This window comes from Culex pipiens, chromosome 1 (assembly GCF_016801865.2).
Source record: "Culex pipiens pallens isolate TS chromosome 1, TS_CPP_V2, whole genome shotgun sequence".
In the NCBI taxonomy this organism is placed as follows: Eukaryota; Metazoa; Arthropoda; class Insecta; order Diptera; family Culicidae; genus Culex; species Culex pipiens.
The window spans coordinates 28,799,980-28,864,127 of record NC_068937.1 but is presented as its reverse complement, the minus strand read 5'-3'; the positions used below and the strand labels follow the sequence as shown (position 1 = coordinate 28,864,127).

At 37.1% G+C, this 64,148-nt stretch overlaps 4 protein-coding genes across 5 annotated transcripts; 2 read left to right on the top strand and 2 right to left on the bottom strand.

Annotated features, from left to right (window-relative positions):
• Positions 1-4,402: 4,402 nt before the first annotated feature.
• On the bottom strand, positions 4,403-7,441 carry LOC120413721 (kinesin-like protein KIF23). Its single transcript, XM_039574648.2, has 4 exons — positions 7,290-7,441; positions 6,505-7,230; positions 5,057-6,437; positions 4,403-4,996 (listed from the first exon to the last, which is right to left on the bottom strand). The coding sequence occupies exons 1-4, from the start codon at positions 7,298-7,300 to the stop codon at positions 4,526-4,528; spliced, it is 2,589 nt and encodes an 862-aa protein (XP_039430582.1). The 5' UTR covers positions 7,301-7,441; the 3' UTR covers positions 4,403-4,525.
• Positions 7,442-14,496: 7,055 nt separating this feature from the next.
• LOC120413733 (GPI transamidase component PIG-T) lies at positions 14,497-16,364 on the top strand. The gene is made up of 2 exons (XM_039574659.2): positions 14,497-14,698; positions 14,759-16,364. The coding sequence occupies exons 1-2, from the start codon at positions 14,536-14,538 to the stop codon at positions 16,333-16,335; spliced, it is 1,740 nt and encodes a 579-aa protein (XP_039430593.1). The 5' UTR covers positions 14,497-14,535; the 3' UTR covers positions 16,336-16,364.
• Positions 16,365-20,910: 4,546 nt separating this feature from the next.
• On the top strand, positions 20,911-35,946 carry LOC120413734 (mediator of RNA polymerase II transcription subunit 25). Of its 2 annotated transcripts, none has more exons than XM_039574660.2 (6): positions 20,911-21,910; positions 28,884-30,015; positions 34,563-34,725; positions 34,785-35,228; positions 35,292-35,456; positions 35,515-35,946. In XM_039574660.2, exons 1-6 carry the CDS (start codon positions 21,040-21,042, stop codon positions 35,806-35,808), a joined length of 3,069 nt encoding a protein of 1,022 aa, XP_039430594.1. In that variant the 5' UTR covers positions 20,911-21,039; the 3' UTR covers positions 35,809-35,946. The 2 variants fall into 2 exon arrangements, with proteins under 2 accessions (XP_039430594.1, XP_039430595.1); XM_039574661.2 differs by having other exon boundaries at positions 20,912-21,910; positions 35,295-35,456; positions 35,515-35,941.
• Positions 35,947-46,576: 10,630 nt separating this feature from the next.
• LOC120413703 (calcium/calmodulin-dependent protein kinase type II alpha chain) lies at positions 46,577-64,022 on the bottom strand. The gene is made up of 2 exons (XM_052706188.1): positions 57,191-64,022; positions 46,577-51,555 (listed from the first exon to the last, which is right to left on the bottom strand). The coding sequence occupies exon 1, from the start codon at positions 63,804-63,806 to the stop codon at positions 62,334-62,336; it is 1,473 nt and encodes a 490-aa protein (XP_052562148.1). The 5' UTR covers positions 63,807-64,022; the 3' UTR covers positions 46,577-51,555; positions 57,191-62,333.
• Between the last annotated feature and the right edge of the window lie 126 nt (positions 64,023-64,148).

Genomic DNA, 64,148 nt, shown 5'->3' with positions numbered 1-64,148 from the left:
GTTTTCTACCTGTATTGTGCAATTGAAAACTTTAAATGGCCGTATCTCAAAACAGCCCTATTTATTTTTTAAATTTGACCTCACCATCGTATTCCCCGTCCGATTTTACATAAGAATCACTTATCGACAGAAAGGAATATGTTTCGTTCCAGAGATATCGAATTTTAAAGTTTTGAGTATTTGAGATTACCTAAATTAGCTACACTCGCCGCCTCTGCTAGAAGCACTAAGTCGTGCTGATGAATAATTACTACCTGGTGTTCTGTAAGATGAATTATTTTTTATAATTTTATACGATTTTGAGATAATCAATACCTTGAACAATCTATTTTTTGTTTAAGGAATATTTATTGGGTAATTTTCAATGCACTGATCTTCGTGATCTCAGTGTCATTGAACCATATTAAGTAAAATTTAAACTTTGAATATTTATTTGTAAAATTTTAAAATATTAATGTTTTTAAGTTCTAAGATTTAAAAATTCTAAATCTTTATTAAAAAAAAAATGTTCAAATTCAAAGAAGTTATTTTTAAATGTTTTTTTTTAGTTTAATTTTTTATTATCCGAAGTGAAATTTTTTCGAGGCCTTTGGATAATCGAGTCTTGGCTGAATTTCTAAAAAAGTAAAATATGAAAATTTCTGCTTTTGTTTTAATTTTCTTAAATTGTCAACATAAAAAATCTGAAGCGTATTTATTAAAATAATAATTAAAAAAATAAAACTCAAAAAAAAAATTAAAAAAAATCTTTGAATTAGATTTTTTTTTATATTTTAATATTTAGGATGTTCTTAAATTCTAAGATTTAAAAATTCTAAATCCTAAAATTAAAAAAAATAGTTTAAATTCAAAGAAGTTATTTTTTTTATAAATGTTTTTTTTTTGTTTTATTTTTTTATTATAGATTATAAATACCAAGTGAAATTTTTTCGAGGCCCTTGAATAATCGAGTCTGGAGTGTCTTTCTAAAACAAAATTAATCATGAAAATTTGTGAAATCTGTTAACCCTTAAAGACCCGGGAAGTTTTATGTTTAGTAAAATCGATGTAACTCGGTCAGTTTTCAACCGATTTGAGTGCTTTAAGTTGCAAAATCAAGGGGATTAGTTGCGCCATCAAATGGGTTGGGACCCATCCCTCCTGACCCCTCCCCCCTTTCAGGGGAAGCAAAATAAGCTGTCGCTAAAATCAATAATCGAGAAAAATCGTTGGGAAACATTAAAAAACTGATAAATTATGACCCTTTTTTGCTCTTTAGCCATTTTCGAGTCACTCCAATCAACTTCCGGTCATATAGAACCGATACCGGATGTTCCGGATACCGGTTCTGCTGATAATGGAACATGTCCATTTTTTGTCATAAACAATATTATTATGGTTGGTATTTACTGCGAAATGCAATCACAATGTTTTATTATGCCAGAAATCTGAAACCGCATCCAGTATGGCCACACCGGATGTTCCGGATACCGGTTCCAATGCGGCCATTTCTCAAAATCACTCAAGATGGTCATGCGACACCTCAAACATCATGGAATCAGCTAGGTATTTACTTTGCAATTTATTTCAAGTGCCTTTGACAAAATTATTTCCAAATATGGCCACACCGGATGTTCCGGATATCGGTTCCAATGCGGCCATTTCTCAAAATCACTCAAGATGGTCATGCGACACCTCAAACATCATGGAGTCAGCTAGATATTTACTTTGCAATTTATTTCAAGTGTCTTTGCCGAAATTATTTCCAAATATGACCACACCGGATGTTTCGGATACCGATTCCAATGCGGCCATTTCTCAAAATCACTCAAGATGAACATAAGACACTTCAAACATCATGGAATCAGCTAGGTATTTACTTTGCAATTTATTTCAAGTGTCTTTGACAAAATTATTTCCTTATATGACCACACCGGATGTTCCGGATACCGATTCCAATGCGGCCATTTCTCAAAATCACTCAAGATGGTTATGCGACACCTCAAACATCATGGAGTCATGATTTACTTTGCATTTTTTTTTTGTTCTCTGCAAAACATGTGCCGAGTTGGGAGCCGCACCACTTCAGATCTACGAAAAAACTAAAAGCTGCCGTTGTGACAAGTGCTCAAAGCGAAAAGTGTCGCGCACCAATCAACGTTGTGAATATTCGCACGATTTAGATGATTCCGTACGGTCACTATCACATACCATCAGCAACAAGTCCAATAAAATGAATGAATTGGGTCCTAAAATGAAGCTTAGATTGCTGATATTATTGTTTACAGCGATAAAGCTTATTTTTCTGAGTACAATGACCCTTTGTACGACCACAAAGAGTTTAAAATTGATTTTTAAATCAATTTTGAAAAATTATCCTCGCGGTCCTTCTTGACAGAAAAGCTCCTACTTGACAGCTCGTTCCAAGGGGACCATAGTTGATCCATCGAAAAAATGTTGTCTTGTCAATTTTTTTTTTTGCATTAAAATGAAAAAAAGTGATCAGAAATGGTTTTTAATCGTGTTTTTTACCGTTGTACATAAAAATTGACATAGGGCTTTAGTACTCAATTGACTCTAAATAATGTGTTTATCTATAAAAACAAAGATAAATATTTTCTATAAAAAAAAGATTAGCAATATTTTGACAGAATCTTACAAACCGGTATCCGAAACATCCTGGGTGGCTGTATTTTGAAGGAATTTTGTCAAAGACACTTGAAATAAATTTCAAAGTAAATACCTAGCTGAATCCATGATGTTTGAGGTGTCGCATGACCATCTTGAGTGATTTTGAGAAATGGCCGCATTGGAATCGGTATCCGAAACATCCGGTGTGGTCATATTTGGAAATAATTTCGTCAAAGACACTTGAAATAAATTGCAAAGTAAATATCTAGCTGACTCCATGATGTTTGAGGTGTCGCATGACCATCTTGAGTGATTTTGAGAAATGGCCGCATTGGAATCGGTATCCGGAACATCCGGTGTGGTCATATTTGGAAATAATTTCGTCAAAGACACTTGAAATATATTGCAAAGTAAATATCTAGCTGATTCCATGATGTTTGAGGTGTCGCATGACCATCTTGAGTGATTTTGAGAAATGGCCGCATTGGAACCGGTATCCGGAACATCCGGTGTGGCCATACTGGATGCGGTTTCAGATTTCTGGCATAATAAAACATTGTGATTGCATTTCGCAGTAAATACCAACCATAATAATATTGTTTATGACAAAAAATGGACATGTTCCATAATCAGCAGAACCGGTATCCGGAACATCCGGTATCGGTTCTATATGACCGGAAGTTGATTGGAGTGACTCGAAAATGGCTAAAGAGCAAAAAAGGGTCATAATTTATCAGTTTTTTAATGTTTACCAACGATTTTTCTCGATTATTTATTTTAGCGACAGCTTATTTTGCTTCCCCTGAAAGGGGGGAGGGGTCAGGAGGGATGGGTCCCAACCCATTTGATGGCGCAACTAATCCCCTTGATTTTGCAACTTGAAGCACTCAAATCGGTTGAAAACTGACCGAGTTACATCGATTTTACTAAACATAAAACGTCCCGGGTCTTTAAGGGAAAGTTTTTTTCAATTTTTTCATCTTAGAATTTAAGAACATTAATATTTTAAGATTTTCAAATTTTAGAAGTTTAGAATTTTACAATCTGAGAATTTTTATTTTTGAATACCTTATTTGTTTGAACTTCTTAAATTTTGAATTCAGAAATTTATATTGAATCTTATTTTTAAAATTTATGATTTTTTTTCCAATTTATATGTTTTGATGTTTTGAACTTGTGATTTTCAGATTTGTTAAATTTAAATTTGTTTCTCTTTTTTATGTATTGAATATGTGTTTTATAAATGCTAATTTTAGTTTTTTTTATTCTAAGATTTTTCAATTTCTGTTTGGGCAATTTTTCAATTGAAAAAAAAAAGATTTTTGAGATATTTTTAGTTTTTCATTTAATTTTTATTTTTTTTAATTCTCTTTCCAGAAAATAGAATCAAGGACTTTCTTCAATTAGGAGGCAAAAAAAGTGTTTTTAAATGTAATGTTTTTACTATGAGAAAAACCAAAGAAAAACAGTAAATTCTCAAAAAATATAAGAAAAAGTCAAACTAATCCATGATCTTTATGGAACATTTTGAAATACTACCAAGAATTTTGGATTCCATAAAATTTTAGGAAAATTCCATCAATTATGACTAACCATCTTTTTTTTTCAAAACTTTTGAGAAAAACTTTATTACTTGTTTTCAAATAAAATCGATTTCTAGAAGCTGCAATTTAATGTCAATGTGCTGTTATGTCAACATCTGGGGCACGATGGAATTACATGCTGTTCCTCTACATCTTGAAAACGGTAAATGGTAACGATTCTTGAGCACACCAAATAAACACATTTAGCATCCTGTTTTTAAAAGTAACTGCATTTTATTTCCCTTCCGTTAAAAAAACGTGTTAAAAGTAAAAAAGTTTCAAATCGATTAAATAAAATATGTACACAGCAGCCTTCCGCGCCCGCTCCTCCCCTAATACTTGGCCTTCTTGTTGCCACTGTCGCGCGTTCCCTGCACTTCCGACATGGGCGGCGCACTGGCCACAACCGACGCTCCATTCTGCCAGTGCTGCTGCTGATTGCTGCTCGTCCTCTTCCGGCCTCCCCCGCCCGGCGGCGACCGCGTCGGCGAGTACTGCTTCAGCAGCTCCACGTCGTTCAGGATGACCTGGGCGCCGCCCCCGGTCGTCGGGATGATGTCCCCCTTGAACAGCTTCGTCTCCAGCTCGCCCTCGGTGTCCGCCTCCTGCGTGATCAGGCAGTACTTGGAGGCCTTCGCACCCGTCACGTCCTGGGCGTCGTTCAGCGCCGTCACCGACTTGCGGTCCGGAATGTACGGCTGCATGATGGTGCCGAGGGGGACGGGGTTGGCGGCCCGGTGCTCCAGCCAGCGCTCGCCGGTCGAGCGGGACCGGCGGTGGCGCGGGTTGGCGACGGCGACGCCCTAAGGGAAGAGATGGATTGAATTTTCGTTGGAAATGAGGGGTAAAAATGCAAAACTTACCCGCGCTGCACGCGGCGTGTAGAACGCCTTCGAACCTGCGGTTCGGCTCGTGACGGGCGTGGCCAGCTCGTCCACGCTGTTGGACCGGGCGACCGGTTTGACCGGCGTCTGGCCGGAGATGATCTTCGACACCAGCATTAGGCGCTCGTTTTTGTCGTCGATTTCCTGCTTGAGTTTGTTCTTTTGCTCCTGAAGTTTGAGTTCCAGCTCGCGGCTCATCTTCTCCGACTCGACGGCGATCTTGGAGTTGTACTTTTTGCGCTGACGCTCCTTTTCGATCTCTTTCTGGTTGAGTTGCTGGGTTTTTGTGTTGAGTTGGGCGTTGAGTTCGCGCACGCGTTCCTCCAGCGTTCGATTGCGCCGGTTCAGGTCGTCGATCGAGCTCTCGTAGATGACGATCTTGTTCTCCATCGCTTTGATCTTTTGACGGCTTTGGGCGAGAACGCCCTTGATGGAGACGTTCTCCGATTTGAGTGCCGCGTTGTCCTTTTCGATCTTGTGCAGATTCATGCGGAATGTGTCCTGGCGCGCGTCGAAATCGTCGACCAGCGACTTGCGCTTCAGGATTCGATTCTCCATTGTTTTGATCAACTCCTGGATGAGGTTCTCCGCTTCCGGACCGCTCAGCTTGAACTCGGGGAATTTCGGCCCAAGACTGTAAACGAGACCCAGGTCAATCTCCTTGTTCTCCACTTCGCCGTGGCGTCTCTCGATGTCGCTCAGCGCGACCTTGTACAGCTGGTTGGCCTTGCGACGGCCGGGCGTGAGTCCCACGTCCACCTTGACCGGCGTCGGTCGCGCAATCTGCACGTCCTGCGTCATCTCGGCAAACTTCATCACCTGCGCCGTCTCGTCGTAATCCTCGGCCCGCGGGTTCACGCACACAATCATCCGCACGTGACCCTCGCCGTCAAAGTAGTTCTTGAACAGGTGCGTCACCTTGGACTCTCGATAAGGCACCTTCTTGTTGCCGCCCGTCATCTGGTTCTCGCGCAAGATCTCCAAACACGTCCGCAGCGTCATCAAGCTGTTGTTGATGTTGCCGGCCTCGCGCAACCTCTGGCCGGTGTTGCCCGTCCGGTTGGTCCGCTCACTGCCGGCCAAATCAACCAGCGACAGCTGACTGACCGTCACCGCGTTCCGGTCCTGCACGACGTGCTCTCCGTTGTTGTCCACCGGCGCTTGCACCAGCCGGATCGTAAACACCGAGTGCGACCGGCTCGACTCGGCGTTCAGGATCGTGTGGCCAACGCGCTTGCGCTTCTGCCCAATCTGGAACACCTCCAGCGCTTCCTCCATCGTCTTGACCTCGACCTCGGTGACGCCGTGCACAAACATGTTCCGGTTGGCGTCCTCGCGGACCATCTTGCTCTGCAGGGTTCTGCATTAAAAAAATAATTATTGGTAATTCAGCTTGTTTGCTTGGCAGTTACTCCGTTGGAACCTACTTCTGAATCGTGCTCTCCTCCAGCAGATCGTACACACTGTTGTTGTAAACCTCGACGTACGTGATAAACACCGAGTAGATGTTATCCTCGTCGATCCCACTCAGCTCGGACGGCTCAACCGACGCCTTCGACGCAATCTCCGGATCGGTGTCCTTGCGACGCACCCGGTGCAGCTTACTGTGCAGTTCCGCCTGCCGCTCCAACGCCGCATCCGCGTCCGACAAAATATCGAACCCGTTCAACCGGTCCGGCTTAAAGATAAACTTCTTCGCCTGAAAGTCCGCAATCGTCCGGAACAGCGCGTCCAAACACCGCGGCATAATCCCACGGTGCTGCATGTCCCCGGTCATCGTGTAGGTCTTCCCGCTCCCCGTCACCCCGTACGTAAACAGCAGCCCATTCTTCCCCCGCACCAGCGCCTCCACCAGCGGCTGCGCCACCGTCGAGTAGCACTCGTGCTGGCCCGCGGACGGCTCGAAGACGTGCTTGAAGATGTACTGCGTCTCCTTCAGGTTCGAGATCTTGTAGTTGATGGCGATCTCAGGCGGCGTCAAAACGACCGTATTGGGCGCGGTCACCCGCAGACAGGACAGGTCCGATTCGCAGGGCAGCGGCCGCACCCGGCAGTACACCTGGACGGGATCGCTTGGCAAGCTGCTGCCAGAATTTCCACGACTTGACAGTGGCGTGGCCCGCGGAAAAACCTTTATCGGGGTTTTCTGGCGCCTGCAAGATTAATAACTCATCAAACTCCACCCCGCACGGAGAAACCAAAAAATACTCACATCGTCTTCATTCTGGAAGCTGTCGTACCGGGTCAGGATCAGGTAGAGCTTTTTCATCAATTTCGGTTCGAAAAATCGACTTTTTCACGGATAATCAACACTTCACCGCAGCAGCTCGAGTCAAAAACCGTTTGCATTCAAAAGACGTTACGACCGAGGGAAGAATGAACCGCAGGTGGGAAGAAGAAGAAGTGGCGCCTGCTTGGACCAACAGGGATTGGACGAAGAGGTCAACTGCGGGATTGTGAGCCAAAAAAATGGAACACTGGGGGAAATCGACATTTCAATTTGATAAAATCGGAAAATTCTAAATTAAATTTTAAAATTCAAATCTGCATAGGAAACCTTGTAGGAAACTCATGACTCATGAGTTGTTTTGAAGATTTATTCTGGAAATAATTCTGGAGCAACACAAGAAAATGTTGTTCAAAACTTAAAATCCACAGCTTCTCCTGCAAGCATCACGGGATTAGTTTATTTTTGGATAAGGTATTGGCCTTTCAATGCCTCCCGAGCTACGACGCTATGGAGAGGACACATACACTCAAACCCCGGTGGTTTGACACCAATTGTTGTCAAACGAACGGGGTCACTTTTTAGTTTGACACCCCCTTTACACGGAGTTCACACACACTACTGAACGTTTGTTTTGGTAGTGCTCGTGAGCGCCTTATAAAAATTGACAGTTCGTCACTTTTTAGTTTGACTTTGACCAACCAACGGGGTACAAACTAGGTACAAACTAAAAAAGTGTCAAACAAAAAAGTGACCAACCACCGGAGGTTGAGTGTATACACCCGACGTCGAGCCCTCCGAGTTACGACACAAAACCAAGCAAAGTTCTTGCTGTATCAAAATTATGTTGTGACGCGACAAACCCGACAAACTTAAAACCATCGTTGCCTTCCGATATTCTTTTCTCTCCGGGTTAGCCGGGTAAGGTATTGATTTTCAATGCCTACCGAGCAACGATGCTGTGGGGGAGGACTTTCGTAATAGACCCGTCGGCGAGCCTTCCGTGCAACGATGCTATGAGAAGATCTTTCTGGTTGAAGGCTGTTACGCAGATCGGAAGGAACGCAAAACTCCATTCAAAAAAAAAAAAATGATGAAAAAATCAAAGAATATTAATTTTACTTTTTGAATGGGACAGAAAGTTACAAACGTTTTAATAATTTTGTATTCGATAGAATAATGGAAAATCCCGGCGAACTTCAAAATGCAGAATCTTGAAATTTTCAGGAAAGATTTAGTTTTTTGGGTGAAATGGAGTAAAAACAGAAATTGTCTTTAATTGTCTGCTGTCGGCCATCGTGTCGCCAACTAATATTTATTGCTAGTACCAACCAGCAACCTCTGGATTATGAGTCCACTGCGGTGTCCGGTTTATTCACACTAGCGGGACCGAAACGAAGTAAAGCAGAGTCTAAATAAACTTGACAATAATCATACAAATATCTACAGTCGAATCTCTGGTTGTCAATATCCAAGGGACCGTCGAGGAAGAGAATCATCAGTTTACAGAACAATGCAAAATGAAGACTCGATTGAAAATATGTTTTTCTTTGTACCCAGCTATGGGAGAGAATCATGGCAACGTTCAGCAAACAAAAACAAACTAATGTCAAACACCCTTCAAAGCTTCGTTTCGCAAAGAAAAATGTCTGTGCAAGCCATGAGATAGTGACAATATTGACAACCGGAAGAGATTTTTTTGGTCAAACGTCGGAAAACTTTACGTGGGATGAACGGCGCCGGCGTTTTGCTACAACGAGGCAAGCAGCACCTGGACCCGAAAGTGACCGGCAAGCTGCAAATGAGGGGAAAAAAAATTTAATGTAAGTTTTCTTTTCAGCGGGTGAGTTTGAGTTTTAATTAGTTGATGTTTTTTTCAGATCTTAGCAACGCCCTGGGTGTCATTCCGGTGTCGGCGCTCAATCGATGGAAGGCACCACATCTGGGCATTTTGGTGCGACTCCCCGGGAAGTGTATTTTCTAACCAAGTCCAACAATGAGCTGCGAGAGGAGAACCGAGAGTTTAAGGCGGCGGCTGTAGGGAGGAGTGTCCAACGAAACCGATGGCACAGTGGACGGTGCCGTTCGGTGTTTTTTCCGGGCGTTTAAGGAAACTAGCTCCCAACAAATGACGCCGACGAGCGGCTTAGCGTGTGGCTTGTCTGGACCACAACATCGGCGAGTTCTGCTGTAACCTGTATGGGAAACCGGTGCCGTTAGGGTGGACAGATTAAGGCCGTTGGAGTGGACAGGTCCATTCAGAAGAGGAAAATGCGCCACAGTTTGACACATTTGGCGAGAAGAAGAGTAATAAAGTTCTAGGTGGAGTTTCGGAGGACTTTTTATTCCAACGTTTATTAGCTTTGCAGGCCTAAATGCTGCGGTCAAAAGCCGCCGCTTCTGTCCGCCGCTTGGGGGGCAAAGGGAACGACTACTAAAATAGTTTTGAATACTTTATTGAATGTAAATAATTGATTGTTTATTTGTGACGAGAGCCTGTTAGTTAACAACTTTTTATCAGGTTAAGGAGGTAATAATAAAAAATGGTAACGAAAACCAAGCCGCGCCTTGTTACAATTTTCTTCTCTGTAAAGACAATCCCAGCGTACGTAATACAACTCCCGGCAGGTCGATGCAGACGCTTCCTCTACCGTGGATCTTCTGGTGTATCTGCTTGGTTGTGTTGGTGCTTTGACAGGACATCCGACCCGTGTTCGGATATTGATACTACTAATCCAGCTCAGACGGATTTTTTGGCACCGTGTGAATCGACCAGAACCCACACCATCAGTGGCCTCAACACCTTTCGTGTGACCTTGCCGCCTCCAATTTTGCCCCTAAGCAGGTTCATAATCGTACAGCATCGTTGGTAGACCCTTTGCACCCAACGCCGGTCCCATCGTGCAACCCGGAACACTCCCGTTTTCATGAGTGTCCGTCCGGAAGCTACCAACTCACTAGATCTGGCTGCTAGTGTCCCTTTTGACCAGCACAAAGCGGCAAGAATCTTGCTTCCTCCACTCCGGGTGCCACCGTTTTTTTACCCCCATCCGTCCGGGTGACGGAGAAAAATTCAGCAAAACAAACTGCTCGACTGATTTGACAACGAGAACTGTCACTTGCTCTTGACAGTTCTCACTGTCAAAAAAATCGAGCAGTGTGATGCGAGAACGCAAGAAAAGGTAAGCCAAAAAGCAAGTTATCGCGGTTAACGCGCGTTAAAGCAAGTTAAAGCGGAAAGGTGAAAGTGAACGCTGCAAAGGTTTGAAAAGGAAGCTTTATCGCTCGGTTAGCGCGGAAGTGACGTCCCCCTCGTAATTACCTGAAATTTTGACATTCAGCAATATAAATAATTCAAAAATTAAAAAATAGAGAAAAACAAAAAATCAAAATCAAACCATCCACATTAACGACCCCCGGGTCTTTTGTGGTCTCTATTGCAAGTTTCTGCTCGAACCTAGGAGTCCGAAGGCTTGAATGGGGAGAGCACCCAAACCTCTTTCTACTCCAAGGTACCTTCCACCCTAGTGTTTGAACTGACGACCTTCGGATTGCGAGTCCAACCGCCACCAGCGATTCCACCGGAGTAGGTTTGGTTTGGTGTGTTGTTTGAACTTAGCATGGAGACGACTCCTACACCTGGAATGACTTAACGGCCTAACAACCAAGGCCGGAACCGACATTTTACTTCCTCATCCGATGGAAGGTTGCAGCAGATGGGAATCGAACCCAGAATCATCCGCTTACAAAGCGGACAGCGTAACCATTCGGCCACGCACTGCCACATAAAACAAACATTCCAAATAATAAAAAAATAAAAATAATACAACAACTTTTATCAACTTATATTCATGAATTTGAAATTAAAAAATTTAGAATTGAATATAATAATTTAAAAATTAAAGTATGTATAAATTCAACAGCTCAAACATTTAAAATTCGAAACCTGAAAAATTTCAGAAATTACCAGTCGAAATATAAAAAAAATTAAAAGATCTGAGATATATAAATTCAAAAATAAAAAATTAACGAAAACCCTGAAATTTCGACATTCCAAAATTCTATTTTTTCAAACATTTAAAATTTAGGAAAAAAATGCGAATTGAAGATTCAAAATTTTACAAAACTAGTTACAAGTTTTAAAAAAATAGGAATTTAAGAACTTAATAATTAAAGAATTTAAGAATTTAAGAATTTAAGAATTTAAGAATTTAAGAATTTAAGAATTTAAGAATTTAAGAATTTAAGAATTTAAGAATTTAAGAATTTAAGAATTTAAGAATTTAAGATTTTAAGAATTTAAGATTTTAAGAATTTAAGAATTTAAGAATTTAAAAATTTAAGAATTTAAGAATTTAAGAATTTAAAAATTTAAGAATTTAAGAATTTAAGAATTTAAGAATTTAAGAATTTAAGAATTTAAGAATTTAAGAATTTAAGAATTTAAGAATTTAAGAATTTAAGAATTTAAGAATTTAAGAATTTAAGAATTTAAGAATTTAAGAATTTAAGAATTTAAGAATTTAAGAATTTAAGAATTTAAGAATTTAAGAATTTAAGAATTTAAGAATTTAAGAATTTAAGAATTTAAGAATTTAAGAATTTAAGAATTTAAGAATTTAAGAATTTAAGAATTTAAGAATTTAAGAATTTAAGAATTTAAGAATTTAAGAATTTAAGAATTTTAGAATTTAAGAATTTAAAAATTTAAGAATTTAAGAACTTAATAATTAAAGAATTTAAGAATTTAAGAATTTAAGAATTTAAGAATTTAAGAATTTAAGAATTTAAGAATTTAAGAATTTAAGAATTTAAGAATTTAAGAATTTAAGAATTTAAGAATTTAAGAATTTAAGAATTTAAGAATTTAAGAATTTAAGAATTTAAGAATTTAAGAATTTAAGAATTTAAGAATTTAAGAATTTAAGAATTTAAGAATTTAAGAATTTAAGAATTTAAGAATTTAAGAATTTAAGAATTTAAGAATTTAAGAATTTAAGAATTTAAGAATTTAAGAATTTAAGAATTTAAGAATTTAAGAATTTAAGAATTTAAGAATTTAAGAATTTAAGAATTTAAGAATTTAAGAATTTAAGAATTTAAGAATTTAAGAATTTAAGAATTTTAGAATTTAAGAATTTAAGAATTTAAGAATTTAAGAATTTAAGAATTTAAGAATTTAAGAATTTTAGAATTTAAGAATTTAAGAATTTAAGAATTTAAGAATTTAAGAATTCAAGAATTTAAGAATTTAAGAATTTAAGAATTTAAGAATTTAAGAATTTAAGAATTTAAGAATTTAAGAATTTAAGAATTTAAGAATTTAAGAATTTAAGAATTTAAGAATTTAAGAATTTAAGAATTTAAGAATTTAAGAATTTAAGAATTTAAGAATTTAAGAATTTAAGAATTTAAGAATTTAAGAATTTAAGAATTTAAGAATTTAAGAATTTAAGAATTTAAGAATTTAAGAATTTAAGAATTTAAGAATTTAAGAATTTAAGAATTTAAGAATTTAAGAATTTAAGATTTTAAGAATTTAAGAATTTAAGAATTTAAGAATTTAAGAATTTAAGAATTTAAGAATTTAAGAATTTAAGAATTTAAGAATTTAAGAATTTAAGAATTTAAGAATTTAAGAATTTAAGAATTTAAGAATTTAAGAATTTAAGAATTTAAGAATTTAAGAATTTAAGAATTTAAGAATTTAAGAATTTAAGAATTTAAGAATTTAAGAATTTAAGAATTTAAGAATTTAAGAATTTAAGAATTTAAGAATTTAAGAATTTAAGAATTTAAGAATTTAAGAATTTAAGAATTTAAGAATTTAAGAATTTTAGAATTTAAGAATTTAAAAATTTAAGAATTTAAGAACTTAATAATTAAAGAATTTAAGAATTTAAGAATTTAAGAATTTAAGAATTTAAGAATTTAAGAATTTAAGAATTTAAGAATTTAAGAATTTAAGAATTTAAGAATTTAAGAATTTAAGAATTTAAGAATTTAAGAATTTAAGAATTTAAGAATTTAAGAATTTAAGAATTTAAGAATTTAAGAATTTAAGAATTTAAGAATTTAAGAATTTAAGAATTTAAGAATTTAAGAATTTAAGAATTTAAGAATTTAAGAATTTAAGAATTTAAGAATTTAAGAATTTAAGAATTTAAGAATTTAAGAATTTAAGAATTTAAGAATTTAAGAATTTAAGAATTTAAGAATTTAAGAATTTAAGAATTTAAGAATTTAAGAATTTAAGAATTTAAGAATTTAAGAATTTAAGAATTTAAGAATTTAAGAATTTAAGAATTTAAGAATTTAAGAATTTAAGAATTTAAGAATTTAAGAATTTAAGAATTTAAGAATTTAAGAATTTAAGAATTTAAGAATTTAAGAATTTAAGAATTTAAGAATTTAAGAATTTAAGAATTTAAGAATTTAAGAATTTAAGAATTTAAGAATTTAAGAATTTAAGAATTTAAGAATTTAAGAATTTAAGAATTTAAGAATTTAAGAATTTAAGAATTTAAGAATTTAAGAATTTAAGAATTTAAGAATTTTAGAATTTAAGAATTTAAGAATTTAAGAATTTAAGAATTTAAGAATTTAAGAATTTAAGAATTTAAGAATTTTAGAATTTAAGAATTTAAGAATTTAAGAATTTAAGAATTTAAGAATTCAAGAATTTAAGAATTTAAGAATTTAAGAATTTAAGAATTTAAGAATTTAAGAATTAAAGAATTTTTATAGTGTATTGTTAATTTATGCCCATTAGTCTTTTAAATTGATTTTCTTTTTTGGTTTTTTGACCATTTTTAATCTTTTGAAAACATTACATTTTAAATGTTCTCAATTTTTTTAATTTCAGTTTTTATGTTTTGAAATTTTAATTTTTGATATTTATATTTTTTTCTTCAAGAATCTCAAGCGCACAAACCAAACTGTCAACTTTTTGACGTTCATCACGAAAAGATACAAAAATCTTGTTTTTTTTTGTTGATTCAAATTTGTATTTGCACGTGTCATCTTTGCCCGGTGTGTTTTGCGCCAAAAAATCTCGTGACCCAAAGTTGACCTAATCCCTAGCCCGGCCCAACAGAGTGAAAAATTGCGTCTTCACTGGCAACACTGCCCGCCTTGTTTTGACAGTTGTCGACTTGTTTTGGACCGAATCGAAAAAACTTGCGAAACAACAATCGGAAGTGGAACCGCCTTTCGCACAGATCCACTCAAAATGGTCCACTTTGCGGTGTGGCCACTGCTTTTGCTGCCACTGGCAGCCGCCGCCTTCAACGACGTCTTCGACGAGGAACTCCTGATCAAACCCCTGCCGGACGGCTTCGTGTACAGCTACTTCCAGTTCACGACCCGCTGGCAGCTCGCCGCGAACGACAGCCGTGAGTAATCCCGAATCGATCTGTTTTTTTGGAATTGATTTTGATTTGGTGTACCTGCAGTTCTTCACACCCACCTGGTGTCCCGTTCGCTGGCCGAGCTGGTCCACCACTACGACGTGAGCGAGCTGCACCTGAGCTTCACGAACGGCATCTGGCGCTACGAGAACTGGGGCTTTCCGGTGGTGGACGCGGGTCCCGGGGCCGAGGTGTGGGCCTGGTTCAACGGGAATGACGACGGTGAGGTGGACGCCCGGTGGAAGCAGCTGTGTGGGACGCTGTCGGGGTTGTTTTGCGCATCGTTGAGCTTCGTGGACGGGACGAACACGTTCCGGCCGGAGTACTCGTTGAGGCCGCAAACGCACCGGTTTGGGGAGGAGTTGAGGGTGCGGTACGCGGCGTTGCCGCGGGAGATTGTCTGCACGGAGAATTTGACGCCGTGGAAGAAGCTGCTGCCGTGCAAGTTGAGGGAGGGTTTCGCTTCGCTGCTGACGCCGGACCATGTGTATTCCGGGAATTATCACTCGCTGGCGTTGCACGTGCGGAAGTTGTGCGAGGACGCGCATTGCGGTCGGTTCCAGCTGGAGGTGAGGCAGAGTGTCAGCTTGGTGCAGGACCAGCGCCTGTTTGGAGGGAAGGATTGGTCGGTGCGGAAGTTGTTTGGCCAGGGGATGGAGGGGGCCTGCACGTTGGCCGCCAGCAGCAAGCTGTACGTGGACGTTACGGATCGCAGCTACGAAATGACCCAGGTTCCGACCGACGTGATCCGGACGACGCGGGGCGGGGCCAGTTCCGTGCTGTACGAGTACGACATCAAGCAGTTCGAGCGGAAGCAACGGATGTTCAACGTGGCCGCCGTTGACCGGGCCGATCCGAACGTCATTTCGCTGATCCAACCTCCTCCGATCTACTCCAAGCGGTTCATCTCCGGCGTGGGTCAGGAACGTGGCCGGATCGTAACACGCATCACCAACACCCATTGGACCGATCTCAACCTGATCATCTTCGAAAACATTCCCTGGTTCGTGCCGATCTACCTGCACACGCTGAAGATCACCCAAGGCCCCATCCAGCATACCCCACGAACCGTCAAGTACATCCCAGGCCGCCAACGGGAACGCCCCTCCCACCTGGAAATCGCCCTCACCATTCCAAAGCGCTCCACCCTGGAGCTCTCCATCGACTTCGACTACATCTTCCTCAAGTGGCAAGAATACCCCCCGGACGCCAGCCACGGCCACTACCTCCAACCCTCCATCATCTCCGTCCTCCTCCCAACGGCCCGCAACTACACCTCACTCCCCCGTGAAGCCGCCCTCTTCCGGGACTCGTTCAACGCGACCCAACCCGACGGTTACTTCCTCCAGCTGCGGACCGAAGCCCTGCTCCTCACCCTTCCGATCCCCGACTTTAGCATGCCGTACAACGTGATCTGCCTGGCCTGTACCGTGGTGGCGCTCGCCTTCGGACCGATTCACAACATCTCGACCAAGAAGATCGTAGCGAAGAGCAAGGAGCCCAAGGACAAGCCCAAGTGGGGCCAGAAGATTCGGGGTTGGTTCGGGAAGGGGAAGAAGAAGGTGGAGGATGAGGGGGAAGGAAGTGGCGACAAGACTGAGCTGGTGGAGGGGGAGAAGTGAACCAAAAATTAGCTACAATGAGTTCGTTCTAAGTCATTGGAAAAAATAAAAGAAATGAAAATAAATTCTTTTTTGTGAAGGAAAGAAAAGATTAATATTGGGGACCTTCTTGATGGGGTATTTTCCGCGGCAAAATTTGCCAGATTTCCCGTACGAGTATCGGTAAGAAATTTAAATTTATATAGGGAAAATCAGTTTCTCTTTAAAATCTCAAGAACTATGCATTGGAAGCTGGTAAAATTTCTCCTTTAACCTATCACGTCGTCTCGTGGCGCAGGGGTAGCGGCTTCGGCTGCCGATCCCGATGATGCTATGAGACGCGGGTTCGATTCCCGCCTTATCCACTGAGCTTCTATCGAGCATAAGCATAAGCATAAGCATAAGCATAGGTGCCCACCCGCAGTTGCTACTCCGTTATTGACCAGGACCTCCAGAAGTTACATCCACGAGCCGTGGAAGATGAGTGGGTGCTATCTTTCCTCGCTTCGCAACTTCTCAAAGGCCCCTATCATGCTGATCAATACCGGCGCCGGCCACGACCAGTGGTAGAGTCACGGGGAAGTGGATGGGAATGTTAGTCCGATACTTGAGTGATAGAGACCGCCCAATCGACTGCTTCTCCGACAAAGTATCACATGAGTTTTGAGGGGGTTAGTAGACGGGTATGAGGTCAGGATTCACGAGTGGCAGTGATGTGACCATGTTTATCGGTTGAACATTTTAAATCTCAGGCAGCCGGCTGCGGAAAGATAAATAATTGATTATTTATAAAGTTTTTTTTAAACGAACGCGTGCCAACCGAGCAATAAAGCTATGGGCTGGACTTATCAGTATATTTTTACTGTTGGTACAATTTAGATAACGCGAGCAAATTTCAACAAATAGTAAATAAAAGACGCTTTACTCTTCATAAAATCGATAGTTTGATGAGTTAATACTAAAACTGCCAGTTGGAATAAATTATTACGATCAACGAATATAAACGAAAAGAAAACAGGACACCACGTAACCGATTGTAATGAAATTAAAGCAATAACTTAAACGAACTAAACCGGCGTCGTGCCTTCCAATCAACGATGATAAAAGAAGGACTTATGAAAAATAAAATATCAAATAAAAGGCTCCGAAAAATACGTTGCAGAATAACCGCGAGGTCCCGCTACTAACAATGGAATACAAAAAAATCAAAAACGCGCGCTAATAGCCTATCCTAATTGTCAGCGTATTTTTCGATAAACGATTCTCGTCTATCTAATCCTGAAATTATTGCCTAAGAGGTAAAAAGTTTGTGGTTTACTGCATTCACCCAATTACACACACACACACACACACACACAGCCACACTCACACAGCCACACGCACACACACGTACACGCACACGCACACACGCACGCACACACGCACGCACGCACATACACACACAACATAAAACGAGCTCACCAAATTCACAGGATCCTATAGCGTCGATGGTTGTTGGCTTTGATCACTAAAGCGATTAATTTGAAGACTCTTCAGCCAGCATTCTGATCAGATTCTCAGGAGCGACGATTTTAAGTTTTAGCACCTTTCGAATTTCACTCCCCCCTTTCGCCAAGAATTTCCTTTGATTCATTGTGATTGTAATTTTTTTAACCCTCTCCCGCCCATGGTTACTCCAGAGCACCAAAACTTTGAACTCAAATATCTCGGAACTGACACAACTTTTCATGGTGCTTTAAGTTGCAGGTGTTAATGTAGAATGTATACTAACATCTCCCCAAATTTCATCAAATTTGGTTAAGCACAAGCAAAGTTACAGTGTGAAATGTAAACAAAAATGGACCAATTTTAGGGAAATAAATAAGACCTGTTTTAGAAAGCCCGTAAAAATTACCAAACACAAAATTTTATGAAACAAAAATGTTTTGCTATCATTTGAACCTTGGACAAGAACCCCTGTGAATAACATTGTGAGTTTGGACCGGTTTTAAGTGTTTTTCAACCTTTTTCATTTGGTGCACCAGAGCACCACCTAGGCATATGAGCAACTAAATATTCAGGAGCACTTTTTTCTAAATTACAGAAAAAACTTATTTTTATCAAAACAAAAGTTTATAAACGTTTTGACTATTCATAAACAAAGCAAAACATTGTTATCAGACCAATAGTTTTATTATTTTCCTCATTTTTTATGAAAATGGTTGTTTGTGGGTTTTGAATGAGCCAATCAATGAAACCTGAAAATGCAGAGATTTTAGAATTTGTAGTTAATACTTCAGAAATATGGTCTTACAGCAAAGAATAAGTTATTTTTAACACATTTCGAAGCGTTTTCAAACAAATGAACCAATAGATTTGAAGAAAACGAGATTTTGTGGTTTAAAAAAAAGTACCGTAATCTGGGGTGAATCGGGACTACAGTCTGAATAGGGACAGCAGGTTTTAGAGCACTTAAAGCTTTTAAATTTGGAAATGGACGTACACATTATGTTGGCCTGAGTCTGTTCTAACCGAAACCAACCAGAAAAATCAAAATATTGTGCTCCAACATGGATGAAACTGCTGTCCCAATTCGCCCCATGTGTCCCGATTGACCCCAGTTTACGGTAGCTCATCTTCCTGATGGTGCTCTGGTGCACCACTTCAAATTCTACTTTTTTTGCCCCAATTCGATGTTTGTGGGTCAAAGTAAAGTATTTCCTGCATTATTGTACCAAAATTAAGCCATTTACTATTTTTACGATAAGCAAACAGCTCTGGGCGTTAGAGGGTTAAAGTTGATAAATATTATTTCCACTTGTCTGTGACAATCACTGCCACACACACTTTCACCCACTTGACACTTCATACAGCAGCACACCTCGAACAGTCACCATAGAGTTATCTAAGCCCGTGCTCACGCACACTAGCACACCATTTGTTTTGCTGGCTGGTACAAATTTTAACCTCACTTTTTTCGTGTACGTACACGCAATACATGCCTACGTAGATAACTCTATTCCGGGGGCGCTTTTCTCTCTTCGTTCCTTTTTACGCTCTTCGTTGCCTCACTACTACTCTCCGGCACTTCTCAGAAAACAAGCTCTACGTAGAAAAACGCTCTCTAGACTTCCTTTCCAACAAAACTCAAACGGCTCTTTCTCTTGTGGTCTCCGGCTCTTCTCTCCCAAAGCAAACTCTCAACGATTTTCAGAACTCTCCCGCTCTCCTTCTCTTAGTAACCACTATCTCCTGATATTCTCGTGCAAAGCAAACCCTCAACGATTTGCAGAGCTCTCCCGCTCTTCTTCTCTTATTAACCACTCTGTCTCTCTCTTTTTTCTCATGACGCTGTTCGATTTTTTTTCCTTCACGCGCCCGCCATCTTGAATAATCGCGTGGTTTTCACAAAATTACAAGATTTCACAGCTGTATTTCCACTATGACCACTGTAATGCACTGTCTCTTCCTTTAATAAACAATCCGACCTCCTTCACAGACCATCTGTTTCAACTGAGCCTCCAGCAAACGGCCAGAAATTCGATCATGGCCGCAGCACCACCGTGGCTGTTTTCAATAACGATTTTGTGATTTCTTGCCAGAAAATGAAAAATTCACGAGAATATAGCACTTGAAAGGCGCATAAATATCCCCTTTCTTCACAACACACTTCAACACACAAAAAAAACGAAATAAAACCGAAAAAAAGTTTAAAAATCACTACGACTCGAGACTGAACGATGCTTAGACGTCCACCTTCGCCCGATGCTCAACGCGCTCTCCTTATCCACTGAGCTTCTATCGGATGGTGAAGTAAAACGTCGGTCCCGGTTTCTCCTGTCTCGTCAGAGGCGCTGGAGCAGAAATCCCACGTTAGAGGAAGGCCATGCCCCGGGGGGCGTAGTGCCAATAGTTTCGTTTCGTCGTCTACTTTTAAAGCATCAGTTTTGCTTTATATCAGAAATAATCAACCGGAACCTCGCCTGATTCCTCCTCCAGCACCCGCATCCTGCGGTATGCCATTTCCCCGTCCCGGCTGGGACGGGAAGCAGCACAGACCCGACCCCGACGAAGACCACAACTTCCACGAGGCTGTAACCGTCGGCCACTCGAACAGATTCGAGGCAATTTCCGACTTGGTTCTGACCGTGAAGTTGCGGTAAACGGCGAGGTCCGACAAGACCCGGTTTGCGCTTGAGTGCGCTCAGTACATTCCATGTTTCGATTCGTGTCCGTGTTTTCATGCTAAGGATCGTTCCATTTCTTAGTTTTTATAAACAATCGTTCCTAAATTTTATTTTAAAAGAAGTTTGACTACGTTTGACAACAAAAGCAAATTATGGAATTTTTGAGTAAACGAAAACAAACAGCTGTCACGACCGGCGTCGCTCGCCGGCTAAATTTTCTGTGGAGGCCACACCGAAATATCTGCAGAGCTTCGCACTAAACCGACGCCGACGTCAAACTTCGTTTGACAGCTGCTGTTTTTGTTGACATCTTGGCAAAGCCAAGTTTTGCAGTGGTGGCTTAAACTTTAGCTTTGAAAAATCTTATTTGTGGAGCAATTTAAAGTTAAAAAGTGGTTGAAAAGTTGATATTTTTTGTAAAATTTATGATATCGATGTTGCCGAATGGCCAACATTGGTCTCAAGTGCTAATCAATTGAAAAGTGAGGTGAAATTCAGACTTTATTTTCTGTTTAGTGTTTTTCTTTCCGATTTCGGGAACGTTCCTCAAATCGCCGAAATGTCCTCGGAGATTCTGTTCGTGATCGAGGGCACCGCCATCAACGGGGCGTACATCAACGACATGAAGAGCAACTACATCATCCCGACGCTGGAGTACTTTTCCCAGAGCACCGTCGGCGACTGTTTCGATGGCTACGCCACCGACAAGAACGGCAACCAGTACGGCGTGGTCACGTACAAGACGGCCCAGAGTCTGCCCGGGGTGTGCTGCACCACGTTCGGCCCGTACAACAGTGCCCACAAGGTGCTCGGCGCCATCGACCGGCTCGAGCTGAGCGGTGGCAAGAGCGAGTCCAACGCCAACCTGGCCGAGGGCCTGGCCACCGCCCTCGTCTGCTTCGACGACTTTGACGAGATGCGCGAAAACACCGGCCAAAAGGTGCACAAATACTGCATCCTGATCGCGGCCAGTTCCCCCTACTCGATGTACGTCACCGAGTGCTACGCGTACGAGAACAAGAACGTCGAGCAGCTGGTCGCGCTCTTCCAAGAAAAAAACATCAATCTCTCCATCATCTCGCCCCGCAAGATCCCAATTCTGTTCAAACTCTTCGAGAAATCCGGTGGCGATCTTAGCTCGTCCAGTATTAAAAACTACTGCAAAGATCCGCGCCACCTGGTCCTGCTGAAAGGGTTCAGCCTCAAGGAACGGCCCGTGAGTCCGCCGGTCAACAATGCCAACAACGCGGGCGCGAACCATAATCAGGTGGGAAGTATGCCCTCGCCGAATCCGAACCAACAGCAACAGCAGCAGCAGCAGCAGCAACAACAGGTTCAACAGCAGCAGCAGGTTAACAATCAGCAGAACGTGATGGACGGAGTTCCGGGACAGCAGCAGCAGCAGCAGCAGATGATGGGCGCGGGAATGGGTAAGAAACTGGAATGTTACCGAATCATAGTTCCTCAATTTCAAGCTGAGTACCGAGCTCGGGAGATACGAGGTCAAGAAGAGTTGCGAATGGCAATTTCATTTGAATTAACGAATCCGCTCTGTATTCAAAAATTGAAGGAGTCCAAAATCTAAATCCTCAAAACTCAAATTCAAAAATTCAGATATTTAAAAATTTCAAAATTCAAAACATAAAATATCTGAAATTTTAAAATCTAAAAATCAAGAGTTTAAGAATTCAAAAATTTAGGAAAAATAAAATAAAAACGAAGATTCAAAATATAAAACTCATAACTAATTCAAAAAATCTGGAATTTTAAAAATTGAAAAATAGGTAAATAATCCAAACATCAAAAATTCTAACATGCAAAAATTTAAAATCTCTTAATTTTTTTTTAAGTTCTAGAAATCTTATTTGAAAAATCAAATTTATTGACAACTTTTGAATTTATTTTTGGGTCAGGCCTGAAAGGATTAAAAACGAAAAGAATAAAAATTTCGATATGCCGCTATCTAAACCGTATAACTTTGAAACATTTTTGGAGTTAGACCCATGTTTAAACCCATGTTTTTTTATTTTTGAACTGTTGAATGTTTTTTCTTAATTTTTACATTTAAAGAATTCTTTTTTGAAAAGGTCCTAAAAGCTATTGGGGTTCATATGCTTATAGGACCTTTAAAAAACTCTAAATTTTTTTATTTTGAATTATTGGAAAAAATCACTTTCCAAATTTTAAGATTTTTAAATAATTTTTTTTTTAAAAGTGTCCAAAAGTTTCTAATTTTAAGATATATGATTTTGTGCATGCTAAAATGTTTAAGCTTATAAAAATAAAAAAAAACTGCTATTTTTAATTTCTGCACTTTTCACTTTCCAAATTTTAAGATTTTTAAATATTTTTTTTAAATTGGTGTCCAAATATTTCTAATTTTATGATATATGATTTTTGTGCATGCTAAAATTTTTAAGCTTAAAAGAATAAAAAAAAACTGATATTTTTAATGTCTACACTTTTAAAATAACATTTTTGGATTTATGTTTTTAAATTTTTTAACGTTTTTTTTTATTTTGTGAATTGTTCAATATTTTTGTTTTAAAATTGTAATATTTCTAAATTTTTATATTTCTTTTCTTTATACTTTTCAATATTTGAATTTTCCTAATTTTTAGATATTTTTTTTAATTATTCAATGTTTTTTCATTTGAATTTTTCATATTCCGAAAAAGGGCCATCCATAAACTACGTGAACACTTTAGGGCGGGAGGGAGTCTAATATTTCTAAAAGAATGTCCACGTGGTTTATGTATGGTCCCTTATTTGATGTTTTGAAATTTAGAGTTTAAATAAGATTTTTTTATGTTTACACAGGATTAGAATATTTTTATTCTTGATATTTGATTTTTTTTAGTTTCCATCTTTTTGAAATGTTGGAAAAAATCACTTTTCAAATTTTAAGTTTAAAAAAAAAAAATTTAAATTGGTGTCCAAATATTTCTAATTATAAGATATATGATTTTTGTGCATGCTAAAATTTTTAAGCTTATAAGAATTAAAAAAAAACTGATATTTTTAATTTCTGCACTTTTCACTTTCCAAATTTTAAGATTTCTAAATATATATATTTTTTAAAATTAGTGTCCAAATATTTCTAATTTTCAGATATATGATTTTTTGCATGCTAAAATTTTTAAGCTTATAAGAATTTAAAAATAAACTGATATTTTTAATGTCTACACATTTAAAATAACATTTTTGGTTTTATGTTTTTAATTTTTTTAACGTATTTTTTATTTTGTGAATTGTTCAATATTTTTGTTTTAAAATTGTAATTTTTCTAAATTTTTATCTTTTTTATATTTTTCAATATTTGAATTTTCCATATTTTCAGATTTTTTTTTTAAATTATTTAATGTATTTATATTTGAATTTTTCATATTCTAAAAAAGGGGCCATCCATAAACTACGTGGACACTTTAGGGAAAGTGGAGAGGGGAAGGGGGTCTTATATTTCTAAAAGAGTGTCCACGTGGTTTATGTATGGTCCCTCATTTGATGTTTTGAATTTTAGAGTTTAAATTTGATTTTTTTTATGTTAACACAAGATTAGAATATTTTTATTTTTGATATTTGATTTTTTTTAGTTTCTGTTTTTATTTTATTTTTTGTCATAAAATTATTTAGATTATTTGTATGGCTTTTCCCCTCAACTAGATTTTTTTTCAAAGATAAACAACATTTTCATTTATTTATTTTTTGGGTGTCTTTGCCTACAAGGCGGTTTGAAAAATATCCAAAAAGCAAAAAAAACATCATAAAATTTTGTTTAATGGACCTTTAAAAAAATAAAATAATTTATTTATTCTAACGTTTTTTTTTTAAATTTCAGTACCTTTTAAATTAGTAAACCTCAATTAATGTTTTTTTTTTGTATATTGTATACAAAGCGGAGTTGCTAATAAGGTTTGAGATTTCCAAAAAAGTGTCCACGTGGTTTTTGGATGATCCCTTGCAGGGTTACCAGGATAAAATTTGGAAAATCGGGCAAAGTATCGATCAAAAATCTAGAAAATCTGGCAGACGAAAATCTAACATGGAGGATATGAATTAAATCAAAAGTTTGTAGAATTCAGAAAATTTCAATTTCTTTTCGAAAAACACATTCTTGTTTTTCGAATTCGTTCATTTTAATTAAAAAAAATGTTCTGCCAAAATCTGTCAATATCTGGCAGAGAGAAGGACGAATCTTTATTCTGGCTGATACTTGAAAAATCTGGCATTCCCAAATTAATCTGACAACCTTGATCCCTTGCCCTTAAACCTACCCACTGAGAATTTAATTTAATATCACGAAATTGGCTCAAGCCTCGACTCGATTCAGGCTCGATCTCGAGCCAGAGCTAGGGGAAATATACCCTTTCAATCAAGAGTTCGATTAAAGCTCCAAAAATACTATTTAGGCTATAAACTAACCAGCAACAGCACCACCTCAAGTAAGCACGCAAATTTATGCTATTTACTGGCCAAAAAGATCAATTTTAATGCACTTTTGATCATAATTTCTATTTTGCGAGATCATTTCTCGTCATTTGGTGGCACACACAGTGACACACGCGAGAAACCCTCAAACGCTTAATGAATATCGCCAAAATCAACTTTTCACTTTCGCTTACATTTTCACGGCGCTTTCGATACAAAACTGCCCCCAACTTTCGGCAACATGTTCTTTTGCACATTAGTTGGTCACTCACTTGAAAAATAATCCCGAAACATGTAAATAATTAGCAAGCGCCATAAAAAAAAACAAACGCGCCAAGTCTTTTGACGTTTCAATTTTGACTACCCATTCCAATCGAAGGCTGAAGGAAACCGAACGAGAAGCCAAGGCAAATAAAGAACAAAGGATGGCTACCAACACCACCGCAGCGCCTGTTGGAGAGTTGCCAGGGAATTTTCTCTATAAATGCTACTTTTCATGAGTGTTTGCTTAAAGTTTCATCAATTTTGGCAGCACTAGGCAGACCCAAAAGAGCAGGGTTGTTACGGACGGCGCGGATCGCGCGGATGGCGCGTTTCGCGCGGATAGCGCGGGTCTGGCACGGATTTGCTGGCTAATTTTTCTCAGGCGCGGATTTCGCGCGGATGGCAATTTTGATAAATAAATTAATTGAGAGAGATAGAATAACTTTCAAGTTATTAAGAAAAATATTATCAGGAGTTACGATAATTTGTTTTTTTCCTTTGAGTGCAAGAATTTCATAATTTTTATTAATTGAATTTTCTTCTGAAAATTTTTGAAGATAAAGATTATGTAGGAATTAGTTTTTATATGTTTCTTGTCATTTCTTAACATCTTCGGCTCTGAATATTTAATTTCTTTTGAGTTTTGAGTAATGATTTTTAACCTCATTTATTTTTAATTTTATATTGGATTTATTCAATTTTTAATTTTGTAAATCAAATATTACAAACTTTTCCCGAAGATATAGACATTAGAATGTGTAACAAAAACTATTATTGGGGCTTGTTCTGGTGGGCGCCAAATAACAGAAGCTGGCCTCCACTTTCGAATTTTGGAATGGAATTTAATCGGTAGAATTTTTTTTTCTAAATTTAAACATTCTTGACGAAAATCAAAAGATCAGAACATTCAATTAATTAATAGTTTTTATTATAACAAAAAATCAAAATACATATTATTTTTTTTTTCGGAATTTCTATAATCGTATTTTAAAAAATCTGAAATTTCGAAATTCAAAAATTTAGCAATCTGAAATTCAAAACACCAAAAATTTGGGTAATCGAAAAAATCAAAATTAAAAAGTCAAAATTTAAAAACTAAAAAATATCAAATTCAAAACAATATAGAAAACAATCTCAAATCTAATCTATTTTTAGTATTCTTAAGCTTATAAATTCTAAAATTCTAAAATTCTAAAATTCTAAAATTCTAAAATTCTAAAATTCTAAAATTCTAAAATTCTAAAATTCTAAAATTCTAAAATTCTAAAATTCTAAAATTCTAAAATTCTAAAATTCTAAAATTCTAAAATTCTAAAATTCTAAAATTCTAAAATTCTAAAATTCTAAAATTCTAAAATTCTAAAATTCTAAAATTCTAAAATTCTAAAATTCTAAAATTCTAAAATTCTAAAATTCTAAAATTCTAAAATTCTAAAATTCTAAAATTCTAAAATTCTAAAATTCTAAAATTCTAAAATTCTAAAATTCTAAAATTCTAAAATTATAAAATTCTAAAATTCTAAAATTCTAAAATTCTAAAATTCTAAAATTCTAAAATTCTAAAATTCTAAAATTCTAAAATTCTAAAATTCTAAAATTCTAAAATTCTAAAATTCTAAAATTCTAAAATTCTAAAATTCTAAGGTTCTAAAATTCTAAAATTCTAAAATTCTTAAATGTTTTTATTTTTAAATTCTTAGAATTCCACAATTTTTGAAGTCCTATTTTATGTAAGAGATTTTGAAATTATGAGAAGACATTAAATTATATGTCTTTCGGAGTGAAATTTTAGCGAGGATTTGGATTACAAACTGTATAAAATTTCTAAGATTTTGAATATTTAGACTTTCGAAATTTAAAATTTTATCATATTATAATTTTAGATTTTGATTTTATTTTGAGGTTATATTTTTCTAATCTAATCTAATCGAACACAAGCGCAGCCAGTCCGAAAAAAAGCATCCTGGAAGAACTTGAGGTTATATTTTTGAAGTTAAATTTTTTGGTTTTTAAATATTAAACATAAAACGAGTTTTTTAATCAAAAACTTTCTGAATTAGTTTTTCTTCATTCAAAAATAAAATTTCTTAAGATTTTCATTTTTTTCGTGCCGCTGTTTGTGTGCTGGGGTGCTTGGTTATTAAATATAGGTGAAGGGATTTTATTAAATGATCATTATATTGCATTATTATATTTATTTGATTATATAACCACACTATATTTTACACTTAACACATCATACAAAACACAAATGAAACTGTAAACAGGAGCGTTTGGTACGGTATGTCCACGCATCCTTCCTCCCCTGTAGACTCTGTGAAATGTGATCCGTTCTCAGAATCCTCTCTGCGGTAAACACAACGTAGTAGGGCTGGCCGCTTTAATTTTTGCAATACATTTTCGGGTGTTCTCGGATGTACTGCAATTATTAATAATGACAAGAAAAGTGCTTGGGGCGTAATCTAATCACAAGACTTTCCAGCATGCTTTCATCGGACTGGCTGCGTTTGTGTTAGATTAGATTAGGTTAGATTAGATTCAAAAATAAAATTTCTTAAATGTTAGTCGCGATATTTTTTTATATGGCGTGGATTTCGCGCGTTTTCGGATTTTATGTCGGCGCGGATTTGGCGCGGATTTTTTTTCGACTCTCCCGTAACAACCCTGAAAGAGCGGTGGAAGTAAAAAAAAACTAAGCTGAAAATAGGAAGATGGGCGTGGCTCAATGCATTCGTTTGATTAGAATACATTTTGGGAATATTTTTTTCAAATGCTTGTAAAAGGAATAGAATAACTTTTAGTAGTAGTGCAAATAAACAAAAATGTTCACAAAAAGTTGCTCTACTCGTTGGTGTACTTAGTTTTAGTAAAATTCAAGGAACACTGCAGATTATCCAGTATCATTCAAACACGACCGCTTATTAGGCTTAAAATGGGTTTATTTCCCCTACTCGAGGCTCGAGCCAATTTTGTGAAATTAATAGCAATTTTCTCCAGAATCCTTTATTGAGGCTTGAGTGCTCTCTCCATCCAGTTATTTAAACGTTTAGGTTCGAGTATAAATCTTACAATAGAGACAGCCAGACCTATGGGCAAATCTTCTCGTTTTTAGTTTTTTTTCAAATAATTGTTAAAAGTTCAATAAAAAAAACTTTAAAAAATCACACCATTCACTAAATTACATTTTCTTCAAAATTACGAAAAAGAGTGAAAGGGCCGTTCAAAAGAGCCCCTCATGAGCGAGCGAAAATGAGCGGTCCCTAAAAAAACGGTTTTGCCCACCTCTAATAAAGGGCTCTCGCTAAGTACCGTGCCAAGAAACGTCAAAGGGAGCGTTCTTTTATTACGTAACACAAAAATCGGCATTTATGACCTCCCCCACATCCCGTAACCAAATTTCCATACAATTTTTTATTTTTTTTTTATAGAGCGTAACAAAGCCTAAAAAAAAAGAAGATGCAGTGGTAATGTCAGAGGCATAACCAGAATGACGAAGAACGTACGATGAAACAGTCGACTCTCTCTGTGTCAATACTGAAGAGACCGAAGTATACTGTTGGAAGGACTGACAAGTCCATCGAAATAGTGAGGTTTACCGAGAAATCAGTGGTCGTCAACCGTAGAGTCGACTGTCGACTGTGTTTACATTAATAATTTGTAGGATGAACCGCTTGTTTACAAAATTTTCACTACTATCTTTCTACCATTCAGGTAACAACCAGGCCGCCCTAGCTGGAATGCGCGGCCCGATGGGCAATCCCCAGCAGCAACAACAACAACAGGTTCAACAGCAGCAACAACAAGCAGTCCTCCAGCAACAGTTGCAACAACAGCAACAACAACAATGCCGCATGAACTTCAACCCGAACCACATGGGCAACCCCAACCAGATGGGCTTCCCCAATCAGATGCCAAACCAGCAGCAGCAGCAAGGCGGCGTCGGTGGCATGAACTACCAGCAACAACTCCAACAACAACAGCAGCAGCAGCAGCAACAACAACAAATGCGCTGGATGGCTCCGCCCCAAGCCCAACCCGGCCGTAACTTTATGCAACCCGGCATGAACGGCAATCCGCAGCAGAATCCCCAACAGCAGCAGCAGCAACAACAACAGCAGAACCAAATGCTGGGCAACAACGGCGGTCAGCAGCAGTCCAACTCGGTGTTGATTTCCCAACTGACCACGCCACCCCACGGCATGAACGCCCAGCAGATGAACCAGATGAACAACCCTCGCATGCAGATGCAGTTCGTGAACAACTGTCTGCAAGGGCAGGGTCAACCCAACCCGCAACAGCAACAGCAGCAGAACATGATGGTTCAGCAACAAAACATGGCCCAGCAGCAGCAAATGTTGCAGCAGCAGCAGCAGAACATGCAAAACCAAAACATGCAGAATCCGATGGGCGTCCCGGGTGGACAAATGGGCGGCCAGATGATCGGCGCCAACCAGCAGCAGCAACAACTCCAACAACAGCAGCAAGCTGCCGTCATGAACAGCCAGCAGCAGATGGGCGGCGCCGGCGGAGCTAACCCACAACAACAGCAACAGCAACAACTCCAACAACAGCAAATGGTTCCCGGTGGTCCGGGTGGGCAGCAGGTTCCTGGCCAAGGACAAGGGCAAGGCCAACCCCAACAGCAGCAGCAGCCTCAGCAACAGCAAATGGGAGGAGCAGTTCAAGGTCAGCAGCAGCAAACGCCGAATCAGCAACCGCGGGAGCGCATCTGGAACGGAATGCTGGAGTGGATCGAGAAGCCGAACAAGAACGAGGCGACCAAGGTGTCGCGGCAGGTGCCCTGTATGGTGACGGCGAACGTCAAGGATGGGGAGCCGGAAATGTGAGTAGCGAAGGGTTGATTGAAATTTGGAAAACATGGGAAAGTCGAGTTGAAATAATCTTTACGATGTCCAAAGCACTTTCCATAGCGCTGCTGCTCGGAAGGCACACCGGTGATGGGCACAAATTTGGGGATCTTTAGAAAAAATACTCAAATTATTGCAACGAGTATCAAATGATTGCAAATTTTTAAGACATTTCAAAATCAATTGTTTTTTAAGGTGAAACGGGACGCCAGTTATTTGACCACTTCTGTTCAAGATCAATTTCTGAACTCGAGAGATTGCTTGCTATTGACCTATTTAGCGTTTCTAATCTAATAATCTAATCAGACCCTAGCGCAGCCAATCTTTCGAAGGGATCCTGGAGAGTTCCTTAGGTTAGATGACGCCTAGCACTCTTCTTGTCATTTATTAACACTTGTAGTGCACCATTGCATTAGAATGCATTGAAACATCACAAGCGTTAAAGCGGCCAGGCCTACTGCGTAAAGCCGTATCGCAGAGATGACTCGTAATTGGGTTGAGTTTGAGCACTGAGTGTTCAAACAACAACACAATTCTGAATCGACAGGGGAGGAAGAAGCGTGGGGACACACCACCATACGCTCCGAGATTTTGGTTGTATTCGTTGGGAGCACCATGCTAAGAAGGTTTGGTACTCCGGGACCCTCTGGGATGGGACATTGTATTTCCACGAATGCCCTGGACTCTATTTGCCGTGGTTATAGCGCCACAACTCGCTCTCTGTAACAGTATTCCTAATTCCAGTCCAAGCTCACCAAGTCGTCATGGCCTAGTGGTTAGCATTTTTGCTTACCAATCCAAAGGACGGAGGATCGAACCCCGCCTCGACCGACTTTGGTTTTTCGTTCATCATTTCAATTTTCTATGTTCTAAACTTTCTCGTTGGGAGCAGATAGGCATCGAACCCAGAACCATTCGCTTACAAAGGGAACACCGTAACCAGTCAGCCACGGCCGCTATTGACCTATTTAGCGTTTGCAAAAAAAAACAGAACTTCGTAAGTTACACAATTGTGCTTCCAAAAACTCGAGTCGTGGTATCAATATGGCTCTTTTTCCCGTTTCACCTTAAATACCCATTTTTAAAAAATGGTCGCATTTTTTGAATACGTATTCAAAAAAAATATATATATATTTACAAAAAAAAAAACATATATATATTTACAAAAAAAAAAAAAAAAAAGGTTTGGAAATTTGTGAGACATTTCCAAAGATGTTTTTTTTATTTCAAGAATACTTTTTTTTTTGTAAATTTACGGATTTTTGAACATTACTTTAATTTTTAGGTTTTGCAATCTGGACATGAAATGATTGCAAATTTTAAGAAGTTTCAAATGTTATATTTTTTTAAAATATGTTTTGACTTCAGCAAACTATACATTTTGAAAAGATACTTGTGGCTGTCAAATTTCTGAAGGTATCTCCACAGCTGAGAATAATGCACGAAAAATATGAAATCATATAAAAAATAAAATTAAAATATAATTTAAAAATATCAAATATATAACAAAACAAAAAAACTACAAAAAAAAAAATAAAGAAAACTTAAAAATATTCCAATTTTAAATTTTGTTGAAAGATTCAACAAATATAAAAAGATCAATATTTTGAAAGTTCAAAAAAAATTACAAAAATTATAAAATATAAAAAGATGGAATAAAAAATAACTGTGAACTTCCAAATAATTTAATTATTGAAAGATTAAAAAAAAGAAAAAAAGTTGATTCATATGATTAAACTTTTTAAACCCAAAGTTAAAAAAAAAATCAAGAATTTCAAAATTTAATCTAGATTAAATTAAAAATCTCAAAAAATCAAAACAAAATCAAATAAAAAATCAAAATGTAAAATTAAACTTTAGAAAATTAATAGATTCAAAAAATCTGAAACATAAACCAAAAAAAGGAAAACATAAAAAAATGGAAAAACAAAAAAAATTAAAGGAAATTTGGACTTTTATAAAAGGTTGAAAAAATAAAAATTTTGAAAACCCAAAAAATAAAACAAATAACAAAAATTCAAACATTCAGAAAGACGAAATGAAAATAACTAAAAACTTCAAATAATTGCAATATTGAAAAAAAAACTTAACAATTTTTGGAAAAACCCAAAATTAATTAAAATCAAGAATTTCAAAATTCAGTCTGAATTAAATTTAAAAAAATCAAAACTAAATCATATTTTAAAAATTAAAAAAAAAAAGCTAAAAGATCAGAAAATTTGAAAAAATCTGCAACTTAAAACAAAAACATAGAAATTCGAAAAATAAAAAAAGTGAAAAAGTATACAAAAGAAAAACAAATCGTTCTGAAAATATAAAAAAGGTTAAAAAATGTTTACAAAATTTAAATTTTGAAAATTCATAAAATAAAAAAAAATAACAAAAATTCAAACATTGCGAAAGACGAAATGAAAATAACTAAAAACTTCAAATAATTGAAAGTTTTAAAAATTGTTGTTTTTTTTTTAAATTTCGAATCATTAAACTTTTTGAAAAGAACCCAAAATAAAAAAAAAAGAATTTTATAATTTATTTAAATAAAATAAAAAATCTCGAAAATTCAAAATTAAATCAAATTAAAAAAAATCAATAAAAATAATCTGAAAATTTAAATAAATTGACATATATCACAAAAATACAATCAAAATTCGAAAAAATTGCGACATAAACTTTGAAAAATATTTGCAGTGGCCTAAATTATACATCACGAAAAAAAAAAAATCAAAACGAAATCAAATTAAAAAAAAAACAAAATGTAAAATTAAACTTCAGAAAATTAACTGATTAACAGAAATCAAAAATAAAAAAAAATAGGAAAACTTAAAAAAATGAAAAAAAAATGCACAATTATAAAAGGCTAAAAAAATCAAAACTTTGAAAATCCAAAAAAAAAAATTCAAACATTGAGAAAGACGAAATTAAAATAAATAAAAGTTTCAAATAATTGAAAGATTTAAAATTTTATTTTACCAAAATTTTAAAAGAAACAAGAATTTCAAAATTTAGTCTAAATTAAATTAAAATATTCAAAACTGAACTACATAAAACTAAATTAAAAAAAAATAAATAAACAAAAAGAAATAAAAGTTCAGAAAATTAGAAGTTTGAAAAATATCCACAACATAAAACAAAAACATCAAAATACGAAAAATATAAAAAATGTGAAAAAATATACAAACAAAAAAAAGTTCTGAAAATGTAAAACAATATTTAAAAAATCTAAATTTTGAAAATTTAAAAATAAAAAATTACAAAAATTCAAAAATTGAGAAAGACTGATAACTAAAAACTTCAAATAATTAAAAGATTTAAAATTTAATAGAAAATCTCGAAAATTCGAAATTAAATCAAATAAAAAAATTAAAAATAAAGTTCAGAAAAAAATATAATAAAAAAATCTGAAAATTGAAAATAAATTGAATATATCTCAAAAATATAATCAAAATTCGACAAAAACACCAAATAAAAAAATTACAGAATCTGAAAAATTGAGGACGATGCAATGAAAATAACAAAAACTTCAAATAATTGAAAGATTGAAAAAATAAAAGTTATTAATTCCAATGATAACATTGTTTTAAAAAGAAACTCAAAAATTTAAAAAAACTTGAATTTCAAAAATAAATCTGAATTAAATAAAAAATTAAATCAAATAAAAAAGGTAAAATTAAAGTTCAGAAAATTAAAAGATTGAAAAAATACTTAAAATTTATATGACTAAAAATATTAAAATTCAAAAAATATAGAACTTTTTAAAAAATATCTAAATGAAATTAAAAATATCAAAATTGTAAACTCATCAAATTTCAACAAAAATCGTAAAGTAAAATCAAAGTTCAGAAATAAAATAAATTTATAAGATTGTAAAATTAAAGAAAAAACTAAAAAAAGATAAAATCTTAATAACCAAAAAATAAATCAAAAATACCTAAAAAAAACTAAAAAATAACTTGTAATGTCACAATTCAAAAAGCAAAAAAAATGATAATTAGAAAATTTAAAAAAATATTTATAAAGAAAATTAAAAAAGTCAGGAATAAAAAAAATCAAATTATAATAAGTTAAATTTTTTAAAAGAAATCAGAAATTTAATATATTTTTTTTTCATTTTAAACAAATAAAATAATATGCAAAAATATTAAATAGTATTAAGGAAATTAAAAAAATAGAAATCAAAATTTATTTGTTGAAAAAAAATAAATAATTGTAATTAGTTGCTTTATGTAGTAATTTGTAGTGTACTTTTCGCCAAAAATATGAAATTCATTGAATAATAGAAAAAAATATTCATAAAAAATTCTAAAAGTTTAAAATCTAAAACATCGCAAAGTTTTCACGATAAACAAAATCTATCAAAACAAACTATTAGCCGATAAACAAAATCTATCAAAACAAACTATTAGCCGTGTGTCTAAGCTGGCTGTCAACGACATGCCAGCTGAGTTTCGACGCTATGGGGTGGACTGTTTACATTAAAAAGATTTTTCTTTTTCAAATCTTCTAACTTTTATCTCAAAAACAGCAAAGCGGACAACTGGCCACCACGTCTGATTATGCAGCTGATGCCGAAGGCCCTGGTCGGCAGTGCCGGTGGCCAGTACATCAAGGAGTCCAAAACGGTGGTGTTCATCCCGCAGCCGTGCGACGCCCTGGAAGCTCTCTCCAAGGTTATGGGTTCCGGATTTGTGAGTATCTTTAGGTTTATGATTTGAAGACGTGGTTGATTGATTGAGGTTGATTCTAGGCCGGTTGCGTCCACTTTACAACTTCACCGAGCTGCGACATCAAGGTGCTGATCCTGCTGTACACCGCCGAGAAGAAGGCCTACCTGGGCTTTATCCCGAACAACCAGGCCGCGTTCGTGGACCGGCTGAAGAAGGTCATCATGCAGAACAAGAACATGCAGGCGGCGAACCAGCAGCAGGCTGGGGGTTCCGGAATGGGGGCGCAGATGATCCAGGCCGGGATGAACCCTCAACCCGGACAGCAGCAGCAGCAACAGCAACAACAGCAGAATCAACAGCAGCAACAAAATCAACAGCAGGTTCAGCAGCAACAGCAGGTCGTTCAGCAGCAGCAGGTTAATCAGCAGCAGATGATGGGTGGCCCCGGAATGGGCGGACCCGTTCCGGGTCAGATGGTTCCCGGGGGGATGCAGCAAGGTCCCCGGATGGGGGGAATGGTTAATGTAAGTTGCTGGTTTGAGGTTGTTAAGAGCTGATTTGAAGAGCGTTGTTTTTCGATATCCTAACAGATGCAGCAAGATCAGTTCTACGGCAATCAGATGGGCAATCAGCAGATGCAGGACCCGAGTATGCAAATGTCCCAGCAGGAGCAGTACAAAATGCTACTTCAACAGCAGCAGCAGCAGCAGCAACAGCAACGCAACATGGGCGGTCCCATGGGAAATATGGGGGTAAGAAATTCCCGAAACCCTTAAAAAAATCAAATTTAACATGCAATCCCCAAAACAGATGAACGTCGGCCTGCAGAACCAGCGCATGATGCGACCGGTGCTGTCCAACAACCCGGGTCTGCGCCACCTGCTCCAGCAGCAGCCAAATCCGCAGTTCCGCCAGCAGATGGCCAACATGGGCGGTGGTGGTGGCGGTGTTGGTGGAGTAGGTGGCGTCGGAGTGGGACCCAACCCGATGGGACAGATGGGTGGAGGGGCGGTCGGAGGGGTGGTTCCCCAGCAGCAGCAGCAACAGCAGCGGCCCAACCCGAACCAGGCCCCGTTCGATGATGCGAACTTTGATTTTATGTAAGTTTAAGCGGAGCGGTGAGTTATGAAATTATGCTATTTTTGTTTTATGATTTTGACTTTCGATATACAACCGTTTCTATAAGAATATCAAATATTTATGTAAGCGCAAAAGTTACTATCAAAACAGTATATCTCGTAAATGTCCAAAATATAAACTCGGTCAAAAATTATCTGAATCAACAGTAACTTAACTTATTTGCAAGGAAAGAAAATGTCCTTTAAAAAAATCTTAAAAAAGTGGTTGAAACTCAGCCGAACCCAATTCCGACTTCGACTCCAAATCTGACTCCGCGTTCAGTGAAACGTTTAGAATGTTATTTGTCGTCATGATAAAGGACGTATTAGACTATGACAAACAAACAAACAAACAAACTCGCAAACAAACAAACTTTTTGACAGTTTGGCAGTTTGCCTGCTTTGTTTGTTTGCAGAAACGTCAGCCTGCATATATTTGGCATTATTTGCGAGTTTATCAATCTGTCAAACAAATCAAAAAGAGCGAGTTTTGTTTGTCATAGTCTAATACCTCCTTAAGTTTCAAACTCCAAAGCAGTATCGAAAAGTATTACGTTTCGATCTGAGTGCTGAAAAGTTGTATTTTTCTGCACTCAAACGGATGTACAAGTGTTGGAAGCCCATGACAATGCACAGTGGTCCGAAACCGAAATCTAGCGTGACAAAATTGATACCGGCCACACGTTAAGATTTAGAGCTTTGGTGTCTTCGGGACAAATGATCAGGGTCAATAGGGGCATCTTTTGGTATGGTGGACATTAGGGTGGTCCAAATTTTAGGGTGGTTCAGAATTTTTATTTTGACGGGATGACGAGATAGCGCTTTGGTGTCTTCAGAAAAGTTGTAGAAAACACCATTCTGAGCAACTTTGCTCAAGAGCACAAAGCTCTATCTTCAAACGGGAAGTTTCTAGAGCCATTTTTGTTATTTAGGTTGAAGTGTTTTTTATGAAAAAATGAGTTTTTTGAATTTATCAACTCAGGCTTGTGTCGTAGCGAGTTGGTGTCTTCTAGACATTTGTAGAGCTTATCAAAACACACATTTATCTTCCAAGAGAGCAAAAATCGGACCTTTAAAACGAAAGTTATAGCCAAAATACGACGAAAAAGACGCCATTTTGAAATGTGAATAACTCGAAAAGGTGGTAGAGTTTGACCTCGCTCTTAGAAGCATATGAAAGTACACATTTTAGAGTACATTTGCTGAAAATATCTCGGGGGTCTTTTTTGTTTAACTTATTTAATCTCAATTTGAAAATGAGCCTTTTTTAATCGTTTTTTGCCCATAACTTTTGATAGAATTGAACAAAATTCATTTTTCAAGAATAAAAATGTTCATTTTGACAAGCTCTACAATTGTCTAGAAGGGCTCAAAAACGTACATAATGATCTAGTGGTTGTAAAAGAAGAAACAAGTTTTGGCTGAAATATTTCAGGAATAAATTTAATTATTTTGTTGATACCATTTTTTCATAAACACTTCAACCTAAATAACAAAAAGAAACTTCCCGTTTGAAGATAGAGCTTTGTGCTCTTGAGCAAAGTTGTTCAGAATGGTGTTTTCTACAACTTTTCTGAAGACACCAAAGCGCTATCTCGTCATCCCGTCAAAATAAAAATTCTGAACCACCCTAAAATTTGGACCACCCTAATGTCCACCATGCCAAAAGATGCCCCTATTGACCCTGATCATTTGTCCTGAAGACACCAAAGCTCTAAATCTTAACGTGTGGCCGGTATCAATATTGTCACGCTAGATTTCGGTTTCGGACCACTGTGCAATGTTGCAAAAAGTTCAACTTTTCATTATCGTTTTTTTTTGCGTTCCACGACGTCGTGACAAATGAGTTGCACAACTTTTTGGAACTGTTGCGAAGTGACGTTTTATAATTTTGGAACCCACAGTGTTGCAAATGAGTGATAGAAAAAAACATTATTTGATAATCCCTGACAATGACGACCGTGACAAGCGTGAATGTGCAAATACAAAAACGTGGTCGGCTGTATTTGGCGCTAAAGTATTAGGGCCGAAAGAAGAGCAGTGAAAATGAAAATTTTGAGAGGTGAGAGTGTAATATCTTTACTTTAAAAGGTCATAATTTGAGTAAGATTTATTTTTTTCCAAGAACCGCCACCTTAATTTTTTTTTAACTAATCGGCAATGGTTGGTGCGAACTTCTATACGACTCAAAATTGCGAGGTTTTTGTCCCTGAAAAGATATATTAAAAATCTTTAATTGAAAAATCAGTTTTGGTGAAATTGACACTAAAAACAAATATTTTTTATGTAAAACTCTTAAATTTTTCAAGTACATCCGTAGAGCTTTGCAGTAGAATTGGGTCCTAAAGCCCTAAGTAAATTTGTATGTACAACGATTAAAAACACGCCTAAAACCATTTCTGCTCACTTTTTGTTATTTTAATGCAAAAAAAGGTGACAAGACAACATTTGTTCGATGGATCAACTATGGTCCCCCTGGAAAGAGCTTTCAAGTAGGACCTTTTCTGTCAAAAACCCAATTGGGTCCTGAAATGAAGCTTAGATTGCTGCTAAAAGCTTATTTTCTGAGTACAATGACCCTTTGTACGACCACAAAGAATTTAAAATGGATTTTTAAATCAATTTTGAAAAATTAACCTCGCGGTCCTTATTGACAGAAAAGCTCCTACTTGACAGCTCGTTCCAAGGGGACCATAGTTGATCCATCGAAAAAATGTTGTCAAGTAAAAAAAATAATTTTGCATTAAAATGAAAAAAGTTATCAGAAATGGGTTTCAATCGTGTTTTTACCGTTGTACATAAAAATTGACATAGGGCTTTAGTACCCAATTAGTTGAAAAATCGGTAAAGTTTAGATTGGTAAACCATCTGAGAAATTCTCTGAGATTTCGGTCATTCGTTTTTTTTTTGTATTTTTTAATCCGACTGAAACTTTTTTGGTGCCTTTGGTACGCCCAAAGAAGCTATTTCGCAGCATTAGTTTGTCCATATAATTTTCCATACAAATATGGCAGCTGTCAATACAAAAAAAAATGAAAATTCAAAAATCTGTTTCTTTTGAAGGATTTTTTTGATGGATTTGATGTCTTCAGCAAAGTTGAAGGTATGGATAAGGACTACACTGAAAAAAATTATACACTGTACAAATTTTTTAAGTGATTTTTAATTTCACTTTTTGTCACTTAATGTTGATTTGCAAAAAAACACTATTTTTCATTTTTTTTTATTTAATTATATGTTTTAGGTAGGGCGTCCAAATTTCCCGAGTTTTAAATTTCCTGGGAAACGGGAAAAATATTTTTGGAATCCCGGGAATTCCCGGGATCCCGGAAATTTTTTGAAACAGTCATTAAATCAATGTTTTCATTAAAATCATAGAATTACATGCTAAACTTCAATCTAAACAAGGATGTCACTTTTTAAATAGCTTAGATGATATTAAAATAAGTTTTTTTTGTTCTTTGTTGTGCTTTGGATTTCAAATGAACTGCAATGTGATTCAAATTCTTATATAAATATTTTTTTCTTTTTTATATAACACGACCAGAAAAGCATGAAAAATTTCTTTGAAAGTATCTTTTAAAAAACAAGAGACGACAGCAAATAAAATGACACCAGTAAATGTGAAATTTTTGATAAGTTTCGAATTTTATGTTGTACATAATAAAAGTTTAAGAATCAAGTGGCAAAAAGAAGAAATTATTTCAGCACGAGTCGTACATTTATCGAATAAATCTCGATAACATTTTCAAAATGTCCTATGTACATAGGAAACTCTTGGCGCATTGCTTGTTTTAAAAAAGTTTCACAACATGTTGCAATCCCGAATAAACGCCTTTTAAATGGAATTTTTGAGAACATCCATGTTTTAAATAAATTCATCGGTAAAATATAAAAAAATAGGTAATATTGAAACTAGTGCTGAAAAGTCAAACTTTTACAACAAAAAAAAAACTTTTACAAAAAACATATTTTGTACATTATTTTTAAGTTACTACCGCCAACTAGGAAAAAAACAGGAATACAGTCTGAATAGGTAAGGAGATTCTAGAGCAATAAATTTGGAAATCGGTGTTCTGTGAAATTGTTTTGTTCTGTTCCTGTTTTAACCAAAGTCATTCAACACATCATGCAAAAAAAAAAAAAAGAAATAACTGTCTTAATTCGTTTCATTTGTCCTGATTTGCCCCACATGTCGGTGTTTGATAAAAAATTATTTGATTTGTTTTTTTTTTAATATTTTTTTAATCATAAATATACGTAGATTTCTCAATCTTTCAAAAATAAAAAAAAATCAAATAGGAAATATTTAAAAAACCATTTTGCAATTTATACAAATGTCCCTAATAAACCAAATTAATGCTGATATATGCCGAATACAAATTACAATGCTTTAAAATTATTATCGATTATGAGGTATAAAACTGTTCATCTATTTCCACAACCAGATCTGAATTTCCAGACCAAAATTTGCTTTTTTTTCGGGAATTCCCGGGACAAATTATAAAAAATCCCGGGATTCGGGAATTTTGTCCCGGGAACTCCCGGGATGGACGCACTAGTTTTAGGGGACATCAAATGCCAACTTTTCAGAAATTTACAGAATGGGCAAAAATTCTTAGACTGAGTTATAATTTTTTGAATCAATGCTGATTTTTTTTTCAAAAAATCCAAATATCAGTCGCAAAAAATTTTCAACTTTATTTTTCGATGTAAAATCGATTTTGCAATCAAAAAGTACTTTGGTGAAATTTTGATAAAGTGCACCGTTTTCAAGTTATAGCTTTTTTCAGAATTTTTTTTTTTAACTGTCGCAGTTATTATTTTTTTAAAATTTGAACCCATGTTTGCCCACCCTTGAAAAAAATATTTTAATAAGCTGAGAAAATTCTCTATATTGTGCTTCTTGAACTTTGTTGATACGACCCTTAGTTGCTGAGATATTGCCATACAAAGATTTAAAAACAGGAAATTTGATGTTATCTAAGTTTCACGCACCCAAACAACCAACCATTTTCTAATGTCGATATCTCAGCAACTAAGGCTCTGATTTTCAATGTCAAAATATGAATTATTCGTGAAATTTTTCGATCTTTTCGAAAACATTTTTTTTTATTTTTCAAATCAAGACTATCATTTCAAAAGGGTCAATCATTCAATATTACGCCCTCAGTATGGATGCAAAAATTCATAACACAATCAAAGATTTTTTGCCCATTCTGGAAATTTTTAAAAAGTTGGCATTTGATGTTCCCTGAAACATATTAGAAAATAAAAAAAATAAAAATAGCTTTTTTTTTGCAAATCAAGTTTTAGTGAAAAAAGTGAAACAGAAAATGACCAAACAATTTTTTTACGTGTATATTTTTTTCAGTGTAGTACTTATTAAATCCTTCAAAAGAAACAGAGTTTTGAATTTTCATTTATCATTTTTGTATGGACAGATGCCAAATTTGTATGGAAAATTATATGGACAAACTAATGATGCAAAATGGCTTCTTTGGGCATACCGAAGGCACCAAAAAAAGTTTCAGCCTGATTAAAAAAATACAAAAAATTCAATTTATAAAAAAGACCGATTTTGTAGAGAGTTGCTGATCTGTCAAAATGAAAAAAAAAAAAAAAAAAAAAAACCGACTTTTGGTTGTACGATTAACAATAATGAACGTCATTACCGAGTTTTAATAAGTTTTTACCGAATTCGGTATTTTTCAGTTTATCGAACTTTCATCAGTTGAAAATTCGGTAAACTTTACCGAATTCGTTAAAAAAATCTAAGTGTGAAAAAACAATTATTATTCTTCGTCATCCATGTGAAAAAAGTCTTAAAAAACCTCAAAATTGTTCGAAAATATCAAATTTCTAAAAATATTTTTGATTCATTTCAAACAACCATGCGGGGCAATATGCACCGCAACATTGGGGCAAAATGCACCGGGTAAAAGCAGTTTTCACTAGTCACCACTAGATGACACCGCTTTTTTTACAAAGGAGCTTCATAGCGGTGCATTTTGCCCCGACCACGCTTTTTGCAGAAAATTTAATTAAAAATGCAGTTTTTGATGTTTTTAGACTCATCTATCTACAGAATAATGAAGATTTTGGCAAAAACTATATACCTCAACACTTACAATTGAGAGATTCGACAGAAACGTGCACGCATCCTGGTGGCGAGTAGAAGCACTACGCAACGATGTTCGGAATGACAGCGTGCTTGGAAATATTATTTTTTTTGCAGTTTTTGATTTTTATATCCTTCAAATATGTTTTAACGTCGATGAAAGTCATTGTAAAGTGTGGCAATCGCATAAACGAGTCGAATGATGTAAAAATCATAGGGGCTGAGTTAATTTTTCATGTTTTTTCCTCAAATTTACCAAAAAGATCTTTTGAAAAATTGATTTAAATATGATTTATTTGATTGATAATGCTCCTTATGTGTGTATTATTGATAGAACAAACTATTAGAATCATATTACAGCATAATAACAATAATTTTCTCAAAAAATTGCCAGTTATTCGAATTTTTCCAAAAAAATCCAAAAAATCACCAAAATGCATTTTTAAGGTCAATATTTTGGTCAAAGGGGAAGAGAAGTAAAGTTTAAACACTTTTACATAACATTTCATCATTACTTTTAACTTTTGCAACATTTAACTCAAGTTATCCAAAATATCGATCATCTTTTTAGAAAAATCGTTTTAATAAAATTCCAGTCACAATTAATCACTACAAATCACCACGCATTATGATCGTTAGCGAAATTGCCACACTTTGCAATACCCCACTTTTCTGAAAATGCTTGATTTTTCATCATAAACGCGATTTTTCCCTAAAAACTGCTCAAAATGTATGGGGGCAGTCATTCCGAACACCGCTGGAACAACAGCGAACCTAGCGGAAAAAACGTCGTCGAATTCTTCAATATGAATAAACGCTTTTTAAATTGTCCAAAACTCATAATGAAAGTTCAATGAAAATTAGATGAAAACACAATATTTTAAAGTTTTGCAAATAACTTAAGCTGTTTTTATACTACGATGCTCAAATTTTTCCAGCATGGTTTAGCAATGTTAAGCTTCCAATTTCTATGATTTTTTTTCCCGGAAAATTCTTCCAAATGCCGAGAAAAACAGGGGGTGCATATTACCCCTTTTCCCCCTATAGAAATTTCGGACCTCGCAAATAAAACACCGCTCGAACGCATGTTTAGGATTTCTTTCCATTTTATTTATTTTTATCTCTTTTAAATTATTTTATTCATATTTAATAGTTTTTTTCCTTGCTCTTTTTGTTTTCCATTTTTCTGTTTTTTTTCTCCATATTTTTATATTTTACTTTAATTTTAATTACCTTTGAAGACTAGATTAAACAATTTACTCTTAAATATTTTCTGCATTTTCTTGCTTTTTTCTTTGTTTTTTTTTCCTTCCATGTTTATATATAATTTAATATTAAATTTAATATTATGTGTGTGTATGTGTGTTGACTATTCGTCCTTAAGTGATCTGAGATTTTCAGTTTTTTTGCTCTTGTTATGTTTCCTCATCTTTTTGCTTTCTTCCATTTCCCACATTTCCACACTTATTTTCTTTTTGTTTTGCTTTTGTTTGCTCCGACATTATATGCTCGCTTGTTGTTTTTGTTGTTTGTTTACTCACTCGATTCGCCCGTTTTTAACCTTCTTCTCCCTCCCATCTGATGTGTGTGTGTGTGTTTCGGTGTGTGCTGATGTTGTTTTGCTTCGTTACTGATGTTTCTTTTTTTGCGTGTGTTGGTGTAGGTCATTGCTAAAATTGCGAGATTTCTATGTTTTTGTTTTTGCTTGATTTTCACGTTCACACACACTTTGGGGTAAATGGGCATGTTTGCTGTGTGGTTGTGTGATTTTTTATGTGGGTTTTTGCTTTCATGAGGGCGATTTCTTGTTTTTTTTTTCATTTGTTTGGTTTTGCTTGTGTTACATTTGTTTCTATTCCATTGTTTTACTTTTTTTTTCGTCTATGTTATGCTTACGATGAAAGATAGAGAGAATGTGTCTGTGTGTGTTTTTGTGTTTGTATGGTTGTTTATTTGCTGATTCTTCTGATTTATTTTATCTTTTTTTGGTATTTCACTAGTTACACCACTCTGCGCTCTCTTCTGCACTTTCGCCTTAAATAGTTTTTTTTTATTTTCACAATTCTGATTTCTATCTGTGTGTGTGAGTGTGTGGTTTTGCTTTATATTATTTAAGATTTTTTTTTCATTCAAAGAGACAAAATACAAATACAAATGCACGCACTTTTACATATAAATATTCTTTTTTTTTAGTGTTGTTACTTGTTATATATGGTCACGTTTAAAAATAAAAAAAATGCTAGATGTAATTTGTGTTTATACTTTTTTTCTTTTCTTTCTTTCTTCGCTCAACAGTTTCCACCTTGGGTTGCTTAAATTTGATTTAAAGTTTCAATAAATTCAATCTTGGGTTACTTTGTTTTTTTCTTTCTTTCTCTGCGCGATGCGTTGCGAGAACGACAATTCGATTTCTTTAAAGTTTTTCATTGTTTTTAAAAAGGATAAAATACGACGGGAAAAAGTGTGTGTTTGTGTGTGTGTTGAATGTGTTAGTGTGTGTGTGTGTGTGTGTTAGCATGTTTGTGTAAGTAACTTTTCTTCTTCAAACACGATTGAATAATCAAGAGAAAGAGAGACAGCTGCTTTGCGTAAATTGTGTGTGGTTTGAATGTATTGGTGTGTGAGAGTGAATGTCTGCGCCTACTGATTGATGTGTGAGTTAACTCTTGTTGAGGGCGCCTCTCGTTTTCTTTGTTTGTTTGTTTGGGGTTTGTTGTTTAACTGCATATAATAACAAGTGATTCCATCTCGTACAAGGTCAAAAAACGAATATTCAAAAATATATTTATTTAAGAGATCTTTTGCATTACCGTTTCTGTTTTTTTTTTTTTCTTTCAGCAGGTTTAAGTTGGTTTTGCGGTTGATTTGACGTTTTCCCGTGCTTGCTTGCTTGTTAAATTCTTAGAGGAGGGATTTTTCATTACTTTATATTTGACTGCGGTGAGGAAAAAAGTTTGTTTTTCTTCTTCTTTTTGTGATTGTGTTAGTGTGAGGGGATGCGAGCGCTGCTGCGCCGTGTTTGTATGAGTGTATATTAAGAGCTTTTGTTTTGTTTTTTTTTTTTCAAAGGGAGGAAAAGTGCGAACAATGGAGAATTATAAGTGGTGCACTATTAGTTTTGTTTGTTTACTTGCTTACTCGTTCATTACGACACATGTGTTTGTGTAATGTTGTTTTGTTTACTTTTCGTTTCCGTTTCCGTCGCGTGATACTCTCGTTTCGATCAACAATAAACGTAAAGCTCTGTCAAAGTGACATCATTAGACTAAAACAGTTTAAAGAATTAAGTTGGCAAAAAGCAAAATTCGCCGTTTCTAAGGTAAACAAAAACAATAGCGGTTACGTAACAATAACAAAACAAATGCGCGCGTACAGCCTACTGCGCTCTATGTGTGTGTGTGTGAGTGTGACAAGTCCCCGGCTGTCACTTTGCGATAAAAACTCATTTCATGACACACGATTATCGGAAAAGGGGTTATTTTTTATGGTTTTGGATTTCATGGTCGGGGTTAAGGTGAAACGGGCAGCAAATCGACCTTAAGGGCACACACGCACACAAACAAAGGTGTAATGAAGTGAAAAGAGGGAAAGAGGGAAAGGGATGAGGGCATAAACAATAACCATGTGTATCGTTTGGCACATTCTCTATACTGTTTCTGATTGTTATTTGGTTTTTGGTTGTTATTCGTTCGTTGCCATTTTGTAGAGTTGTTGTTGTGAGCATGTGTGTGTGTGACTGTGTTTTGCTTGTACACGCGTGAGCGGTAGCCATATTTATTGTTTTGGCGGCCATAAAAGTTAGCAGCATTCGTTCTTCGTTCCGTTAAACCGAATGGTTTTACGATCATTGGGAGTTGACGAGAAAAGGGCCATTTGCGGAACTTCACAGACAAACGAATTGTACGTAATTTATTGGCGGTTTTCCGGGAATAACCCTTGTTGAAAATTCGATTATCGTCGCAGCGTAATTTTACAACATCTGCCCATGGGAAATTGAATTTTTTTCACATTACTGTTGGAATAAATTTCCAAGCCACGTCGCCATCTGTTTTTTCAAGTCAACACTAACACGTCTTGCAATTAGTGCACACCAGTGCACTCTAGCGTCAAATTCGATTCGATAATTTCATGCAAGATTGCATCCAATTAAGTTTTCCCTTTGAAGTATAAATTCCTAATCGACCAGTGCTGCCAGCAAACTTCATTTGTCTGTGCGCGCGCGCGCTAAGAAAACCCATCACAAAGTTACACAACAAATCGAACCTCCTTCTTTCTCTCCACCCATGCATTATTTAAATGCGAGAGCACCTGTCCGGCTAAGAATAGAACATAGAACGCCGGACGACGAAGTCGTGCCATTTTGCTGACTTCCAATGTTATTGCACCGGGTAATCACGGGGAATTATTCCTGGGGTCGTTTTTTTCCCTTCCATCCCATTTGTTTGTGAAGGTATAAGGGACACACGTGTGTGTAATGTTGTCATTTAAAATTTAAATCGTCGGCCGCAATTTGCTCTAAATTTTTCAAAAGCTCTTTCTCCGGCGTGTTCTGACCCCCCTGGCGGTCATTTTGCATGGTTCTTGCACGCTCATTCTGGTTTTTTTTTCACGCACGAAAGAAACATTAAAAACATCCAACTAAACTGACGTAACTTGGCCCAGGTCGCAATCGCGAATCGATTTGTTTTTATCGTTGTCGTACCCTTGGTAGTAGTTAGCCGAAAGATCTGTACGCGCGCGCTTGCAGACTTTTGTTAAACTTTTCTCGCGCTCACGCGCGCTTCTGCTGCGAAAGATGTCAACTCGTGACGTCACTGCGTGCGGAGCGTCGCACAAAAAGGAGAGAGTGCAAAGCAGAGAGAGCGGCAAGCGCGAGAGCAGCCTCTCGCAATGCTTTGCAGTGATGCCAATTTTATTGTTTTGTTTTTAGCCAACTTTTGTTTTCTACACGCATAAACTAGATAATTCGATTCAAAAACTTGTCTTGGTGGCAATCAGTCTGTTTGTTTGTGGTCTTTTAACATTTTTCGACATTAAAGCTTTTTCTACCTCAAACAAATGTTCAAACTTCAAACTTTCTTCAGTGTGGCGGTGGAAAGGTGGTGAACCGCGGCAGCGATTTATTAATGTCAGTCGTCGTCGTCGTCGTCGAGTTGTTCAGAGATAGAGAGGGAGTTGCTCGCGGGCTAGCGATATTGGATTTTCGAGTAAACCCTTGAAAAATCAATCATTTTGCGTCGTCGCAGGGATCAACGGGGCGGCGAGGCGAGGCGAGGTAATCAATTTTAAGATGGTTGGTTTAAGGGGGTGGGGTTGAGGAGGACAAGGTTTCGAGTTGTTTCCCGGTAGTTTGCGCCGGAAGGGATGGAAAAAATGGGAGTTGGGGAAGAAGGGACAATTTGTTGTAGTCTCGTTTTCATAAATCGGGAGAGAAGGGGGGGACGTAATTTATTACGTTCGCAAACTCTTGCGGCTCGATATTCGATAAGGAGATATCAACTTTGAATGCTTCATTAAGTTTGGAGGGGGCACCGGGCGTCTCCATTTTGATTGGTTGAAAATCTAAAAATTTCTAGCAACACTGATAGTGAACCAAATTTCAAAGAGTTATGTTCATTCTAAGTCACTGTAAAGTTAAACTCAATTCAACAGTGATGAACTCAAGCTTGATCAATTTTCCACCATTTCTTCAACATCTAAATGTACGTCATTTTTAACTCCAACAACTTTATATTGGTTTATTTTTTTATTCATCACATACAAGCAGGGTTTGACATTGACAGTGACTGAGCGACACTTGAAAGTGCCTTTAGTCAGCTATCATACTCCATATTTGAACACTCAAATTGCAGCGCCTGCCATGATCATAATTTCAAAGCGACCGTCAATAAACGCACACAAAGTCGAAACGAACGCAACCGTGCTCAGCACTCAAGCAGCCGCCCGGTACGAGGGCATATTCTCTCACTTACTTTCTCTCTCAATCTCTCTCTTTGTTGCTGGTGCGTGGTGACAGCAATCATTTGAATGCAGTCCTTGGAAAGGTGATTGGAATTTCGATAGAATGCCAAACGAACGTGCTTTGTGCGAATGTTTTTTTTTCTGACGAGAATCAAGTGACTGTGTTTGAATTCTTGAAAAAAAATTGCGTAAAAAAGTGCAATTTCACGTCAGCAACTGGTGAAATTTTCATTAGTTCCTCTTGAAGTTCACTTTTTGACGCATTAATTTAGGTAAATTTACACAAAAAAGAAGGACTTTTTCAATCATTACATTTAAAACCTTCCAAAATTCAACTTTTTTACATTGGGTTTTTTTCCTACACAGCAGAAAAAAATAATTTTAGGTTACCTTAATTTAGAAGGTAAACGGAGAGCTCAATATTACTGGATGTAAATTTACACATTTGCAGAGGAAGTAATGCACATTTTTTTCTGACACAAAAGCAGTTTACATTCTCCGATGTAATGTTACATATTTTAACTTGTCTGCGATGAATTTCACCAGAGTGAGGATGAACTTAAATCAAGGTAAATTTTGAAGAATTTGCAATCGTGCAATGTGATGTAATTTTACGTCAATTATGTGGAAAACACATGAAATATGTAAATTTACACATGTTCATATTGTTGTTCGTTCGTTCGTTCTTCTAGAATATTCAATTCTGAGTTTTGAATCATTTTTTTTTACTCTTTTTTGGGGGTGAGTCATTGAAAATTGAATTGACTTTCCCAGCCTTTTTTTTATAGCCATTTACGAAATCTCGAGCAGAGTTTATGATGGTGATGGTTGAATATTACTTCTCTTCGGTTGTAATTTTACCTCAATTTATGTGAATTAGGTTAAATTCCACAAAAGCTTGTAAAATTTATTTATACAATGTTACACATTTTTTTCTGATACAAAAATTCGCTCACATTCCCAGATTTTATCATTATTTGTTTAAACCTTCTGTTGAGATGGTTAACACAGAAAAAAAAACAAATCCGAATGTTTCTCATAAATGATGTAAATCTTTTGCACGTCGATAAACATTTAAATTTTACATGCAGTTTACATCGTGCTTTCCATTTCATAAGGGCACACAACTTTTGCAAACAAGAGTGTATCCCTCTCACACCTTATGCAAACTGTCATTTAAGTGAAAGGGATACACAATTGTTTACAAAGTTTTGTGCCCTTTTGAAATGTCAGGCTCCAATTACAGTGAATTTGAACCGAGTTTATATGTGATGCATAATTCCGTGTCGAGTAAATTCACACGTATTTTTATGTGTAGTTTAGTTACACAGTAAAAAATGTGTGAATTTGAATGGTTTTATGTAACCTCTTTTTCATAATTAAAAATAAATAGATTACACATTATAACAGGTAAAAATACACAAATTGTGTTATATTGCACATTTCTTGAGATAAAAATTACATCATGGATTGGGTACATCTTTTCTGTTAATAGTTCAGAGGAAATTGTAGCCATCCCCAAATGTATTTTTTCAAAAAATGTGTAATATTTTTATTCTATTTTACCTCTGATTATGTGTTATTTTAATTCTTGCATTATAATTAGGGTAAAATTACATCATAAAAGAGGTTATATTAAACTTAATAATTTAATACCTTCCATAATTACATACACAGTAAAAAAATCATGGTAATATTACATCTGGAAAGGGGTACATCTTTTATGAGTAATTTTAACACTTTTCTGCTGTAATGTCACTTTTTCAGTCTAAATTGAGGTAAAATTACATCATAAAAGAGGTAATATTTTACCTTCCAAAATTACACCTTCCATATTTAAATTATTTTTTACTGTGTATTTTTAACTACTCCAACTTGTTCCTGTAGATCTAGGATATCTTAAAATTTGTCAATTGGTCTTCTACACAGTAAACAAAATGTTTAACTTTTGTAAGTGTAATTCTAGAAGGTTGAATATTACCTCTTTCTGGTGTAATTTTACTTCTATTTACACTATAAAAAGTTATATTTCACTCGAAAAGTGGTAAAATTACACATTTTTAGAGGTAAAGTTAAACATTTTTCTGGCATAAACAATTATTTTTTTGGCATGATTTTTTTTACTGGAAATGAATCTACCCATTCGACAACTCAAATCAGGGTATAATATCAATCAATTTTATTTGAATGAACCCTTCCCAAATATGAATATTTTTTAATCAAATATTCATCCAAATACACTTTGATCTGGGCAAATTATGATTCAGTCAATTTCATTCAAAATCTTGAGTTAATATGACTTGTTTTTCAGTTTTCTTTTCAATCAAGCATGTTTGAATATTATAGCTCTCAACTTGTTTTGCAAATTTAGTGTTCGATTTTCGTGTCGAAATCAACTGCCCAGATTCCCGGGAATTTCCGGGATTTCAAAAATGTTTTTTCCCGTTTCCCTGAAAATTTTTAAAGCAGGAAAAATTAGTCGTCCAAAACACTGAACTCGAAGACCCTGATTTTAGGGTAAAAAATCAGAAATAACTCACTCATTTCCGATCAAATCGCTCAAATCGCCCTGCCGCAATCAATCGTGAGTTACCACGATTCGCAAGCTATTCAAATGCTTCGTGGATCGCATGGCCTACTTCGCTCGCCGCCCGACACTCACACTGACGCGCATGCTCAAAGAGGAGCAAAGCTGACAAAATACCAGCGGGGCACTCGTTTGACCTGCACCACCACAGTTGGCCGTCAATGTGAGTTTTGAGAAGTTGAAGTTGCTGTCAAATGTGGCTTTGATGTTGTGTTAACAGAAAAAAAAATCGCGATCCTGTCTGAGCCAATCGCAAACCAACCGATTAGAGTAAGAGAGGAAGAGTAGAAGAGAGAGTATTCAGCAGTGATTGATGTTATTGTGACAAATGGTAGGAGTTCATGAGAGCAGATTTGCATCTTGAGCAATCTGTTTCCAATCTTTGAATTCAATTCTAATTTCAAATACAACTTTAAGTCTTCTAGTATTTTTTGAAAACATTTTCCCTCCCTCAAAGTAAATCCTCCATCGATATTTATCTAGTTTTTCCCCTTTTTCTCCCTCACAGACCCCAACCCAACCCGGAACAACTCCCACCCCAATCGCACCAGTGCAGTCAACACCAATTTTCAATTCAATTTTGCGTGAAACGACCAACCGGCGGTATTGTTTACGACGATGTACCTCGCACTGCCAGTGCACGCGAAAAAAAGCATAACACAACCCCAAGAACCTTCACCAATCCCGCCACGTTGTCTGGGACGGTCCTACCCAACCCAACAGCTTTAATGGAATAGCCGTGTTCGACCCCACGAGGCAAAGTTTGTTCTTTTCCCGTCGTCGTCGTGGCTGGTTGAGCCCCCCGGGGGAAAATTTATGGTCCTGCTGGTCGGTTGGTGACTCACGCAGCTGTGACCCGGCGCTGTCTTGCGAAGATATCCGGTCGTTTTTTTGGTGTCCCCGGACTCTCGAGAGGAAACATAAATCATTTATGGTCCCGCGGATATTGCGCTCACAGCAGCAGGAGGGAGAAGCCAGCGCGACCTCGGTCACCAAGTTCCGGCGAGGAAGAGGTGAGTGTCGATTCCTTTTTTTCGTCCATCCTTTGCCACGTGATTTGACACCTGAAAGTGAGGTAGAAAGAGAAAGAACAGAAAGGAAATCACGTTACTATTACACGTGTTCAATTGTGGGGGAGGGTGGGATTCGGTTGAGATGAAAGCAAACACACGCACAAACGCTTTCGGACTTAATCAATTGCATTGGGATTTGGGAAGGAGATGGGATTTCGTGGAAGGAGACTCAGTCGGTTCGGACACGGTCAATATCCTATTACTTGTTGTTACATTTCATTTGTGTCGATTGAGGCGTTGAACGGACTTTCTTCTGAGGATCCGGGTGTAATGTTGCTTATAAACCACTTTGACGAGCTAATTTGAAATCAATCCTGATTGGCATAGAAATTGTCTAATTTAGTGTGGAGACGCGAGGTACCTGATTAAGTATATCAATAAACCAGGCGTGTGAATCTGTTATGAGCAAAAGACCAGAAGCATTTAAAAATCAGTACAAAATGGCGTTTTCTTCTCAATTTAACCCCAAAATGCACGTGGGACAAGATAGCACAATGATTTGATGGCAATTGTGGAGACGCTTGGTGCATTGATTTACTCTATCAATTACCTTGCGTCTCCACATTAATTAGACGATTTCAGAAATGGTTTCAAATTAGCTTGGCAAAGTGGTTCAGTGCTGTCCTGTCAAACTGCATTGAAATACTTGGTTTTGTGGCGGCTTTTGTGGCTATATTTTGTTCTGAGGGGATTTTGAATGTGGGAATGAGAGAAAAAAGGGAACAGTGAAAGTAGGGAGATGAGATTTCGGACATGATAATTGTAATAGACGTAGCGAGTTAACACTTTAGCGACCATGCCTCGAGAATGGATGCGTTCACAGCGCAACACGAAAAGTTACTGAAGTCTAGTTTAGATCTCTAAAACTTTTCTTCGATGAGACTTAAGAGATCTGCTCAACTTTATTCATTGTACCATGGTATATCAGAACTGCTAGCTCAGTGGTTTAGTATTGGGGTCATCCATAAACAACGTGAACACTTTCAAAGAAATCTCAGACACTCCCATATCCCACGTGGGCAATCGCTAATTTAAAAAAAATGGACAATCGTCAGAATCAATTTGTTCAATTTGGTCAGTTTTAGTAAATTTTGGTCAATTGTGTCAATGAGACCACGACCATAAACCACGTGGACACTTTTTTGAAGTCTCAGGCCCCCCCCCTCCCGAGCGTAGACAATCGCTGAACCCCCTACCCCCAAGATGTCCACATGTTTTAGGGATGGTCCCAATTATGCATTTCCCTTATTCAATTTAGTGATTTTTGTCAATTATGTAAATTTTCGCCAAATTTGTGATCTTTTGAAATTTGTCATTTTTATAAATTTAGTGATTTTTTAATCCTGTTTTAACAACTTGGTAAATCTTGTCACTTTCGCCAATTTTATGAATTCGTCAATTTTGTAAATTTTGTCAATTTCGTAATTTTTGTCAATTTTGTTTATTTTGTTAATTAAATTAAATTAAATTAAATTTACGAATTTAAACCACTTTGCCGAGCTAATTTGAAATCAATTCTGAAATCTGAAATTGTTAATGTGGAGACGCAAGGTAATTGATAGAGTATATCAATGAACTAAGCGTCTCCATAATTGTCATCAAATCATAGTGCTATCTTGTCCCACGTGCATTTTGAGGTTAAATTGATAAAAAAACGCTATTTTTTCCGGAAATTCCCGGGATTTTTTCCAAAACCGGGAATTCCCTAATCCCGGGATTTTTTAAATAATTTGTCTCGGGAATTTTGGGATGTGGAAATAGATTAACAGTTGAATATCTCATAATCGATAATAATTTAAATCATTATAATATGTATTCGGCATACATCATAATTAATTTGGTGTAGAGAAAACTGCTAAAATTTTAGTTTACCGATCTGCAAAATACTAGGCGCTATAAATAATTCCAATCTGATATCTGGGTAATTCTCTACCAACTCACACGAAATCGGGAAAAGTTGCCCCGACCCATCTTCGATTTGCGTCTACATTGACTCAGAAGGGTCATTTTTTCATTTAGAACAACATTTTTCATTTTAAAATTTCGTGTTTTTTCTAACTTTGCAGGGTTATTTTTTAGAGTGTGACAATGTTCTACAAAGTTATAGAGCAGACAATTACAAAAATTTTGGTATATAGACATAAGGGGTTTGCTAATAAACATTACGAGTTATCGCGATTTAACGAAAAAAGTTTAGAAAAAGTTACTTTTTGCGTTTCTCTTTGTTTCGTCGTCCGTGTCTGTCGCGGGTGACCATGAACGGTCATGATCGATGACGACCAACTTTTTCAAAACTTTTTTTTCGTAAAATCGCGATAACTCGTGATGTTTATAAGCAAACCCCTTATGTCTATATACCAAAATTTTTGTCTGCTCTATAACTTTGTAGAACATTGTTACACTCTAAAAAATAACCCTGCAAAGTTAGAAAAAACACGAAATTTTGAAATGAAAAATGTTGTTCTAAATGAAAAAATGACCCTTCTGAGTCAATGTAGATTCGAAAAGTACATTAAATTTCCCATAAAATGACATGTTCCAAATTTTTTTACAGTCGAGTAACGGAAAATGGGAGAATTTTTAAAACGTTTTTAGTATTTTTTTTTCGATGAAAAATACGTTTTTTTTTCGGAATTCTGAGTACGCCATCAAATCGGGCGTCTAATTTTACATAAAAGTCCCTTTGACACAAAATTTCTATCTCATCACCGTTGCAGGCTGCAAATTACTGAAAACACCTCTTTTTTCGTATGTTCAAAAATGAAAGGGGTCGTACTGCCCCTCCGTCACGAGATATCAAAAAACGGACCTCGGATTCGTGATCAGGGACAAAAGTTACCCCTTAGGACAAAGTTTCACGCAAATCGAAGAGGGGTCGGGGCAACTGCTGTGTGAGTTGGCGGAAAATTACCCATCTACGTAAATGATTGATTTAAAATTTGGAAATAAAATCAAATCAAATTAGTTTTCATCAAACTCTGACCCCAAAATCAGGGCAAACCAAACGAATTTAAACAGCTATTTACCCATTTTTTTGCAGGATGTTTTGAATGACTTTGGTTAAAACAAGAACAGAACAAAACAATTTCAGAGAACACCGATTTTTAAATTTATTTATCTAAAATCTATTCCTGCTTTCCCTTGCTGGCGGTAGTATAATAAATTAAAGATAATTTGTAAAATATGTTTTTTTGCAAAGTTTTTTTTTGTGAAAATTGAACTTTTTAGCACTACTATCAATAAGTTTTTTTTTTATTTTAACGGTGAATTTATTTAACACATGGATGTTTGCAAAAAAATCCATTCAAAAGGCGTTTATTCGGGATTGAAAAATGTTGTAAGAAACTTGTTGTAAAACTTGTCGTATTTCTAGGTTTCTTTTTCAAAACAAAACAAAAAAGTTTCCTATGCACATAGGACATTATGAAAAAGTAATCCAGATCTATCCGATAATTGTACGACTCGTGCTGAAAAAATCTTCTTTTTGCCACTTGTTGCATAAGCTTTTATTATATTGAATATGAAATTCAAAACTTATCTTAAATTTTACATTGGCTGATGTCATTTTATTAGATGTCGCCTCTTGTTTTTTTTTTTTTGAAGATATTTTCAATGAAATTTTTCAAGCTTTTCTAATCATGTCATATAAAAAAGAAATATATTTATAGTAGTTTATTCAATTTGAATCACATTGTAGTTCATTTAAAAAGCACAACAAAAAACAAAAAAAAACTTATTTTCATTTCATCACAGCTATTTAAAAACTGTCGTCCTTTTTTAGATTAAAGTGTAGATTATCACCAATAAATATGATTGAGGTAATTCTATGATTTTAAGCTTGAAAAGCATAACAAATAATGAAAACATAGATTTTATGACTATTTCAAAAATTTCCCGGGAATTCCCGGGATTCTAAAAATATTTTTCCCGTTTCCCGGGATATTCAAAACCCGGTAAATTTGGAAGCTCTAGTTTTTGACATTTTTGACAATTTTGACATTTTTGACAATTTTGACAATTTTGACAATTTTGACATTTTTGACATTTTTGACAATTTTGGCAATTTTGGTAATTTTGGCAATTTTGACAATTTTGACAATTTTGACAATTTTGACAATTTTGACAATTTTGACAATTTTGACAATTTTGACAATTTTGACAATTTTGACAATTTTTACAATTTTTACAATTTTTACAATTTTTACAATGGAGTACAAATTATATTTCTCCCATAAGAAAAACAATGTAGAAAAAAGCAAAAACTGCTCGAATGGAATTGTTCTATTTTGACAAAATTGTCATTTTAGTAAGTTCTATTTTATTCTAGTTCAGTTTCTAGTTTTTTTTAAAATTACGTGACTGAAACTTTTGTTATTGTTTATTTTATTAACGTGACTTTAACCTACTTAAACTTACGTGAACTTAATGAATTTTGTCAATTTGCTCAAATGGTCAATTTTGCAAATTTGGATTCTGTGATTTAATTTGGTGAATTTTGTCAAATTTAACAACAAATTTGTAAAATTTTCCTTTTTCGCCATTAAATCATGTATTTTTTTTCAATTTAAATTTTGGTTACACTATTTGAATTTTATCACTTTTGTTATCCGGGGTTTTTGTCACCTAAAATAAATAAGAAAAACAGTCTAATACATTCAAGACTCGATTATCCAAAGCGCAGGGAATAAAATTATTTGTCTAAACGAATCAGGTATAAAAATATGGTTTGATTAATCTCGATTCTGGGCTCATATATGGCCCCAAAAATGTTCTTGTTTATTTGGAAACTAAAATTTAATCTTTAATTGAAACGATTGAAAAACTGAATTTAAGCGTTTTCCTTAATGCCTTTGGTATAAGATGACGTAGGAGGCGTAGATTGCGAGATAAAATTGTGGTGTCTTCGACAAAGTTGCTTGGATTAGCATGACGACAACTTTTGAAAAGATAGATTCTCTGAAACACTCTCATCGTAAACTAATCCTAAAGTTGTCCCTTTCCATTTGTTTCAACTCTCCGAAGTCACCACCAAGGCTTCAAAATCTAATTTTCACTTACATTTGCAATCTGGACCACAAGTGCCATTGGTACTTGCAAAAGGGACATGACCATGAGTTACGAGGTTTGCAGGGTGTATTTTATCTTCTAGGGAGCTATTGAAAGCATTTCATCACTGTTTCAATGAATAACTTTTTTGAAGAATTATTCAATGGAGACGCACGATGATCCACGCTCACTGGTCCATCATGCGTCTCCATGCAGTGTTTATGAAGGGGACGCATGATACTTCTTTCAAGACAATTTGTAGTGCAATCATCTGCACTCAATTTTGCCCCCAAATGTAACGCAAATTCCGACATTTTCGCGCTTTAATCGTATCAAATGGCGCGCGCGCGTGCCCGTGCAAATCCCTCTACCACGTGGTATGCGATGCTATTTCCAGGACCCTGGCCTAGCGCCAATGGCGCGTTTGTAATTAATGTATTATTCATAACTCAATCAGCCTGGAGTCCGTCCATCCGTCCGGCGACGGCAACACTTAATAATTCAAATCGTGCTCTCTTTCTCCCGCCCACTCTCAAACTCAATCATGCAATATATAATATTAGTTTTAATTGGAACTCACCATTAAAATTTGATTTAGGCCCGTCCTGGTGTCCTGGCTTCCGTCCTCTTTTCCCAAGCCGGCTGGGCACTCTACTTGAGATTGATATCCATCCGAACTTTCCCGGGAAACCGACGACGGCTCTCGATCATAAATTCTTAAACGGGGAGCACTTCTTCGATGTATTCTTCTTTTTCTTCTTTTTCATGCCGAACCGAACCGAACGACGACGCACCGTCGACGATAACAATGAATTCCGTCAATACTCGTTAACTTATTTACTTCTTCATCATCCGGAGTCTCTTCCTTCTGCCTTCATCCTTGTCATCACTCATCCCAGCCGGCACCGGCCGGCTGGACGATTCCTCCGAACGATGACGACGACATTTCTGCCAATATTTATCATGTTCAATCTGAGCTTGACACTTGATTAGATCGTCCTACACCACTACACTCCTAATCCGTCGGAATTTCCGTTTGAGCTACCCCCCGTTCCAATTGAAAACGAAAAACTGGCAGCACGGTCTCCCAACTGTCAAAAACGCTGCGCGCAGTGTTGTCAACCCTCAACCGAGGGGTGACACGACTAGCAAAATGGCTGCCGTTCAAAAAGCGGAGTCCGCTGACCAGAAAGGTCCGTTCCAATCACCCGACCGGACCTAATCATATCCGGATTGTGTGTGTCGGTGTGCACCAGGACGGTCCCCCCGTCAGGATAATTGAATTGCACCACAACCTTCTGCGTTGCTTTGGCACAAGTTTGCGAAGAAGAGCTGTCAAACAGGGTGGACATTTTCTAACCGTGCAGGAAATTTGAACTGACCATCATTCGGTGAGGAGGGGGGGCGAAGGCGAAGGCATCGCAGTAGGCTGCGTCGGCTTTTATGGGCCTCCCCGTTCGCCCCCGCCACCGTGGTACATGTCACATAAAAGTGTCCTCTCCAGCGTGCAGAGCAGACTAATATTGGTTGCAACGACGACGATAATGATGATTCGAGCAAATTTGGGGCAGGATTTGGTTGGATCAACCCGGGCCATAACCTCAACTCGGCGACGTACAATGGTTTGAGAGAGATAAAAAAAGGGACACAAAGACCCACTGCTGACTTGATACTGTTTGTCTAGGGTTGCTTTGTTTTGTTTTTGTTGGTTATGTTCCTCCAAGCCCTCGCTTCGATGATCTCCTCCTATCGCTTTGATTTTACATCTTTTCTTGCTTGTTTTTCCCAGCTGTCAAGAGCCGTTTAATCTTTTTGATATTCTTCTTTTTTCCGCGCTACGATTTGTGTATATTTAGTAGGACCGATTTGCTTTTTTGCTCCTTTTCAAGAAATTTTTTAGTAAGGGAACGAGGCGAACTAAACTGTCAAATATGGTTGAAAGCTCTTTGCGAAAGAATAAGGTCAAAACGCTACCCCGCCCTCCTCGTCCGGATTTCCTACGTTTCTTTATTCCGTCGACGCTACAAGGGGGATGCAACATCGATCTGTGTCTGTGTGTGTGCGGTGTGGTTTCTGGTGGGGGAATCTCCTTAAATCCACGAGGAGAGAGGCGCAATTTGAAAATCAAACGAGCTCATGAATAGGCAAAACTTGCTGCCGCGAGCCAAAGTTCAAAAGTGTTGACGCTGAACGGCTTCCGGTTCTGGCCAATTGGAATCGATTTGTACGCGGCATTGTCAAATTCAAATTTAAAGCGTTTAAATTCAACACGTTGATTTACGCCAGTGTGGCTCATTGGGGTAGCTGTCAAATTGACAGCTGTCACTGTCAAGCTGATAGTTTGAGGTCAACTTTTCAAACAGCGTTGAATGTCTTTTGCAAACAGTAACAACAAACTTTTCGGCATCCTCGGCAATCGTCAAATCAGTACAAATTGCTGCCGGATCTTTTTCCGTATCTCTTCAGAAAAGATCCGGCAACAATTTTGTATGGTTTGTCGTTTGCTGAGGGTGCCGAAAAAGGGTAAACAAATCACTTCGTGCATCAGCTGATGCAAGAAGTGCTTTGTTTACATTTTTCGACTCTACTTTTCAACGCCAATCCAAACAATGCGTCATCGGACATTTTCCGGAAGAGATCCGGAATAAGATCCGGCAGCAGCTCTGTACTGATTTGACGTTTGCTGAGGGTGCCGAAAAGTTTGAATGCAAAAAACAATGGCACTTTTAGAAATGTCAGCGTCGCGCCACCACTGTCAAGCTGACAGCTGTCAAAAAAGCGGCGCCCACTCCCCGTTTGACGGAGGATTGCGAAACCACACGCAAACAAATGTCTTCCGCAGCTTCAAACAAATCAGTCGCGCAGTCTTCGTTCAAAATCTAGCCTAAATTTGGTCAATCACCGGGTTTCGAACCCGGAACTCTTGTTTTTTTTTGTTTCCACACTACACGAACCAACAAACTATACAGAGAGTAGGTAGTAAGAGAGATGGTCGATATTTAGCCCGAACACACGTGACTTAAAAAGAGTGGTGAACAATTGTGACGCGCGTGACGTGTGTGTTCTTTTACTTTTGGTGATGTTGCCGTATGTTACAAGAATGCGCGCGTGTGTGTCTGTGTTGTGGTGTAAAATATTTCTTTTAGGTGACGTTTCCCTTTCTTCCTTCTTTTTAGTATGTGTATAAACGTTTTCTATCTAATATGGCGACGATTTAGAGCATAGATGCGACGTTTTTAAACCCCTTCAACCTCTCTTTTCTTTCTCTTTTACTATGTTTTCAGCAACTTTTGTCTGTGTGTGTGTATTTGTGAGTTGTGTGTAAGTGTTGTTGTTGATGCCGCTGCTGCGTCTATTGTTTTAGGCTCGCACTCACTACATACAACTAATCGGCACGCTGTTGTTACTGTATGTTAGTGTGTGTGTTCGTGATTTCTTCTTTGTCTTTTCACTTTTTGGTTTTCTCTATGTTTTTAATTCTTTCGAATAGCACAGCACTAACGATAGTTATGCGTTTTTTTATTCTTTTGTAATAAATTTGTTTTATTGCGTTCTCTCTTTTGTTTTGCTGGATTGATTTTTTTAAGTGTTCTAGAAAAAGAGAGAGAGAGTGTGTGACAGAGAGCTTGCCGCTCGCGTTGGCGCTTTAGTCGAAGTTTTTGTCAAGCTTGTTGACGAGCACAATTTGTTTTCTTTTTTAGCAGTAGTAGTAGATTTGCGTGCGTGAGTGTGAGTGAGTGCCACTTGATTGGTTTTTGGTTGTTGTTGTTTTGCTTTTTCTTCGTCTTATTCACACCTTGAATACTTGATTTAGTTTCTTTTAATTTTTTCGTTTTGTTTCTTTAAAACATGAATAATAGAGAGAACTTGAGAAATATATACTTGGAAAAAACGGGAGAGTTACGAAACTGTCACTGTGTGAGTGAAATTTGATGCTTTAAACATGCTTTCCTTCACTTTTTTCTTGTTGTCTCATTAATTACTTTTATATAACCCTAGAACGCCGTTCTTTGCTTGTTTTCTTTGAATTTGTTTCATAAAAAATTGCAAAACTTTTTTGTTTATACTCCACTTCAATAGGTTTTTTTCCTTCTTTGTTTTTCTTTTCAAAGAGATCCGATCTTTCACCGACAAAAATGTGTTGTTGTTCAATGTGTGTGAGTGTGTTTCTTTGTTGCTTAAAATTGTTCAACATACTTTCTAGGAAAATACGCTTCTTGCTCAAGTGCGCGCGCGCGCAATTAGTTGGTTTTTTTTTCCAGTTACAGTTTTGCTGCTTCTTTTTGGGAGTGTTTTTGTTTTTAAAAGCTTCACGTCTCTCGGATTGATTTTTGCGCGGCGCGCTGTTTTGTCAAATTTCGACTATTGTTGGCGGAAAGTGGTCATTCGTGATGTTTAGATCAGGTTGGTTTTGTTATCAAAATTATTGTAGTTTTGCTCATGAAAACAACTGCCCTCGATGACACAGAGGTCGCTTTTTTAAATCAAAAATTGGTTGAGATCAAGAGAACAAACATCTGCAACTGCGCATGAGTGTTGAGGCACTCATTACTTTTTTTGATATTTTCTTCAAGATTTCTGAATTTCTGGTAAGTACTTGTGTAATTCGAGAGGCAAAGCAGAGAAACGTCATGGTAAGCTATTTGTCAATCAGTCAATCTATCAACAGAAATCAACAACACACATCTGAAAGAGTTTCAATAGTATAAATTCAGGCGTTATGGACTCCAGATTTCAGCTGTCACAATTGAAAGTCACAGGTTTTGTGAACACATGAATTTCGGAATCACCTTCATTAGTAGAGGCCAATGAGAGCAATTGCCTACTTGTTTGTTTTGAAATTTTCTTGAAGATTGCTGAATGTCTGGTAAGTACTTATTAAAAGTGAGTCAACATTGCGGAAAGTCATGGAAAGTGTTCTATCAACCAGTCAAGCTTTCACTATGCTGATTAATCTGAAAGATGCAACCCCACCTTAGCAACCCATGACATCAACGGGAAAGACAACACGTGCTAGTGGATTTTCTGCCAAATGTGCAATCCTAGTTTTTCAAATTCAAGTTTATTTAGTGTAGCTTTTGAATTTATAGTTTATCAAATTGTACGCAAAGAACCAGAATAATATCGGAAGTTTGTTATTCGAAAAGGTGCAAATCTTACGTTACTAGTTTTAATCAACAACGGACTTCAATCCATTCAAACATTATGAATTTAGGCGTTATTCGCTCCAGATTTCAGCTAATCTGTCAAAAGAGCAAAAATAAACGCCAAAACAACTGCTCTCGAGAACAACTGCTCTCAATTACGGACTTCAGCGTTGAGGTACTTGTTGCTCTTTTTGATGCGCATTTGAAGACATGCAGAATTACCGGTAAGTACTAGTGAAGTTGGAGTGGTAAACCTGGCAAAAAATCAGAGTAAGTAGTCTGTCAATCAGTCAATCTGTCAAATGAACAAGCAACAATAAACGCCTGAATACATTGTCTTGAAGGAGCATGCATTCAGGCGTTATTGGCTTAAAATTCAAGCTAAACGCCCACGAATGACTCCTTTCCGCTTACAATAGTTTTGAGACGCCGCGCCGCTTTGCCATTACAGCTGTTTTTTTGGTTACAATGATATTAGAATCGTTAAACTAGTGTGTTTTTCTTTATTAAGTTATTTGTAACGAACAAGCATATTTCTTTCTGATTTTTTCTTAAGTTTCACGCCGGCCACCCTTCTTACTTGTGGTTCACAAAGTCGTACTGCGTCGCGGTGTTGCTGAAGCTGCCGTTGCGGCTGCCGTGGAAGTGCACGTTCTGCCACTTGTTGTCCTTTTTGTGCCATACCCGGGTCTCCTCGGTTTGCACCGTGTGCGGGTGTCCCTGCTTGTCGACGTACTGCGTGAGCCGGACGTACGCGATGCAGGCGGTGTCCTCGCCGAAGATGTGCACGTGCGGGTTCAGGATCGTCGTGTTGATGGCCTTGTTGCTCTTGCCGAGCACGTTCTCGAAGTTGAACTTGTGAAAGTCCATGCCCTCGATCAGGTTGCCGAGGGCCTCGGGCTCGAACGCGGTCAGGTGCGGGTCGCAGATCTTGGTGTACGTCTCAAAGTCCCCGTTGTTGATGGCCTCGATGAGCTGTTCGGTGATCTTGATGATCTCCTGGCGGCGCGCCTTGCAGTCGTCGTCCTCGACGGTGGTGCTGGACGAGTCGGTGGACTCTTTGACCTGGGAGCCGTCGCCCTTTTTGGCCATTATGCTCTTGCTGGAGAAGTTGCGGGTGGCGAGCATCGTGGTCAGGATGGCGCCCTTGAGCTTGCGCCGGGCGTTGAACTTCTTCAAGCAGTCGACCGTTTCCTGTCGGTGCACGACGGAGGCAACGCGCTCGCGCTGGCAGATCCAGGGGTGCTTCAGTGCTTCGGCGGCGGTGATTCGCTTGTAGGGGTTAACTGTTAACATTTGGTTGATGAGGTTTTTCGCCTCGGGCGTAACCGTGTCCCACTCGGGGGAGGGGTAGTCGTACGTGCCGGCCTTGATCTGCACGTACAGCCGGTGCTGGTCCTCGTCCCAGAAGGGCGGATAACCTACGAGTAGAATGTACAGGATAACGCCGCAGGCCCAGATGTCGACGGCCTTGCCGTACGGTTCCTTTTTGAGCACCTCCGGCGACAGGTAGCCGGGCGTGCCGGCGAATCCGAACCATGCCTGCTGGTCACCCTGGACCTCGATGGCCAGCCCAAAGTCGGCCAGCTTGACCGCCGCACCCTTGGCCTTGCTCGCCAGCAGCAGATTCTCCGGCTTCAGATCTCGATGCACGACTCCATTGTGGTGGCAGTGGTTCACAGACTCCAGGATCTGCTGTATACAGTGGGACGCGTCCGCCTCCGAGTAGAACTCACGGGCCACAATATCCTCAAACAGCTCACCACCGGTCACCAGATCGAACACCAGGTAATGATAGTTCTCCTCCTGAATACTGTCGTGTAGCCGGACGATGTTCGGGTGCTGCAGCTTGCGGCATATCCGCGCCTCCCGTTCCAACTTTTGAAAGTCCCGCGACGTGAGCTTCTTTGTGTTGATGATCTTGGCCGCAAACTCAAACCCCGTCGACTTCTGTACGCATCGCTTCACGATCGAGAACGCCCCCTTGCCCAGCTCTTCCTTGATATCGTAATTGTCCGAAAACCGGGTACAAACTGGCTGCGCAGCCATTTCGGTCGCTACTAGTGCGGCGAGAATTTTGACCAAACTCTACTCAACACCCCACAGTCACAGGAATAACAACCCCAGCACAAACCCCACTATTCTCACTCGTCCAGAGCGTCCACGACACACCACACGATCACACGATCTTCTCCGTGTAGTCGGCTAATCGCGCGATGAACTTAATTACTGTGGGAACCCGGCTCTCCTCCGTACAGCATTGCTCATATTTCTCTTCCTGTGGGGGAGGGGGTGGGACTATTACACAAGGGTGGTCGTCGGTGAGGTGGTGCCGATGATTGTTCTCATTAACTGCCCGCCCACGCGCCGTCGATGATTATGTCGTGCCTG

Excerpts from the sequence above, each read along its gene's own strand:
- LOC120413703 (XM_052706188.1), bottom strand. The coding sequence starts at position 63,806 with ATGGCTGCGCAGCCAGTTTGTACCCGGTTTTCGGACAATTACGATATC.
- LOC120413734 (XM_039574660.2), top strand. The coding sequence starts at position 21,040 with ATGTCCTCGGAGATTCTGTTCGTGATCGAGGGCACCGCCATCAACGGG. Across the intron at positions 21,911-28,883 it reads GATGATGGGCGCGGGAATGG|GTAACAACCAGGCCGCCCTA; the intron begins GTAAGAAACTGG and ends TCTACCATTCAG. Across the intron at positions 35,457-35,514 it reads GTCCCATGGGAAATATGGGG|ATGAACGTCGGCCTGCAGAA; the intron begins GTAAGAAATTCC and ends TCCCCAAAACAG.
- LOC120413733 (XM_039574659.2), top strand. The coding sequence starts at position 14,536 with ATGGTCCACTTTGCGGTGTGGCCACTGCTTTTGCTGCCACTGGCAGCC. Across the intron at positions 14,699-14,758 it reads GCTCGCCGCGAACGACAGCC|TTCTTCACACCCACCTGGTG; the intron begins GTGAGTAATCCC and ends GTGTACCTGCAG.
- LOC120413721 (XM_039574648.2), bottom strand. Across the intron at positions 6,438-6,504 it reads GAGGAGAGCACGATTCAGAA|AACCCTGCAGAGCAAGATGG; the intron begins GTAGGTTCCAAC and ends TTTTTAATGCAG. Across the intron at positions 4,997-5,056 it reads ACACGCCGCGTGCAGCGCGG|GGCGTCGCCGTCGCCAACCC; the intron begins GTAAGTTTTGCA and ends CTCTTCCCTTAG.